This window comes from Triticum urartu, chromosome 7A (assembly GCF_056163025.1).
Source record: "Triticum urartu cultivar PI428250 chromosome 7A, HENAU_Tu73, whole genome shotgun sequence".
In the NCBI taxonomy this organism is placed as follows: Eukaryota; Viridiplantae; Streptophyta; class Magnoliopsida; order Poales; family Poaceae; genus Triticum; species Triticum urartu.
The window spans coordinates 197,756,598-197,828,686 of NC_141879.1; the positions used below are offsets into that span (position 1 = coordinate 197,756,598).

At 46.0% G+C, this 72,089-nt stretch overlaps 2 protein-coding genes across 3 annotated transcripts; one reads left to right on the forward strand and one right to left on the reverse strand.

Moving 5' to 3' along the window:
- The first annotated feature begins 17,868 nt into the window (after positions 1-17,868).
- On the forward strand, positions 17,869-24,250 carry RAD4 (DNA repair protein Rad4 family). Of its 2 annotated transcripts, none has more exons than XM_048683881.2 (13): positions 17,869-18,151; positions 18,235-18,377; positions 18,831-19,139; positions 19,485-19,577; positions 19,759-19,854; positions 19,952-20,053; positions 20,293-20,342; positions 20,808-21,539; positions 22,457-22,622; positions 22,729-22,923; positions 22,998-23,147; positions 23,230-23,439; positions 23,775-24,250. In XM_048683881.2, exons 1-13 carry the CDS (start codon positions 18,085-18,087, stop codon positions 24,156-24,158), a joined length of 2,697 nt encoding a protein of 898 aa, XP_048539838.2. In that variant the 5' UTR covers positions 17,869-18,084; the 3' UTR covers positions 24,159-24,250. The 2 variants fall into 2 exon arrangements, with proteins under 2 accessions (XP_048539838.2, XP_048539839.2); XM_048683882.2 differs by having other exon boundaries at positions 18,256-18,377.
- A 195-nt stretch (positions 24,251-24,445) lies between these two features.
- LOC125518998 (putative inactive receptor kinase At1g48480) lies at positions 24,446-27,069 on the reverse strand. Its single transcript, XM_048683883.2, has 2 exons — positions 25,286-27,069; positions 24,446-25,196 (listed from the first exon to the last, which is right to left on the reverse strand). The coding sequence occupies exons 1-2, from the start codon at positions 26,586-26,588 to the stop codon at positions 24,574-24,576; spliced, it is 1,926 nt and encodes a 641-aa protein (XP_048539840.1). The 5' UTR covers positions 26,589-27,069; the 3' UTR covers positions 24,446-24,573.
- Between the last annotated feature and the right edge of the window lie 45,020 nt (positions 27,070-72,089).

Genomic DNA, 72,089 nt, shown 5'->3' on the forward strand with positions numbered 1-72,089 from the left:
TGATATAAGCTCATTAAATGAATGGAGAACCCAAGCTTATGAAAATGCAAAGTTATTCAAAGAAAAATTTAAAAGATGGCATGACAAAAGAATCCAAAAGCGTCAGTTTAAAGTTGGAGAATATGTTCTTTTGTACAACTCTTGTTTTAGATTTTTTGCAGGGAAGCTCCTCTCGAAATGGGAAGGCCCCTATGTCATCGAGGAGGTTTACCGGTCTAGAGCCATCAAAATAAATAATTTCGAAGGCACTAACCCGAAGGTTGTCATTGGGCAATGAATAAAGCATTATATCTCTGGTACGCCTATTAATGTTGAAAGTAATATTATCCAAACTTTGACACCGGACGAACACATAAAAGAGTCCTTCCGGAACACTCCAGAATCATGAAAATAACGAGGTAACTGACTCCGAAAAATCTGCAAAAATATTTTTTATCAGTTTTGGATTATTTTAAAATTTTGGAAATAAAGAAACTCCCAGGAAGCGTACCCTGGTGGGCACAAGACACCAGGGCACGCCAGGCAAGCCTGGCGCGCCCAGGTGGGTTGTGCCCACCTAGGACACCTCCCGTACTTCGTTTTTCTACCATATACTTGTCCTGCAATAAAAAAAATATATATACTTCCCGAACCTGTTGATCACCGTATCGCGGAGAAATCCTCTATTCTCCTTTTAATTTTTATTTTCTGTCAGATTCCATCTACCATGGCTTCTTCAAGCTCCTCCAAGGACTAGATCTCTCCTTCATCACCACCATCATTTCCTTCACCACCAAAAGGAGAATTGAGTATCGGGTATGGGCACTCCCCTTGGCTTCCGCCAAGCTTGGGGGAGGTGCCCCGGTATCGTATCATCCCCACTATCCTTTTGCTTTTATTTATCTCAGTTCAATCTTTTGCTTTCAGATGAAATAAAGTTTACTTCGATCCTTTCTTCTTTTGAGAGTTTTCTTAGTGATCTATCCTTGTAATCGTGTGCAAGTTATATAATGAAGTTAGTTTTAGTTTTTGCTTTCTTTACTTTCATGTTGCAAAATGAAGAAAATAAATAAGGAAGAAAGAAAAGAGAAAGGAAATAAATGAAGAAAGGAAATAAATAATGAAAAGATTATATACTAATCCTATGGTAGGTGATGACACCACATAAGGAAAAGTATAGGTAGAAAATTTTATTAGATATTGACAAACATAGCATTAGTCAATGATGCAACTCATGAAAGAATTAATAAGGGAATAGAAGATTCACATATAGATATACTATCCTAGAAATCTTTTGCGATTGTCAGCCCTCATCAAAATATTATATGCCAAAAATTTTGACATTGGACAAGGAAGACAACTTAATGGTTTATGTTTGTTTATATTCACATAAAAGTCATATTGTCATAGATCCTTTAACATGTGATGCTTGCCCCCTATCTTTGCTAGCCAAAAAATCTACACTAAGTAGAGATACTACGTGTGCATCCAAAAACCCATAAACCCAAATCTTTTTCAAGTGTCCACCATACCTACCTATGGATTGAGCAAGATCCCTCAAGTAAGTTGTCATCGGTGCAAAAAGGCAATAAAAATTGCTTCTAAATATGTGAGATCATTTGGTGTAAGAGAAAATTGAGCGTTGTACGAACTTGGATGGCAAAGAATAAAAGCAACAGACTGCATAATAAAGGTTGTCATCGTAAGGGCAATAGAACGTGACGTTCTCTTGCTCTAAGGGATTGGGCATGCAAACAAATAAGCGCATGGCAACCTCTACTTCCCTCTGCAAAGGGCCTATCTTTTATTTTTATGTATTTACTTTTATGCAAAGAGTCAAAGTTTTCCTTCTATTCCTTTTTATTTTCTCTTTTGGCAAGCATCATGTGGTGAGGAAAGATCTAGGCACATATGTCCAGTTGAATATAGATAGCATGAGTTATTATTGTTTTTGACTATACATGAGTTATTATTGTTGACATCACCCTTGAGGTGAGTATGTTGGGAGGCGAAACTATAAGCCCCTATCTTTCTATGTGTCCGATTGAAACGTTTTGCTCATGGGTACAAGGTGAATGTTAGCAATCATAGAAGACTATATGATGGTTGAGTATGTGGACTTGCCTAAAGGCTTCGACATGTGACCCTTCCTGAAAAGATGATGAATTTTAGTTGCAAAGTTGACTGAGAACATAGTTTGTTGGTTTCTAATAGAGTTTTTGCTTTATACTTCGATTGTGTGATGAACTATTACTTATGCATGAGAAGTATATGATAAAAGTTCCATGATAAAAGTCCTGTGTTTAATTTTGTTGTTGCTATAATAATCAACATGATGCTTCTATGTCTGTATTTTGTTTTTATCGACTCCTCTCTCTCAAAGCATGTGGACATGTTTTTCGATTTTGGTTTTCGCTTGAGGACAAGCGAGGTCTAAGCTTTGGGGAGTTGATACGTCCATTTTGCATCATGTTTTCTTACTGTTATTTATAATGTTTTTATCCATAGTAATGCTTTTTGGAGTAATTATAATGCCTTTCCTCTCATAATTTGCAAGGAACACACCAAGAGGGAGAATTCCGGCAGCTGGAAATCTGGGTCTGGAAAACCTACGTCAGGCCACCTATTCTGCACAACTCCAAATGAGCTGAAACTTTAAGGAGATTTTTTATGGATTATTTAAGAAATACTAGAGCCAATAAACACCAGAGGGGGGCCACCAGGTGGGCACAACCCACCTGGGCGCGCCAGGCCCCCCTAGCGCGCCATGGTGGGTTGTGGCCTCCTCGGCCCACCTCCAATGCCCATCTTTTGGTATATAAGTGGTTTTGACCTAAAAAATTAAGGGGAGGACTTTCGGGATGAAGCGCCACTGCCTCGAGGTGGAACTTGGGCAGGAGCACTTTTGCCCTCCGGCGGAGCGATTCTGTGAGGGGAACTTCCCTCCCGGAGGGGGAAATCATCGTCATCATCATCATCACCAACAACTCTCCCATCTTGGGGAGGGCAATCTCCATAAACATCTTCACTAGCACCATCTCATCTCAAACCCTAGTCCATCTCTTTGTATGCAATCTTGTTACCAGAACTATAGATTGTTGCTAGGGGGTGACTAGTAGTGTTGATTACATCTTGTAGTTGATTACTATATGGTTTATTTGGTGGAAGATTATATGTTCAGATCCAATATGCTATTTAGTACCCCTCTGATCTTGAGCATGATTATTATTTGTGAGTAGTTACTTTTGTTCTTGAGGTCACGGGAGAAATCATGTTGCAAGTAATCATGTGAATTTGATATGTGTTAGATATTTTGATAGTATGTATGTTGTGATTCCCTTAGTGGTGTCATGTGAACGTAGACTACATGACACTTCACCATATTTGGGCCTAAGGGAATGCATTATGGAGTAGTAAATAGATGGTGGGTTGCGAGAGCGAGAGAAACTTAAACCCCGGTTTATGCACTATTCCGTAAGGGACCGATTGGATCCTAGAGTTTCATGCTATGGTTAGAATTTATTCTTAATACTTTTCTCGTAGTTGCGGATTCTTGCGGGAGGGTTAATCATAAGTAGGAGGCTTGTTCAAGTAAGAACAACACCTAAGCACCGGTCCACCCACATATCAAATTATCAAAGTAGCGAACACAAATCAAACCAACATGATGAAAGTAACTAGATGAAATTCCCGTGTACCCTCAAGAACGCTTTGCTTATTATAAGAGACTGTTTTGGCCTGTCATTTGCCTCAAAAGGATGGGGCTACCTTGCTGCATACTTGTCACTATTATCGTTACTTGCTCGTTACAAATTATCTTGCTATCAAACTACTCGTTACTTACAATTTCAGCCCTTGCAGACATTACCTTACTGAAAACTACTTGTCATTTCCTTCTGCTCCTCGTTGGGTTCGACACTCTTACTTATCGAAAAGAGCTACAATTGACCCCCTATATGTGACGCCCCCGATCTGACCGTACACTAATCATACACGCAAACGTGTACGATCAAGATCAGGGACTCACGGGAAGATATCACAACACAACTCTACAAATAAAATAAGTCATACAAGCATCATATTACAAGCCAGAGGCCTCGAGGGCTCGAATACAAGAGCTCGATCATAGACGAGTCAGCGGAAGCAACAATATATGAGTACAGACATAAGTTAAACAAGTTTGCCTTAAGAAGGCTAGCACAAACTGGGATACAGATTGAAAGAGGCGCAGGCCTCCCGCCTGGGATCCTCCTAAACTACTCCTGGTCGCCGTCAGTGGGCTGCACGTAGTAGTAGGAACCTCCCGAGTAGTAGTAGTCGTCGTCGACGGTGGCGTCTCGCTCCTGGACTCCAACGTCTGGTCACGGCAATCGGGTATAGAAAGGGGGAAAAGGGGGAGCAAAGCAAACGTAAGTACTCATCCAAAGTACTCGCAAGCAAGGAGCTATACTACATATGTATGCATTGGTATCTAATGGAATAAGGGTATCATATGTGGACTGAACTGCAGAATGCCGGAATAAGAGGGGGGTAGCTAGTCCTTTCGAAGACTACGCTTCTGGTAACCTCCATCTTGCAGCAGGAGAAGAGAGTAGATGGTAAGTTCCCCAAGTAACATCGCATAGCATATTCCTAACTGATGATCCTCCCCTCGTCGCCCTGTGAGAGAGCGACCACCAGTTGTATCGGGCACTTGGAAGGGTGTGTTTTATTAAGTATCCGGTTCTAGTTGTCATAAGGTCAAGGTACAACTCCAAGTCGTCCTGTTACCGAAGATCACGGCTATTCGAATAGATTAACTTCCCTGCAGGGGTGCACCACATAACCCAACACGTTTGATCCCATTTGGCCGGACACACTTTCCTGGGTCATGCCCGGCCTCGGAAGATCAACACGTCGCAGCCCTACCTAGGCACAACAAAGAGGTCAGCATGCCGGTCTAAATCCTATGACGCAGGGGTCTGGGCCCATCGTCCATTGCACACCTGCACGTTGTGTACGTGGCCGGTGAGCAGACCTAGCAACCTCCATTACAAAGGAAGTTGTGTTACGCGGTCCAACCCGGCGCGCGCCGCTCAGTCGCTGACGTCACGAAGGCTTCGGCTGATACCACGACGTCGAGTGCCCATAACTGTCCCGCCGTAGATGGTTAGTGCGTATAGGCCAGTAGCCAGACTCAGATCAAATACCAAGATCTCGTTAAGCGTGTTATTCTAAAATAACCACGAATGCCGACCAAGGCCAGGCCCACCTCTCTCCTAGGTGGTCTCAACATGCCCTGTGGCTCCGCCACAAAGTAACAGTCGGGGGCCTTCGGGAACTCAGGCCCACCTCTACCGGGATGGAGCCACCTGCCCCTTCAGCCCCCAACATCGGAATCACTCGCGGGTACTCCTACGAGCCGACCTGACTTTAATCACCACAAGTATCATATATCATGCATAAGTATATACCCGTGACCACCTCCCAAGTGATCACGGCCCGATAGTATAGCATGGCAGACAGACAAGAATGTAGGGCCACTAATGGTAAACTAGCATCCTATACTAAGCATTTAGGATTGCAGGTAAGGTATCAACAGCTGGAGCAACAATGACAGGCTATGCATCGGAATAGGATTAATGGAAAGCAGTAACATGCTACACTACTCTAATGCAAGCAGTAGAGAGAAGAGTAGGCGATATCTGGTGATCAAAGGGGGGGCTTGCCTGGTTGCTCTGGCAAGAGAGAGGGGTCATCAACTCCGTAGTCGTACTGGGTAGCAGCGGCGTCGGTCTCGGTGTCTAGCCAGAGAAGAGGGGGAAGAAACAACAAATATAATGCAAACAAATGCATGGCGATGCATGACATGGCAAGTAGCAGTGCTAGGGGTGCCCTAACGCGGTATGAGGTGATACCGGTGAAGGGGGGAAACATACGGGAAAATATCCCTGGTGTTTCGCGTTTTCGGAAAAAGGAGCCAGAGGGGGAAAGTTGCGTGTTCGCTATGTTAGGGATGCGTGGCGGACGAACTGGCTGCGTATCCGGATTCGTCTTGTTGTTCTGAGCAACTTTCATGTACAAAGTTTTTCCATCCGAGTTACAGATTATTTTCTATGATTTTAAAAGATTGAAATCATTTTTAGGATTTATTTAATTATTTAAATCAACATTATCCAGAATAGTAAATGATGACATCGGCATGACATCATGCTGACATCAGCAGTCAATTGTGCAGTTGACTCGGTCAACTGCGGGTGGGGGCCCACATGTCATTGGTTGTTTAATTAATGGTTAGGTTAATCTAATCAGGTTTAATTAGTTTAATTATTATTTATTTTTTTACATTCATTTTTTTCTTTCTTTTTTTAATTCGTTCTGGGGTGGGGCCCCCTGTCATAGGCCCTGGGGGCCTTACGGGCACGGGCGTCGGCCACAGGCGCTGGGCGCTAGCCCGTTTGGGCGCACGCCCAGGCTACCAGGGGGCGCCGGCCACGGCGGGGTGCCGGAGCAGCACGGCGAGAGGGCGGGCACGCGCGGCGCAAGGCGCGCGCAGCCAAGGACGCAGGCGCGAGCGGGAGGGGCCACGGTGGTGCGTGGCGCGGTGACTGGAGCAGGCGACTGAAGGCGGGCGTCGGGCAGGGGCCGGCCGGCGTGTGTGGGACAACGTCGGCGGCCTCCGGCAGCAACAGAGGCTGCAGCGGTAGTGCAGGGCGGCTGCGGGAGGTAGGGACGAGGCGGGGCGCGGGCGTCGGCGCGCGGCGCGCGCGGCCTCGAAACCAACAGGGGAGGGGCGCACGGCGAGGACGACCACGGCGAGGCGCGGGGCGAGCGCCGACGTGAGGGCACGGGAGGAGGACCGGGGTCCTCACCGGAGTTGTAGGGAAAATGGCAGCGGTTGTCGTGGCAGAGGACGGGGACGACTTCCCGGCGATGAGAGGGTTGAGGAAGCGAGGAGGCAGGCCAGCGTGGTGGCCGGCGACGGCGGCGTCGTGGTGGTGGCGACGGGCGTCGAGGTCGAGCGGTGAGCGTCGACGGGTCGCTCCCTCGATCCAGATGGGTGATGGAGGAGGCGAACGTGTCGGGGAGGAAGCGGGGCGATGGGGGGGCATGCGCCGGGGCCGATGGGCGATGGGGACGAGGCGAGGTCGCCTCAATCCCGATCCAGACGGGTGAGAGAAGGGGATCATGGGGGGAGTGGGGAGTGGGATCGGGCTAGGGTTTCGATGAGGGGGATAAGGGGAGTGGAGTGGGCCGGCGTCGGTGGGTCGGTCGACTGGGCTAAAGCCCAGTTGGATCAGGGGGCTTTTCTTTGTTTTTCTTTTGCTTTCTGTTTTTATATTTCTTTTCCTATTTTATTTCATTCTTCAATCTATTTTAGTTTTGTAAAATATTTTAGTAGTACCTAATTTAGTTTTACTAATTATACCACTAACACAAAAAGTTTAACCTCAAATAAAATGGTTTAATATTTTATAATTAATAAAAGGCATTTATCTAATTGTTTTTGCTACTGTTTTATTTAGTTTAGTTCATTTAAATTTTTATAAAGACTTGGTTTACCCACCAATAGTACTTATGAATTATTTGGCACTTCGCGAACATTTTAGTTTTAATATTTGAAAACCTTTATTGTTTGACTTGATTTTGAATTCGAATTCGAATCGGTTTCAAACCAACGTGAGTTTAGCAATAGTAATCGTGGTGACGTGGCATCATTAACAGAGGTTTACCATAGCTTGATTACCCGGGCGTCATAATTCTCCTCCACTACAAGAAATCTCGTCTCGAGATTTTAAGAGGTGGTGTAAGGGGGAAATGTGTGGTTGTGAAATTCTAACGGATCTTCTCGGTCTTGGTTGCTCTTCTCGAAGAGGTCGATCCATTACGTTGATATCTTCGTTTCTTTGCTTCAGGTCATCATGATGAAGTCGGTGTCCTTTCTACAGGACTCCGTCGTACTTACTAAAGAATAAAGGGTGGACATTCCGGGAGAACTGATCTCTACAAGGTAGACTATCTGGTCGATAACATCGAGGAAGGTGGCGGAAGTAACTCTCGAATTGAAACTTACGAAGATATCAAGAGCAAAGTAAGAAGGGATCATGAGAAGTTTTGAGCGGGTAGGCAATCATTCGGTGCCTGAAACAAAGTGTGAAAGGGATTCAGAGAAATGGGAATAAGTATTGCATCTGATACCAGAATAGATCACTAGGTAGGTGGCCCGTGAACTACATACGAAGTCAAGCTCTAGGAATAACGTTGGCAACAGGGTGTATAGGAGAGTCAGGTTTCGATCCTGTAGAACTGTGGGTTATGGGCCCACCATGTGGGTTAAAAGTAGGAAGGGCGGTGACATCTTGCCCAATCATGTAAGCAAGGCCTGTTAGAGGATAGTCTGTCGGTTATGTCGGCAACAACATCGGTACCAAGGGCGAGGGACGAAGAGAACCCTTTTCCTGCTCGTTGAACGAGGCGGGCCAATAGGCAAGGTTCTCGTCCATTGGTGGTTACCGGAATGTCAACAACAATAGTAACAGGGTCTTACTGACAGAATTGTACACCGAGGTGTTTACCTAAGTAGGAGAAAACTACTGCTTAGATCATATAGATCACAAGAAGGTTTAAACAACCCAATGGAAAGGAAAAAGTGATTATCAGGTTTAAACAAAACAATGGAAAGGAAAATGTGTTTAAACACATATTTCAAGGGCAAGGGTATATCCTTCCCAAGGACAAGCAGAGTATGATATCCATGACAGGGTATAATGTAGAAAACTCTTTAGGTAAGGGGAGAGAAATTTCATGACATTACCCATACAATGGTGTTTGGGTAATTGAGCAGGAAACATTTAGCACTGGGCTTCAAATGTTCTTGTTGAAAATCGTAGTGCCACAGACAATCTTCGAGATATCATTGACAGGATACACAAGTTTTACAAATTACTCATGGAAGAATGACTAACCTTGCTAGAAAGGAAACTATAACAATAGGCCCTCCGGGCAGGTGTGTTAGGATGAAATCACCTTATCGGGTTAAAGACCAATGTTATAACTCTTGGAAATATGTTCCAACCATCATACCTGACCGAGATTCAGATCTGATTGGTGTCAGGATACATCAGACTCAGGATGTCTGAGAAGAAAAGGTGCAACACAAATTGACGAGAAGACATCGTAAGATTCTCGGTAAATGAACAATGGAAGCGGGTTCTGAAACAAGAGTTCATCAGTAAACCAAGGAGAGGATGAGGAGGTGGCTGATAGGCTCAGCAACAAATCATCGAGATTTCCAAAGGATTGATTTCCACAATTATGTGAACAAGGAAATATCATTTGTCAGATCAAATGATATAATGATGTATGCTCGAGGGAAACATACACAACTGAACAATGATAGAAGGGTGCACCCAGGAATCTGGACTAGGTAGCACGATCAATGTTCGAATGATGATTCAATAAGCAATAGACTTAGAATGAAACTGTAGACCAATAACTTCAAAGCAATAGGGTTTCTAGAAGTTTAGAATTTGCACATCACAGACCATTTGTCGGTATTCCGGTTAGAAACAACACGGAGACCAAGAAATGAACGCAAAAGGTGAGAGATATTACTATATCAAGAATTCTCAAGAGGTGGTAAAATTACCACGACATTCTTGACATAAAATGTGGTAACATTCCAAGGTAAAGAAGAACAAATGCTGGATAGCAAGGATCTCAAGGTATAACACAAAACACGAATAAGTTTGTGTTGAACGGAAGGCAATAAAGTGGTCGGTGATAACACAAACCATTGAGGGGCGAGGATGGTATTTCTCATCAAGAATTCGATATATATCTTGGAAGAGCTCAGGATGTTGATGATGACCACGACACATTTGTCGAGAAATTTCATGAAGATGTAATCGGTTGGCGATGACATCAAGTCAAATGATGATGCAGCGAAAGTCAAATAATACTTGAAGAAGAACTCATAAGAAGTTATGCAGTTCCGTGATAATCTCGAGATACCAGAGGGGGTAATACTCAATGACAGATCAAAGTAGAGGTTGGACTGTGGTATTGCTCTACAGAAGACAAGCGCTTAAACTTGCACGTGAAATGGTATTTAAAGGAGAACATGGTCGGAACCACGATTGCAAAAGGTCAGATCCCAGATATAAGATGAACTTATACCAAATGAATAATTTAATTTAAGAGAAGCTTTAACGATAAGATCTACATTGTGTCCATGGGCATGAACACAAAGTTCAAGGTCGACTCCCACTTCTCCAATGCATAACCTTTCATTCACTTCTCACTTTCGAAGAAGTTGTAGTGTTGAAATTTCATCTGGCAAAATACCAGAAGTGTATGACTCGTGAAAACTTTCGAGTTCACACAGTTTTAGAGAAGGTTGTATAGGTTCAACCCATCGGGGTTTCTTAGAAACATATACCACAAGTTTCAAGAGTAAATATCACAAGCTCGAAAGTAGAGCATGGTTAGCAAAACAGAGGATGCAATTTACCAAAGGTATCATATACCCATGGAAAGGCTCACAAGGTTATTGAATAGGAAGGACACTGCCGGATAATAATCCAACAAGGGGTCCTATGGTCTACAATGGAGCCGATGCGAGTATTGGTACTCTATCTAAGGAAGATGGAATGAAAGGGCATCAGATTATATAAACAACTGACTATTTCAAATCTCAAATACAAAGGAATTATCATTTCCAAATCAAGGGATCAAAAGCCAACGCTCTCATTAAGAATGGATCAGTCGAATAGACTTAGGGGTACAATCAACGACAATTTGATTGGTTGATAACCAACTCATATTTAAAATGATGTGTGAGCCGGAAGGATGAACCATTAGATCTGATTGAGGATGGCGAGCATTCACAACATTTTGAATCAACGGACTCAAAATGATAATGACAAGGGATGCCAATAAAATTATAGACTTATGGGATTAACCATAATGCAAGCAAGTAAGAACTTCAAGAGTAATAGGCTACTCGGGATTTTCGGAAGTTCAAATAGTATTTTCAAGACTTTTGTGAAATACATGAACCAACTGGGGATGAGCAAATATCCGGTGAGTGCTAGAAATTACCCATAGTGGTATTCATGTGGCAAAGAAATGCAAGGCAGTAGGCACAAAGTATTCTCGGAAGAATAGAGAGAATTTTGGGGCATCTTGTAATAACAAGATCAATGAGGAATGATTATATGAATGGCACGTGTACGTGGTTATCCATAGAGGTTTATCGATAGAAGGGAATTGCAAAAGCAACATGCACAAGGTCTCGACAGAATATCGGAGAGTATCTTCGAAATCTTCTAGTGCAGCCGGCGATCATCTCGACTGAAGGGGGTTCTCCGGGAGAAAGTATTTTCGAGAACCTAAGTTAGATTTTTAGTAAATTCATTAAACCCGAATAGGAGAGAGTTCAGAGTCCCAGAGCATAGACGAGAAATAAAAGATCCTAATACCACCCAATGGCGACGTGGGCCCATAGGCCACACAGCCAAGTTAGTAAAGGTTTTGCAATGACTAGACTCAACTTTGGCCAAGGAGTTGGAAAGGGGATTCCTACAGGCAGTCGGCTCTGATACCAACTTGTGACGCCCCCGATCCGACCGTACACTAATCATACACGCAAACGTGTACGATCAAGATCAGCGACTCACGGGAAGATATCACAACACAACTCTACAAATAAAATAAGTCATACAAGCATCATATTACAAGCCAGGGGCCTCGAGGGCTCGAATACAAGAGCTCGATCATAGACGAGTCAGCGGAAGCAACAATATCTGAGTACAGACATAAGTTAAACAAGTTAGCCTTAAGAAGGCTAGCACAAACTGGGATACAGATCGAAAGAGGCGCAGGCCTCCTGCCTGGGATCCTCCTAAACTACTCCTGGTCGCCGTCAGCGGGCTGCACGTAGTAGTAGGCACCTCCCGAGTAGTAGTAGTCGTCGTCGACGGTGGCGTCTGGCTCCTGGACTCCAACGTCTGGTCGCGGCAATCGGGTATAGAAAGGGGGAAAAGGGGGAGCAAAGCAAACGTGAGTACTCATCCAAAGTACTCGTAAGCAAGGAGCTACACTACATATGTATGCATTGGTATCAAATGGAATAAGGGTATCATATGTGGACTGAACTGCAGAATGCCGGAATAAGAGGGGGGTAGCTAGTCCTTTCGAAGACTACGCTTCTGGTAACCTCCATCTTGCAGCAAGAGAAGAGAGTAGATGGTAAGTTCACCAAGTAACATCGCATAGCATAATCCTAACCGATGATCCTCCCCTCGTCGCCCTGTGAGAGAGCGACCACCGGTTGTATCTGGCACTTGGAAGGGTGTGTTTTATTAAGTATCCGGTTCTAGTTGTCATAAGGTCAAGGTACAACTCCAAGTCGTCCTATTACCGAAGATCACGGCTATTCGAATAGATTAACTTCCCTGCAGGGGTGCACCACATAACCCAACACGCTCGATACCATTTGGCGGACACACTTTCCTGGGTCATGCCCGACCTCGGAAGATCAACACGTCGCAGCCCTACCTAGGCACAACAGAGAGGTCAGCACGCCGGTCTAAATCCTATGGCGCAGGGGTCTGGGCCCATCGCCCATTGCACACCTGCATGTTGTGTACGCGGCCGGTAAGCAGACCTAGCAACCTCCATTACAAAGGAAGTTGCGTTACGTGGTCCAACCCAGCGCGCGCCGCTCAGTCGCTGACGTCACGAAGGCTTCGGCTGATACCACGACGCCGAGTGCCCATAACTGTCCCCGCGTAGATGGTTAGTGCGTATAGGCCAGTAGCCAGACTCAAATCAAATACCAAGATCTCGTTAAGCGTGTTATTCTGAAATAACCACGGACGCCGACCAGGGCCAGGCCCACCTCTCTCCTAGGTGGTCTCAACCTGCCCTGTTGCTCCGCCACAAAGTAACAGTCGGGGGCCTTCGGGAACTCAGGCCCACCTCTACCGGGATGGAGCCACCTGCCCCTTTAGCCCCCAACATCGGAATCACTCGCGGGTACTCCTACGAGCCGACCCGACTTTAATCACCACAAGTATCATATATCATGCATAAGTATATACCCGTGACCACCTCCCAAGTGATCACGGCCCGATAGTATAGCATGGCAGACAGACAAGAATGTAGGGCCACTGATGGTAAACTAGCATCCTATACTAAGCATTTAGGATTGCAGGTAAGGTATCAACAGCTGGAGCAACAATGACAGGCTATGCATCGGAATAGGATTAACGGAAAGCAGTAACATGCTACACTACTCTAATGCAAGCAGTAGAGAGAAGAGTAGGCGATATCTGGTGATCAAAGGGGGGGCTTGCCTGGTTGCTCTGGCAAGAGAGAGGGGTCGTCAACTCCGTAGTCGTACTGGGTAGCAGCGGCGTCGGTCTCGGTGTCTAGCGAGAGAAGAGGGGGAAGAAACAATAAGTATAATGCAAACAAATGCATGGCGATGCATGACATGGCAAGTAGCGGTGCTAGGGGTGCCCTAACGCGGTATGAGATGATACTGGTGAAGGGGGGAAACATACGGGAAAATATCCCCGGTGTTTCGCGTTTTCGGACAAAGGAGCTGGAGGGGGAAAGTTGCGTGTTCGCTATGTTAGGGATGCGTGGCGGATGAACGAGCTGCGTATCTGGATTCGTCTCGTCGTTCTGAGCAACTTTCATGTACAAAGTTTTTCCATCTGAGTTACAGATTATTTTCTATGATTTTAAAAGATTGAAATCGTTTTTAGGATTTATTTAATTATTTAAATCAACATTATCTAGAATAGTAAATGATGACATCAGCATGACATCATGCTAATGTCAGCAGCCAATTGTGCAGTTAACTGGGTCAACTGCGGGTGGGGGCCCACATGTCATTGGTTGTTTAATTAATGGTTAGGTTAATCTAATCAGGTTTAATTAGTTTAATTAAGTAGGATTACTTAATTTAATTAATTAATTATTATTATTTACATTCATTTTTCTTTCTTCTTCTCTTTTTAATTCGTTCTGGGGTGGGGCCTCCTGTCATAGGCCCTGGGGGCCTTACGGGCGCGGGCGTCGGCCACAGGCGCTGGGCGCTAGCCCGTTTGGGCGCACGCCCAGGCTACCAGGGGGCGCCGGCCACGGCGGGGTGCCGGAGCAGCACGGCGAGAGGGCGGGCACGCGTGGCGCAAGGCGCGCATGGCCAAGGACGCAGGCGCGAGCGGGAGGGGCCGCGGTGGTGCGTGGCGCGGTGACTGGAGCAGGCGACTGAAGACGGGCGTCGGGCAGGGGCCGGCCGGCGCGTGTGGGACAACGTCGGCGGCCTCCGGCAGCAGCAGAGGCTGCAGCGGCAGTGCAGGGCGGCTGCGGGAGGTAGGGACGAGGCGGGGCGCGGGCGTCGGCACGCGGCGCGCGGCGCACGCGGCCTCGAAACCAACAGGGGAGGGGCGCACGGTGAGGATGACCATGGCGAGGCGCGGGGCGAGCGCCGACGTGAGGGCACGGGAGGAGGACCGGGGTCCTCACCGGAGTTGTAGGGAAAATGGCAGCGGTTGTCGTGGCGGAGGACGGGGACGACTTCCCGGCGATGAGAGGGTTGAGGAAGCGAGGAGGCAGGCCAGCGTGGTGGCCGGCGACGGCGGCGTCGTGGTGGTGGCGACGGGCGTCGAGGTCGAGCGGTGGGCGTTGGCAGGTCGTTCCCTCGATCCAGATGGGTGATGGAGGAGGCGAACGTATCGGGGAGGAAGCAGGGCGACCGGGGGGGGGCATGCGCCAGGGGCGATGGGCGATGGGGACGAGGCGAGGTCGCCTCAATCCCGATCCAGACGGGTGAGAGAAGGGGATCGTGGGGGGGAAGTGGGAGTGGGATCGGGCTAGGGTTTCGGTGAGGGAGATAAGGGGAGTGGGGTGGGCCGGTGTCCGTAGGCTGGTCGACTGGGCTAAAGCCCAGTTGGACCAGGGGGCTTTTCTTTGTTTTTCTTTTGCTTTCTGTTTTTATATTTCTTTTCCTGTTTTATTTCATTCTTCAATCTATTTTAGTTTTGTAAAATATTTTAGTAGTACCTAATTTAGTTTTACTAATTATATCACTGACACAAAAAGTTTAACCTCAAATAAAATGGTTTAATATTTTATAATTAATAAAAGGCATTTATCTAATTGTTTTTGCTACTGTTTTATTTAGTTTAGTTCATTTAAATTTTTTATAAAGACTTGGTTTACCCACCAATAGTACTTATGAATTATTTGGCACTTCGCGAACATTTTAGTTTTAATATTTGAAAACCTGCATTGTTTGACTTGATTTTGAATTCGAATTCGAATCGGTTTCGAACCAACGTGAGTTTAGCAATAGTAATCGTGGTGACGTGGCATCATTAACAGAGGTTTACTATAGCTTGATTACCCGGGCGTCACACTATACTTGTGGGTCATCAGGAACCAATATGAGCATCCAGGTTCCGCTATTGGTTATTGACCGGAGATGTGTCTCGGTCATGTCTACATAGTTCTCGAATCCGTAGGGTCCGCACGCTTAATGTTCGATGACGATTTGTATTATGAGTTATGTGATTTGATGAACCAAAGTTTGTTCGGAGTCCCGGATGAGATCACGGACATGACGAGGAGTCTTGAAATGGTCGAGACATAAAGATCGATATATTGAAAGGTTATGTTTGGACACCGGAATGGTTTCGGAAAGGTTCGGGCATTTTCCGGAGTACCGGGGGTTACTGGAACCCCCCGGGGAGTTAATGGGCCTTCACGGGCCCTAGTGGAGAGAGGAGGCGGCGGCCAGGTGGTGGCGCGTGCCCCCCAAGCCCAAACCGAATTGGACTAGGGTTGGGGGGGGGGGCTGGCCCCCCTTTCCTTCTCTTTTCCTCCTCCTTCCCTCCTTCTCCTAGTGGGAATAGGAAAGGGGGGAATCCTACTTGGACCGGGAGTCCAAGTAGGACTCCCCCCTTGGCGCGCCCCCTCTAGGGCCGACCTCCTCTCCTCCCCCCTTTATATACGTGGGAGGGGGGCACCCCAAAGACACACCAAGTCTTCTCTTAGCCATGTGCGGTGCCCCCCTCCACAGTTACACACCTCGATCATATCGTTGTAGTGCTTAGGCGAAGCCCTGCACCGGTAACATCATCATCACCGTCGCCACGCCGTCGTGCTGACGAAACTCTCCCTCGGTCTCAACTGGATCAAGAGCTCGAGGGACGTCATCGAGCTAAACGTGTGCTGAACGCGGAGGTGCCGTACGTTCGGTGCTTGGATCGGTTGGATCGCGAAGACGTTCGACTACATCAACCACGTTACTAGACGATTCCGCTTTGGGTCTACGAGGGTACGTGGACACACTCTCCCCGCTCGTTGCTATGCATCTCCTACATAGATCTTGCGTGATTGTAGGTAAATTTTTTGAAATACTGTGTTCCCCAACACCATTTGGACAAAATGTTCATCTTGCGTCCGTTCGTTGTCAACTCCGACCTAGACTTGGTCCAAATACGAGTCAAAATGGGTCTCGGATGGATACAAGTAGACACTCTCCGTCGTCCGTTGGTTCCTGCTCGTGTCCACCATGGCCCATAGATCAACGACCACGCGAGTTGGGGCTCTGCCTCCATGATGGCTACGACATGTGCCCGATTCCCGCCGCCGCGCGCACCGGCGAGGCCACCGTCGTGCCTTTATCTTCCCGACGAGCCCCGCCGTTGTTGTCCTGATCTCCTCTCTCACCAACCATGGCCCTCTTCCGCCATCTCCTTCTTTGTTGTTTGCCGGAGAGAGAGATAGGTGATGCTGTCGGCCGGAGAGAGAGCTCGACGTCTTGACCAGTGATGAGCGCCCAGGTTCGACCTGGGCGGAACGGAGCAAAATCCCGCCGTGCTGGAGGATCATAGATGGCGGCCATGACGTTGGCGTTCGTCGCCAGTCTCTTTCTGCACGACGCGCACAGTCGCCTCCCGCCTGTCGTCATTGATGGTGACTAGGATGTTGAAGGCGCACTCTCGCATGCGGACAACTACACCCTCCACGATGCACGCGAGCACGGGAGTTGGCAAGGGCCTCCCGACACACCGCACGCCTATGGCGCCACCGACTACCGTGCAGAGCGGCTCCTGCGCATTCTTCACCGAGCATCGAGAGACCCACTTCCTCCTCTCCATCCATGGCTCAACCGAGCACAACCAATGTGGGGTACCACAACACGGCGCCAGGCTGCGTGCTCGTCGATGCCGCGGCTGCCTTTGTTAGGTGTTCGACGAAATGCTGAAAACAAACATCTCATCAAATGAGGCATCCCCGTTGGGTGCACTGCCCGTATTCCCCTGTCCGTTTGGAGACTCAAACGAACAAAAAAGGATCAAATTTCATGTTGGTTTGGGTCTCCCGTTTGGAGTTGGCCTAAGGCTTTTGCGAAAGCTCTTGCTTGACACTCGGTGCGTCAAATCGAGCAATCAAATGTGGACGACATCGAGTGGGCTGGCCCATTAACGCTGATTAGCAAGTGAGTGAGTGAGCGATTTGTAAGAAAACTAGCAACTGATTTCTTCCCTTGTTCTGATTTCTAGTTTTTTCTATGTTTTTAGCCGGCTTTAAAACACACAAAAAATATTTTAATAAGTGAACATTTATTGAAGCTCTAGAACATTTTTGAAAAGACACAGATGTTTTTTAAACGTTTGTGACTTTTTTGAAAAATGCGAACATTTTTTTTAAAAAGTATGGACTTTTTTATGCCATTTCCTACCATTTTTCAGATGGGAATATTTTCAATTTTGAGCATTTTTTAAAGCATAGTTTTTTTGAGGGATCACCGCCTTTTTTTTTTGAGAACAGGGATCACCGGCTTGGTGTTGCTGAAAGCCCGTGAAAAGAAAGGAGCAAACTCTGCCACGCGCCTCCATGTCGGGCCCACTCCCCCTCCCAGGATTGGTCCCACGACGCCTCGCGGCGCGCGAAACTCACTCGGCCACCATCACCTCCGGTCGCGGCCGCCGTCGTTCCGCTTCCCTAAACCTAACGGCGGCCGGGGGCCATCCCCGCTTCCACTAACCCCTCATCTCCTCCCTGCCGCCGAGAAGAAGAAGAAGAAGACTAGAGGCTCTAGCGATGCGGACCAGGGGCCAGACCCGCGGCGAGCCCAAACCCCCACCCGCTTCGTTCCCCGCCTCCTCAGGTGCTGCTTGTCTCCGTCCGGCCCTCCTTGCCGCCCTCTTATTTAATAGAGTATTTATTTACCATCGTGTGTTTTGGCTGAAGCTATTGTTCTTCCCCCTGTAGGGAGAGGTGGAGCGGAGGAGGTTGTGGCCGGCGGCGCCAATAATCGCCGGAGAGCTTCGCTCGCCGCGAAAGGGAAATCCCCCGCCACCAAGGCGAGAGCGCAAATGCCGGTTGCTGGACAGGTAGTAAAAGGCGCCAACTTGCGTGTTATGATTCCAGGGGATTAGGGGGGAGGCTGTTTGTGTTGATAATGGAGCTAGCGATGTTCTAATGTGTTTCCTTACAAGATTCTCCTTGTTTTATGTTTGTTATTATACTTATACACCTGTATTCCTTCTCCCGTATTAAGATAGTTGTGTAAGATTCTGACTAAATGAGCTGAAACTTTAGAGCAAATTAATTGAGAGGACATGATTTATCTACTGAAAGTGTTGCAGTTTTGGCATGACACATGAAATTGAGAAATTGTGGCAATTCTAAGTTTCTAGTGAAAAAAAAGGAAAACTTGGCGTTGAGTTCTGAAAATAGTTCCTATTTCTTATCGTAGGAGGGAAATAAGTCTTAGGGTCAAATTTAGTTATGGAAGGCAAACTTATGTATTCCTTGATGGGATTTGCTTACGCTGATCACTTCAGGTGGAATTGGAATCTGCATTGGGGATCAAACGCAAAAATGGTAAAGTCAATACCGAACGGAATGATGATACTGGTAAGAAAAGGTGCAGCGTGGGGAGTTCTGGAAAGAAAAAACTGGAGGAAAAAGAGCCGGAGGCAATTGGTGATAATGATGCAGCTGGCATGGAATGGGAGGATGGGCATGTCTCTCCGGTGGAACGCAAAGAGGGTTATTCCCATGATCTTGGTGAGACGGTCACTGTTGAGTTCACTGATGTACCTTCATCAACTGAAAAGAAGAGTGTTCGAAGGCATACTGCTGAAGAGAAGGTAAAACATTTCACGAGCGGAGAATTTTTTATTAATCAAGGCATCTGCCTCCACGTGCACATAAACCTTTGCATTTAGCTTCTAACCTGTTACCACTTTATCCTGTGAAATGAGTTTGTGTATGTGACTATGGCCTACAATGTGTGCTGACTGCTGAGGAGTTCCAGGTATCAGCTTGTTTGCTGAGTACTGTAATGCTCTGCAGCCTGGTCACAAGAAAACCTTGAACCACATCCTGTGAAAACTGCATTAGTTCACATTTCTTTGTATTATACTTCAAATTACTATTTTTTTCTGTTAGGATCTTTTTGTTATTGACCAATTACTACTTTTCGATTTATTTAGGAGTTGGCTGAACTCATGCACAAGGTCCATTTACTTTGCCTGCTAGCAAGGGGTAGGGTAATTGACAAGGCCTGCAATGATCCTCTTATTCAGGTGCATTATATTGGTGTCCATTTATACCATTTTAAATTGCTCATGTTTCAAAATGATGAAATATCAAGATTTTTTTACTTATTTTATGCTAATGTTGGTGACTGGAGATATCTTTCTTCCAAAGTACTGAACCGAGGCATCTTTCAAGCTAAACCATGTTTGTTCTAAATTTTCTTTTCAGGCTTCAGTTCTATCTGTTTTACCACAGCACTTACTGTGGAATGGTGTAGACACTCTGAAACTGGACGCTAATAAATTACGTAGTCTTGTGAGCTGGGTAAGCCCCTTTTGGGCCTTACATGTATTTATTACATGAAACAATAATTCCCACATGTTATTTTTTCTTTCTTAAAATACATTTATTGTGCATGCAGTTCCATCGTACTTTCAGTATAATTGCACGATCTGCTGACAAGGGGTCTTTTGAATCAAATATGGCTTTCGCTCTTCAAAGTCATGAAGGCACTGCTGAAGAGGTACCGTATCGTCTCCCTTAAGATTTTGCTTGCTGAAGAAACTAGTGTCCTGAATTCCTTATATAGGCTGACATTATGTCTCCTTGAAGTTTTTCAGATTTAAGAACCCTAGAAAAAAATGAATGATAGTAATCATGTTTTCTTGCTCCACAGTTTATTTTCTATGTTCCATTATAAATGGAATTTATCTTCTGAAGCAGCATATTGTAAAGCTGACCCACAAATGGTTTGCAATGCAGGTCTGTGCACTATCAGTGGCACTGTTTAGGGCACTCAACTTGACAGCTAGGTACGATAGCACCATGCAACTAATTGTGTGCTTGAGTTTAGGCATGTCCCCATATTTTAACATCTTGCATCAGTAATCATACATGAATAAGAGGATCATTAATAGTAAATCATTTTGCATGCTATGTATGATTTAGTTAATTCACAGTGTTGAGAACTGAATTTTATGTTCTCTATTTTGTGTGTAAGTTAAAAAAAAATCATGTTTTAAATATATTTAAGAAAAGGTGGCTCAGGAGAACGGCTGAAAGCCAGTAAGTGGCAATTAGGCATCAGTGCTCGCTTGAAGTTAGACTTGATAAAATATTTGGGTTTCAGTTCTGAAGTTAATCCTCTATCAGTGTTTTTCGTAAGTTCTCCAACCCTATCAAAGTTCCCATGAAGATTAAGCAAGAATCAGGGGTTACTACATTATACTGTGTTTCTGTTTGCCATCTTTTGAGCCATACCTAAGTACATCTTGTAGGTTTGTTACAAATATGGATGTTGTTGGACTCAAGCCTGATGCTAAAGCAGTGGGGACACCAAATCAAGATGGAACTAGGCTTTCGACAAGGGCACTACCATGTAGTTCTGTTGCTGCAGGCCATAATGAGTTTAATACTCTTTCTCCGGCTCGATTAGAAGTTAATACGGAACATAGCTTCAATAGGACCAAGCAACGAGGTGATCTTGGGAATTTGAAAAGAACATCAGCTTGCAAGAGTTTGTCTAAAAACTTGTCAAATTGCAAGGCAGATCAATATGCATCAACATCGAAAGATGAATCATCCAGCAGTTCAAATCCATTCACATCCAGTAGTGCCGAAATACCAAAAAGGAAAGGGGACGTGGAATTTGAGTTGCAACTGCAAATGGCCCTTTCAGCCACTGGAGCTGAAATTCAGGAAAAGCTAGCTGCCACATCCAGTCAGTCAATTGGCACCCTACTAGATTCTACACCATTGAAGAAATTACGTAAAAATGCAGAAGTTGCGTCCAACTCAAGCGCAGTTTGGTCGAGAAGTGGACCGCCATTATATTGGGCCGAGGTATACTGCGGTGGCCAGACATTGACTGGAAGATGGGTGCATGTTGATGTTGTAAATGATATTATTGACGGTGAAAGAAAAGTAGAAGCTGCTTCTGCTGTTTGCAGGAAGCCTTTGAGATACGTTATTGCCTTTGCTGGAGGTGGTGCTAAAGATGTGACTAGAAGGTTTGCCTCCTTTGGAATTTACAAGTTTTTCTATGTGCTGTTATAGTGATATATACTTCCTCCGTTCCTAAATATTTGTCTTTCTAGACATTTCAAACAGACTACCACATACGGATGTATGTAGACATATTTTAGAATATAGATTCATTTATTTTGCTCCGTATATAGTCACTTGTTGAAATATCTAGAAAGACAAATATTTAGGAACAGAGGGAGTACTAGTTATGCCTTCGGTTTTTACTAGACCTTCTACTTGCCAAACCAGACAATGCAACTAAAGTGAAATACTGTAGGCATTATTACTGAAATTATTCTTTGCTAATGCAACAACCTATAATGCAAATTCAGTCTGAACTGAATGACTTGGAGCGCTGTATTACTAGTAAGTCTGAAACTTGGCAAATATTAGTGATTCTACGATTTTCCAACGCAACATTCAATTTGTGCTATTAAGGTTCAGGGACAGAGCTAGAAATATATGTTTAAGGTGACCAAGGTAGTTATATTTGTGCACCTACCAAACAGGCCTTCTGTACTGTTTTCATGTACTAGCAGATATCTAGCTCTGTCACTGGCGTTCTTGACTAAGGAAATTCTTGTTATGGGGTAGGGTTTTGGAGAGAGGCTAGGGAGGGGTTGTCTCCTGTGAGGCAAGGTAGATGGATTATTCTTCTATTTACTCGCTGGATTAATTTCTCATAAAGGGTCTTCTATAGATGCCTAATAACCCAAACTAAATAACAAATCATATATCTTATGTCTAATTGACGCATGGGCTAAGGCCCAAAGCTAAAAAATATTTTCCTAATTTAAAGGATAAACAACCTAAATGAGATTTTGAGGATCCTTTCCATAACTTGGTGCTCCTTTGGGCATGTACTACATGTCTACATGTGCATAACAATCATGCTCTACAGGTATTGCTTGCAGTGGCACAGAATTGTCCAGGGAAGAGTGAATCAAGAGTGGTGGGAGAAAGTTTTGGCACCACTAGAGCAGCTCGAATTGGCAGCAACTAATGACTCTGAAGATATGGAACTTCAGACCAGGGCCCTAACAGAGCCTCTTCCTACCAATCAACAGGTACAGCCGATACAGGATTTAAGAGAGATTAATATAACTTACTTTACCCTGCTTCTTCCAAAATTAATTGTTATCTTAATTGATTATTATTTATGGAACTATTTAGGCCTACAGAGACCATCACCTATATGCCCTTGAGAAGTGGCTGCACAAGAACCAAGTTCTTCATCCCAAGGGTCCAGTGCTTGGCTTCTGTAAGGGGCATCCTGTTTATCCTAGATCTTGTGTTCAAACACTGCAATCAAGACACGGATGGTTGACGGAGGGTCTGCAAGTTAGAGAAAACGAGTCGCCTGCAAAGGTAACAGAAGCACCGGCTTATCTTGTTTCTCTTGTCTTTTCACAGGTGGAGTAATTGTTTTCTGTTGTATGTAGATTGTCATACGACCAAAGAGGATTTTCAACTCCCAGTCGCGTGAATCCAATAGCAACGAAGATGAACTTCAGGCAACCACGGAATTATATGGTAAATGGCAACTCGAACCCCTGCAACTTCCTGGTGCTGTAAATGGCATTGTGCCAAAGGTAATGAGCATCACTAGCTATTTAGTAACCATAGTATTTCTTTTTGTGCTTCCTACATACTGACTAAAAATTTTCTCCAAAGAATGAGCGTGGCCAAGTTGATGTATGGTCAGAGAAGTGCCTTCCACCCGGTACCGTACACTTGAGTAAACCAAGAATATTCCAGGTTGCAAAGAGGCTTGGAATTGACTATGCTCCTGCCATGATTGGATTTGATTACCGAAGCGGTCGGTGTGCTCCAGTTTTTGACGGAATTGTTGTATGTGCTGAATTTAAAAATGCCATTTTGGAGGTATGTCGAGGATACTGCATTTGGTTTACTTTCCATGACTAAAACCAGTTATTCTGTTAATAAGATATACATGATCGTTGATACAACCTAGTAATGTTGTTGACCTAGATTAAAGTTATTGAAGATCTATAACTCACATGTATGCCTAAAAAATACCAGCATAAATTGTGTAGCATGTTTCAGAGATGTATTGGCATACAAATGTAGCGGTATGAAGGATAGTATTTTGGTGAATTGGCAGTGCTCTTTCGTCATCGTAGTGAGAAATTTTGAGCTCAAGCTCCAGACTAAGGTGATGTGACATGTTTGTAATCTTGGTTAACACTTCCTGGTAGGCGTACAAAGAAGAAGAGGAACGGAGACAGGCTGCGGAAAGGAAGCAGGAGGAAGCTCGGGCTCTGTCTAGGTGGTATCAGCTGCTCTGTTCTATTGTAACGAGACAACGGTTGAAAGAGTCCTACAACGCGCGCTCAGCAGCGCTTGCGCCAGAGAGATCAGCTAAAGTTGATAATCCCCAGAAAAGCACCAGTGATAGCCAATGCTCCGGAGCGACCACGACCAATCATCGTCCACGCGCGGATCGGCTGCCAGATCCTCGTTTCTCTGCTCATGACCATGAGCATGAGTTTCCCGAGGAAGATCAGAGCTTCGACGAAGAGACATTTGTGCGGACAAAACGCTGCCCGTGTGGTTTTTCACTCCAAGTTGAGGAATTGTAGCAACTTGTACTGGAAATGTAGTACTAATTCGACTGCCTAGTGTAGGGAGCCTTTTCATTTGATCAAATTTCTCAGTACAAAACTTTACTGCATTTATTTCATCCACTGAGAAAGAGAGAATTTGAATGCTCAGCAAGGGGGGAATGATGCAGCAGACATGAAACATGAGTAGTTTGCAACCAGTATGAGTAGCATCAACAACAACAAATGGCAAATATAAACTTGTGATTATGGGGGTGTTTGCGGCGGCTGTGTGCATCATAGTTATGCAAACCCTTGCGATAAGCTTATGAGTCAAATGAAAGCGCCTTCATTATTGTAGAACAACAAATACAGTAACAAATATAAACCTAATCGTCTCATTACAAAAAAAAAAACTCTTATAGACCTTGAAAAAGAATATGGCCGGTGATGCTCATGCGGACACGCTCCGGCTGCCGTCGGTGCTGCTGAAGTCGGCCCTCCGGCTCGCGTCCTCGACGATGCGCTCGATCCTCGCCTCCACCTCGGCCATCGTCGGGCGCCGGTCGGGGTGCTGCTCGGTGCACTCCATCCCGAGCTGCAGCAGCCGCATCATCTCCTCCTCCACGCGCGGCTCGCTGCCGATGACGGAGTCGAACACCTCGGACGTCCACTCCTCCTGCACCACCGACCGCACCCACCGCGCGAGGTCCACGCCGCTGCCGCCGGCGCCGCCATCCGGGAGCGCGTGCGTCGGCGCGCGCCCGGTGAGCAGCTCCAGCACCACCACGCCGAAGCTGTACACGTCGGCCTTCTGCGACACGACGCGCGCGTCGGTCACCTCCGGGGCGCGGTAGCCCGTGCCCCGCTTCGGCAGCCCCGCTGTGCCGACGAGCTGCGCCAGGCCGTAGTCGGCCACGTAGGCGCTGTCGCGCTTCCCGCTGACGACGATGTTGGACGCCTTGATGCTGCCGTGCGACGCCTTGGGCCCTCCGCCGTGGATGAACGCCACGCCGCGCGCCGCCGCCAGCGCGATCCGTGCGCGCGTCGTGAAGTCGAGGCGCTCCGCTCCGCTGCCTGCGGGAGACAAGAAGGGAATCTAAACATGCCGGCCATGGACGCGGGGAAGAGTGCGAAGCTGAGGTGCGTGTGATCGAACGACGAACCGTGGAGAAGGGAGGAGAGGCTGCCGGCGCCGACGAAGTCGAAGACGAGGAGCTTCTCCTCCTTGCTGTAGAAGTAGGCGCGGAGACCCGGCAGGTTGTCGTGGCGGAGAGCGCCGAGGGCGACCACCCTGTCCCGGAACTCGCGCTCAGGGAGGTGGACATCGCGGAGGCGTTTGATGGCGAGGACGGGCTCGCCGCCGTCGAGCGTTGCACGGTACGTCGTCCCGTGGACGCCCTTGCCGAGCACCTCGGCGGACGCCCGCAGCATCGTCTCCAGGTCATAGGGCCTCTCCGGCGCGCTGCCCAGGAACACCAGCTTCTTGCCGTCGCCGATCAACGGCGAACCCGGCGGGGAGTGCGACCGCTTCACGGCGTCCCTGCCCGTCATCGCCACGGTCACCGTTATAGGCTCCGTGCCCTCGTGCACGTCGGCCGCGGCCTCGGTGGACCTTCCGGCCGCCGCCCGCCGCCGCCGGCTGAAGATGAGAACGCAGATTGAAAGGATGACGATGAGAACGACCAACGCAGCGATGATGATGCCGACGATGGCGCCAAGGGTTAGCTTGCGACTCTTGTGGGCCTCGGAGTCGGAGTTGGGGCAAGCAGCGAGAGGGCCGCCGCAAAGCGCCGTCCCGAGGAAGGCGCTCGCGGGCAGCCCGGCGAGTGACGCGGGCACGGGGCCATCGATCTGGCCGTTGTAGGACACGTTGAACTGCGTGAGCTTTGGGAGGTCAAGGCCGCTCGGGAGCGCGCCGTTAAGGTTATTGCCCTCGAGGTTCAACGTGGCGAGGTTCCCGAGCTTGTTGAACTCTGATGACACGCCGCCGGTGAGGCGATTCCCGGAGAGATCGGCCTTCTTGAGCAATGCCAGCGAGAAGAAGCTCTCCGGTATGTCGCCGTCAAATCGGTTCCCCTTGAGGTACAGCCACCGGAGCTCGGTGCAGCTGCCGATGTCCGCCGGGATGGGGCCGGAGATGGCGTTAAACCGGAGCGACAGCGTCTGTAGGGCGGTGAGGTTGCCCACCGTGCCGACCGGGATCTGCCCGCTCAGGCTCTTGGCAACTAGCCGCACCTCCACGACGCGCTGGTTGGGGCCGGGGCTGCAGCTGACGCCTTGCCACCCCTGGCACGGGGACACCGAGAGGTCCCACTTCAGATGACTTCCCACGGCGGTGCGCAGGGCGAGCAGCGCGTCGCGGTCGCCGGCCAGGTCCGGCACAACATGGCGAGGCAGCACAGCGAGCAGCGTGACCACGAGCTGCACGAGGGCGAACGCCGGCGGGAACCGCAGCCCAGGCGCCATGCTGTGACGCGGTACAGCTTATAGCTGACAGTACCAAGAAGACGGTAGGTAGAGGAAGGGACGGGATGGTTTGACAGGTATATGTACCGCGACGGCGACGGCAACGACGGCGGACGGTTCGGTGGAGGAGACGCGCACGCGCAGGGCGACCGCGGCGAGGCTAGCAAGCAATTCCTTTTGTTGGTCGATTGTTCCGGAGGGGACCTGTGATTAAATAGGGCGCGTGGCCGGAAATTACTACATTCCTTCCCATATTACTCCAGCAGCTGTGCGTAGCGTGGTAATGGACAGCAAATAAATTGGCGTTAGCAGCATTGGGATCGACGTCGGTCGGCAAGGGAGAGGAGGAAGGTGAGGTGAGGTGAAAGAACTGAAGCGGGAGGTTTGGACCGCAGCTATAGCTCCAAGGCGTTGGTAACTACTGCATCTATCTTGTTCGGGAGCACCTGTGCGTCAGGCACGTGAAATTTTGTGTTGCTTCAGTCACTTCGATTCTAAGGCATCAGATGAACACCCAAGGGACAGGAAAGAACAGAAGAGGAAAGGTGGAAAAAAAGTGACTGAAACTTGTTTTAGTTTCAGTCAATTTGTGGAGGGTCAGTCGATTTTTTTTCCAGGGATGGTTGTTGAGCGATGGAAAAAGTCGCAAGGAAAATAGCACTTGATTTTAGTACAAAATTCAGGGTAACACATCTACTCCCTTCGTTTCTAAATATTTGTCTTTTAGAAGATTTCCAATGAACTACATATGAATGTATATAGACATATTTTAGAGTGTAGATTTACTCATTTTGTTCTGTATGTAGTCATTTATTGAAATTTTTTAAAAGACACATATTTAGGAATGGAGGGAGTATTTCTTAGGAAGAATGGCTTGTGGGAGTGGTATTATTGTCAAACTCTTTTCTATTATGTGGCAATTAGAATATAACGATAAATTGAACACAAGTTGCACTCTTCCATACTTTGCATAAACAAGCGTCAAAATAGTGCAGCTTTAATACTCCGTCCGATCCATATTAAATGATACTAAATCGACGACAGTTAATATGGATAGGAGGGAGTACTAATTATGATTTAAGTGGATTAATTAAAAATAAAATTTCTCCATAATTTATTTAAAATGAATAGTGAAAGTGGTGTCACTTGAACATCTCTATTCCTAATGAGGAAGTTTGGTAGCTTCTCCTCATCGGTTTAGTCTTATTTTTTTCCGCCTCACCTCCCACCACACCTCCTAGTGATTTATTTTCTTCATCCCATTAAAAAGCTAAATTACATTAAAGCGGAAGATCTCGTTTTGTGCTTGATTTGGCAGGTAATCATTACGTAAATAATAGTTAATTAAGAATTCAGAAATCGCAACATATATATATGAGATTACCTTCCTAAAAGACAAACATAAGATTTTTTTCGATTACCTTCCAAAACAAAATAAGATATTTCTCAATATGCTACAATTCATTTTTATCATTATCTCCACTATTAAACTACAATCACAACTTTCCTAATACAACAAAAATAACATATCTTTTTTCGTATTTACGAAATCTATACTTCTAAATGGGGAGTTGGTAGCTTCTCCTCACCGGTTTATTTTTGTCTATTCATTTCGCCTCACCTCCCACCACCCCTCCTACTGGTTTATTTTCTCCATCCCATTAAAAAACTAAATCCCATTAAAGCGGGAGATCTTGTTTCGTGCTTGATTTGGCAGGTAATCATTGCATAAATAATAGTTAATTAAGAATTCGGAAATCGCAACATATATGTGAGATCACCTTCCTAAAAGCGAGACATAAGTTTTTTCTCGATAACCTTCCAAAACAAAATAAGATATTCCTTAATATGCTACAGTGTTGATACATCCATTTTGCATCATGTTTTCCTACTGTTATTTACTGTATTTTGGATTGTTATTTCACTTTATGATGCAATTCTTATCCCTTTTCTCTCTTCTTTTGCAACTTTCACATGAAAGAGGGAGATTGCTGGCAGCTGGAATTCTGGACCGGAAAGGGCTATAGCAAAGATAGCTATTCTGCATAACTCCAAATGACATGAAAATTTACGGAGAATTGTTTTGGAATATATAAAAAATATTGGTGAAAAAACACTAGGAGGGGACTGTCGGTGTCAAAACCGGTGGATCTCGGGTAGGGGGTCCCAAACTGTGCATCTAAGGTCGATGGTAACAGGAGACAGGGGACACGATGTTTACCCAGGTTTGGGCCCTCTCTATGGAGGTAATACCCTACTTCCTGCTTGATTGATCTTGATGAATATGAGTATTACAAGAGTTGATCTACCATGAGATCGAGATGGCTAAACCCTAAAAGCCTAGCCTGTATGACTATGGTAATGATTGTCCCCCCTCCGGACTAAGTCCTCCGGTTTATATAGACACTGGAAGGATCTAGGGTTACACAAGGTCGGTTACAAAGAAAGGAATCGACTTATTCGATCGCCAAGCTTGCCTTCCACACCAAGGAGAGTCCCATCCGGACACGGGTGCAGTCTTGGGTCTTCGTATCTTCACAGCCCATCAGTCCGGCCCATGGCTAACAGGCCAGACGCCTGAGGACCCCTTAGTCCAGGACTCCCTTAGTAGCCCCCGAACCAGTCTTCAATGACGAGGTGTTCGGTGCAGAGATTGTCTTCAACATTGCAATGCGGGTTCCTCCACCAATGACTTCCAAGTAGTGTGTTCGGCCTGCCATTTAATGTTGTACCCCTCGGCTTCTGTACATCAACAACTTCAGTTTCCACGTGTCGAGCGAATGCGAGAGGTCAGGGTATTTTTGCACTTAACACCCCAGCCACGCGAGGGACAATGTCTATTTAACGAGATTGGATCCCAGATCCATTCAACATCTCGCGGAGAAAATCCTCAAAGGTTGCTAGGAAAGGACACTCCAACATGTCTAGCGTCCCCAGCCCCTCCTCCCGTCCGTGCGGCCCAGAAAGAGGCGGATGGGAGAAGTGCTCCGTATCCCACCATGAGCTGGTGGGGCTGCAAACGCAGGGGTTTCTCCCCCCTACGGATCTAGTCCCTGTTCAAGCAGGGTTGGCCTCCTTCAACGGCAAAACCCAGGCGGAGGATTTCCCCAATCCATCCGTGGGGGAACGAGTGTGTTTCATCCTGATGTCTACTACACAACCTTCTTCTTGTAGACGTTGTTGGGCCTCCAAGTGCAGAGGTTTGTAGGACAGTAGCAAATTTCCCTCAAGTGGTCGACCTAAGGTTTATCAATCCGTGGGAGGCGTAGGATGAAGATGGTCTCTCTCAAACAACCCTGCAACCAAATAACAAAGAGTCTCTTGTGTCCCCAACACACCCAATACAATGGTAAATTGTATAGGTGCACTAGTTCGGCGAAGAGATGGTGATACAAGGGCAATATGGATAGTAGATAATGGTTTTTGTAATCTGAAAGTATAAAAACAACAAGGTAACTAATGATAAAAGTGAACACAAACGGTATTGCAATGCGTTGAAACAAGGCCTAGGGTTCATACTTTCACTAGTGCAAGTTCTCTCAACAATAATAACATAATTGGGTCATATAACTATCCCTCAACATGCAACAAAGAGTCACTCCAAATTCACTAATAGCGGAGAACAAACGAAGAGATTATGGTAGGGTACGAAACCACCTCAAAGTTATCCTTTCTGATCGATTTATTCAAGAGTCCGTAGTAAAATAACACGAAGCTATTCTTTCCGTTCAATCTATCATGGAGTTCGTACTAGAATAACACCTTAAGACACAAATCAACCAAAACCCTAATGTCACCTAGATACTCCAATGTCACCTCAAGTATCCGTGGGTATGATTATACGATATGCATCACACAATCTCAGATTCATCTATTCAACCAACACAAAGAACTTCAAAGAGTGCCCCAAAGTCTCTTCCGGAGAGTCAAGACGAAAACGTGTGCCAACCCCTATGCATAAGTTCACGAGGTCACGGAACTCGCAAGTTGATCACCAAAACATACATCAAGTGGATCACATGATATCCCATTGTCACCACAGATAAGCACGTGCAAGACATACATCAAGTGTTCTCAAATCCTTAAAGACTCAATCCGACAAGATAACTTCAAAGGGAAAACTCAATCCATCACAAGAGAGTAGAGGGGGAGAAACATCATAAGATCCAACTATAATAGCAAAGCTCGCGATACATCAAGATCGTACCACCTCAAGAACACGAGAGAGAGAGATCAAACACATAGCTATTGGTACATACCCTCAGCCCTGAGGGTGAACTACTCCCTCCTCGTCATGGAGAGCGCTGGGATGATGAAGATGGCCACCGGAGAGGGATTCCCCCCTCTGGCAGGGTGCCATAACGGGTCTAGATTGGTTTCCAGTGGCTACGGAGGCTTCTGGCGGCGAAACTCCCGATCTATTCTGCTGTCCGATGTGTTCTAGGGTATGTTGATATATATAGCCGAAAGAAGTCGGCCAGGGGGGCCACGAGGCAGGGGGCGCGCCCAGGGGGGTAGGGCGCGCCCCCACCCTCGTGGTGGCCTTGGGACTCTTCTGGCCCACCTCCGGTACTCCATGGGCTTCTTCTGGTCCAAAAATGATCTCCGTGAAGTTTCAGGTCATTTGGACTCCGTTTGATTTTCCTTTTTCGCGATACTTAAAAACAAGGAAAAAACAGAAAACTGGCACTGGGCTCTAGGTTAATAGGTTAGTCCCAAAAATCATATAAAATAGTATATTAATGCGTATAAAACATCCAAGGTTGATAATATAATAGCATGGAACAATCAAAAATTATAGATACATTGGAGACGTATCAAGCATCCCCAAGCTTAATTCCTGCTCGTCCTTGAGTAGGTAAATGATAAAAACAGAATTTTTGATGTGGAATGTTACCTAACATATTTCTCTAAGTAATTCTCTTTATTGTGGCATGAATGTTTAGATCCATAATATTCAAGACAAAAGTTTAATATTGACATAAAAATAATAATACTTCAAGCATACTAACAAAGTAATCATGCCTTCTCAAAATAACATGGCCAAAGCAAGCTATCCCTACAAAATCATATAGTCTGGCTATGCTCCATCTTCACCACACAAAGTATTTAAATCATGCGCAACCCTGATGACAAGCCAAGCAATTGTTTCATACTTTTGGTGTTCTCAAACTTTTTCAATCTTCACGCAATATATGAGCGTGAGCCATGGATATAGCACTATGGTGGAATAGAATGGTGGTTGTGGACAAGACAAAAAGGGAGAAGATAGTCTCACATCAACTAGGCGTATCAACGGGCTATGGAGATGCCCATCAATAGATATCAACGTGAGTGAGTAGGGATTGCCATGCAACGGATGCACTAGAGCTATAAGTGTACGAAAAGCTCAACAAAAGAAACTAGTGGGTGTGCATCCAACTCGCTTGATCACGAAGAACTAGGGCATTTTGAGGAAGCCCATCATTGGAATATACAAGCCAAGTTCTATAATGAAAGATCCCCACTAGTATATGAAAGTGACAACATAGGAGACTCTCTATCATGAAGATCATGGTGCTAATTTGAAGCACAAGTGTGGTAAAAGGATAGTAGCATTGCCCATTCTCTCTTTTTCTCTCATTTTTTGTTTTTTTATTTGGGCCTTTTTTATGGCCTCTTTTTTTTGTCCGGAGTGTCATCCCGACTTGTGGGGGAATCATAGTCTCCATCATCCTTTCCTCACATGGGAAAATGCTCTAATAATGATGACCATCACACTTTTATTTACTTACAACTCAAGAATTACAACTCGATACTTAGAACAAAATATGACTCTATATGAATGCCTCCGGTGGTGTACCGAGATGTGCAATGACTCATGAGTGACATGTATGAAAGAATTATGAACGGTGGCTTTGCCACAAATACGATGTCAACTACATGATCATGCAAAGCAATATGACAATGATGGGGCGTGTCATAATAAACGGAATGGTGGAAAGTTGCATGGCAATATATATCGGAATGGCTATGGAAAGTTGCATGGCAATATATCTCGGAATGGCTATGGAAAGTGAGGTATGGTGGTTGTTTTGAGGAAGGTAAATGGTGGGTTTATAGTACCGGCGTAGGTTGCGCGGTACTAGAGAGGCTATCAATGGTTGAAGGGTGAGAGTGCGTATAATCCTTGGACTCAACATTAAAGAACTAACATACTTATTGCAAAAATCTATTAGTTATCGAAACAAAGTACTATGTGCATGTTCCTAGGGCGATAGATTGGTAGGAAAAGACCATCGCTCGTCCCCGACCGCCACTCATAAGGAAGGCAATCAATAAATAAATCATGCTCCGACTTCATCACATAACGGTTCACCATACGTGCATGCTATGGGAATCACAAACTTTAACACAAGTATCTCTCAAATTCACAACTGCTCAACTAGCATGGCTCTAATATCACCATCTTCATATCTCAAAATAATCATCAAGTATCAAACTTCTCATAGTATTCAATGCACTCTATATGAAAGTTTTTATTATGTCCATCTTGGATGCCCATCATATTAGGACTAGATTCATAACCAAAGCAAACTACCATGCTGTTTAGAGACTCTCAAAATGATAAAAGTGAAGCACGAGAGTTCATCTATTTCTTCAAAATAAAACCACTGCCGTGCTCTAAAAGGATATAAGTGAAGCACTAGAGCAAAAGACAAACTACTCCGAAAGATATAAGTGAAGATCAATGAGTAGTCGAATAATTATGCAACTATGTGAAGACTCTCTAACATTTAAGAATGTCAGATCTTGGTATTTTATTCAAACAGCAAGCAAAACAAAATAAAATAAAATGACGCTCCAAGCAAAACACATATCATGTGGTGAATAAAAATATAGCTCCAAGTAAAGTTACCGATGAACGAAGACGAAAGAGGGGATGCCTTCCGGGGCATCCCCAAGCTTAGGCTCTTGGTTGTCCTTGAATATTACCTTGGGGTGCCTTGGTAATCCCCAAGATTAGGCTCTTTCCACTCCTTATTCCATAGTCCATGGAATCTTTACCCAAAACTTGAAAACTTCACAACACAAAACTTAACAGAAAACTCGTAAGCTCCGTTAGCGAAAGAAAACAAAACACCACTTCAAGGTACTGTAATGAACTCATTTTTATTTATATTGGTGTTAAACCTACTGTATTCCAACTTATCTATGGTTTATAAACTCTTTTACTAGCCATAGATTCATCAAAATAAGCAAAAAACACATGAAAAACAGAATCTATCAAAAACAGAACAGTCTGAAGTAATCTGTAACTAACGCAAACTTATCGAACCCCAAAAATCCTGAGATATTAGGAAGTCCTAGGAAATTTTTTTATTAATTTACCGCAAGTGGAATTGGTATTTTATCGCTCTCTGGTAAAAATGAAAATTATTCTCGTGAACACATACTTTCTGTTTTTTACAGCAAGATCAAATAACAATCACCCAAGAAGGTCCTAAAGGTTTTACTTGGCACAACCACTAATTAAAACATAAAACCACATCTAAACATAGGCTAGATAAATTATTTATTAGTAAACAGGAACAAAAAGCAAGGAACTAAAATAAAATTGGGTTGCCTCCCAACTAGGGATGGCAATGGGGCCCCATACCCGCCAAACCCATGGGGATTTCATCTATTAGGGGGTGGGGATGGGCGAAAAACATCCCCATGGGGATATTTACAAAACTAATTTATTCCCCATAGGGTACAATGGGGATGGGGACGATATCCTATTCCCCAGACCCAATACCCATCGGGGACCCGGTTAGTAACTGTGACACAGCGGTCAACCTTAAAATATTCACACAAAAAACTTGCAAAAACAAAAAAAGCTCTGAAAAAACCTTAAACCTATCTCACATCCTCACCTCAGCTGCCACCATGACCAAGAAGTAAGTACAACCTAGATAGGCATTAGCAGGACAAGGACAACACCATTTATGTATGTTGATTATAGGGTGTCATATTATGTATATGAGTATTTGTTTATGGGGATGGGGACCCTAATGGGGCCCCGTTCCCCAGTGGGGCATGGGTATGGGGAAATTTCAACCCCAGACATGTAAACGGGGATGGGGATGGGATGATAGGGAATAGATGGGGATGGGGATGTTGTAGGTATCCCCATAGGGGATTGTCCCCATTGCCATCCCTACTCCCAACAAGCGCTATCGTTTAACGCCCCTAGCTAGGCATGATGATTTCAATGATGCTCACATAATAGATAAGAATTGTAACATAAAGAGGGCATCATGAAGAATATGACTAGCACATTTAAGTCTAACCCACTTCCTATGCATAGGGATTTTGTGAGCAAACAACTTATGGTAACAATAATCAACTAGCATAGGAAGGCAAAAAGTGCATAACTACAAAACTTTAAGCACATAGAGAGGAAACTTGATATTATTGCAATTCCTACAAGCATATATTCCTCCCTCATAATAATTTTTAGTAGCATCATGAACGAATTCAACAATATAACCAGCACCTAAAGCATTCTTTTCATGATCTACAAGCATAGAAAATTTACTACTCTCTACATAAGCAAAATTCTTCTCTATCGGAATAGTGGGAGTATCATAAGAGACTCGAATACTATAAATCGTTTCCACATTAAAAGAGTAATGTTCAGAAAAAGGGTAATCATAATCATGGCAAGTTTTATAAATATAATCATCACTACTTTTTATAGCATATGTATCATCACAATAATTATCATAAGTAGCAACTTTGTTCTCATCATAATCAATTGAAACCTCTTCCAAGATAGTGGAATCATTACTAAATAAAGTCATGACCTCTCCAAATCCACTTTAATAATTATCACAATAAGATTCAACATCCTCCAAAATAGTGGGATCATTACTTCCTAAAGTTGACACTCTTCCAAACCCGCTTTCATCAATATAATCATCATAAGTAGGAGGCATGCTATGATCATTATAAATTTGCATATCAAAACTTGGGAGACTAAAAATATCATCCTCATTAAATGTAGCATCCCCAAGCTTGGGAAAAACATTAATTGCAGCAAATATATCCTCAAAAACATCATCTTCATCAAACATAGCATCCCCAAGCTTGGGCCTTTTCATATCATAAGCATAATCACTCTCATCATTAATAGTATGAATAGCACCAATAGTATAACAATTATCATCATCACAATGAGTAATAGGAGCAACATTATTTGGGAGGGATACATTTTTACCTTTGCTTCTATGTCTTTTCTTTTTCTTCTTCACATCATGTGTGGGTTTTATCCTCTTTTAGGAGCTCCTTATTAATGAGATTGGTTGAATAGAAGGCTCCTCCTCGTTACCCGATTCATCATAAGAAATAATAGGAGAATATTGGGAAGTCTCTTCCCTTTCATTAGTATTCTCTTCATCTTCTATTTGTTTTCTTTTCTTTATGTAATTGCCAATATAAGGATTTTCAATGCAATTCACCGCACAATACATATAAATTTCTTCTAGATCAATATCGAGGAATTTCTTGAGGTTATATTCTTGAATAAGCTTAGTTTGACATTTCATTTCTTCATAAACCAAAAGCAAACTAAGTTCATTATGATGTGCAAGGGAAATCATGTCATCACAATTTTTGGACACGATTCGATCATGAAACAATTTGCATTTGATATTTAAATGACCATGTTCATTGCAAAGTTCACAAGTATGGCTATGATATTTTAAATTTTTAGCACTAACATCTAGCCTTTCTTGTAACCATTTAGTTTCCAAATACTTATGCCTCTTGCAAAATCTATTTTTCCTAATTGGTGTGTACTTGCAAGCTCTATGCACTCCACAAAAGTTGACATGCTTATAAGAGACATTTTCATCATGACTAGTGCAATCATCATTAGTACTATGGATATTCAAGGAGTGCATACTAAAAACATTGTAATCATGCTCATCATTCAAAGATTTAGTGCCAAACATTTTATAGACTTCTTCTTCTAGCATTTGAGCACAATTTTCCTTTCCATCATTCTCACGAAAGATATTAAAATGATGAAGAGTATGAGGCAAAATCAATTCCATTTTTTTGTAGTTTTCTTTTGTAAACTAAATTAGTGCTAAAACAAGAAACAAAAAGATTCGATTGCAAGATCTAAAGATATACCTTCAAGCGCTAACCTCCCCGGCAATGGCGCCAGAAAAGAGCTTGATGTCTACTACACAACCTTCTTCTTGTAGACGTTGTTGGGCCTCCAAGTACAGAGGTTTGTAGGATAGTAGCAAATTTCCCTCAAGTGGACGACCTAAGGTTTATCAATCCGTGGGAGGCGTAGGATAAAGATGGTCTCTCTCAAACAACCCTGCAACCAAATAACAAAGAGTCACACGATATCCCATTGTCACCACAGATAAGCACGTGCAAGACATACATCAAGTGTTCTCAAATCCTTAAAGACTCAATCCGACAAGATAACTTCAAAGGGAAAACTCAATCAATCACAAGAGAGTAGAGGGGGAGAAACACCATAAGATCCAACTATAATAGCAAAGCTCGCGATACATCAAGATCGTACCACCTCAAGAACACGAGAGAGAGATCAAACACATAGCTACTGGTACATACCCTCAGCCCCGAGGGTGAACTACTCCCTCCTCGTCATGGAGAGCGCCAGGATGATGAAGATGGCCACCGGAGAGGGATTCCCCCCTCCCGCAGGCTGCCGGAACGGGTCTAGATTGATTTTCGGTGGCTACAGAGGCTTCTGGCGGCGGAACTCCCAATCTATTCTGCTGTCTGATGTTTCTAGGGTATGTTGATATATATAGGCGAAAGAAGTCAGTCAGGGGGGCCACGAGGCGGCCACGAGGCAGGGGCGTGCCCAGGGGGGTAGGGCGCGCCCCCACCCTCGTGGTGGCCTCGGGACTCTTCTGGCCCACCCCCGGTACTCCGTGGGCTTGTTCTGGTCCAAAAATGATCTCCGTGAAGTTTCAGGTCATTTGAACTCCGTTTGATTTTCCTTTTCTATGACACATAAAAACAAGGAAAAACAGAAAACTGGCACTGGGCTCTAGGTTAATAGGTTAGTCCCGAAAATCATCTAAAATAGCTTATTAATGCATATAAAACATCCAAGGTTGATAATATAATAGCATGGAACAATAAAAAATTATAGATACGTTGGAGACGTATCACGTCCCCTATCTGCTAAGGGGCGTGGGATTTCCAATTCATCCATTCCTCCGAGGGCTTCTAGAATATTATGGCATCTAGCTACACAACTTTACTCCGCCTCCATCCTGCACATTGCGGGTTACGTCGCTTTATGCGAACTATTCCTGGGTTGTGAGGCCCATTTTGAACTATGGAGAAGGTTATTCTGCCTTGTCCCACGTAACCACGAGGGATCAATATTTGAAGTGGCCGGAGCCGAAATATGGCGCATTGCCGAGACCAGATACCTATCCGGCACACCGAAGAAGGCTTCTGGAGAGTGTACTTCTGAGTGGTTCTACATCAAGGACGTCACACTTCCAGACCCAGTCCGAGGGGTCTTCCTGAGTTCACAAGTGCTCCTTTAAAGAAACGCCACAGCTGGCGCCCTTGGAGCCTCGAGGAAGAAGATAGTGCGGAGGTTCGCCAACTCCTGAGCAAGATAAGGACGCTCGCCCAGTCCGGATACACGATAGTCGAAGTAATGGCGACCTCCATAGTGCGGGGGGGGGGGGGGGGGGGGGTCCAGCCACTCAAATACAGAGGACTTCCCATGTGGCACTATAATGGGGAAGATGACACCTCCCGATGCGGCAGGAAAGGTCCAGACACCCCTGCCGCCCTGGCCAAAATATTGGCCGAACTGTTCAAAGGGGAGGAAGAGGAGTTCTTACGCATCAAGCACATGGAAGGATACTCGATGTATAGTCCTCCAAGCTGGGTAAGCCCCCAACTCCTCTGCTCTACTCATTCTACTCCCTGAGCTATGTTCAGCGAACACTAACCCATCCATTTATAACAGCACTGGAAAAAGACTTCTGAGGGGCTCTACAGCCCCGCCCCGCAGCCCGAGGGCCACAATCGGGACCTTGACCCCAGATCCGAAGAGGATCCGGATATATTCGTGGTGCTCGAGAATGGGGCGTTTTACCAAACGAGCTATGACGGCACAGAAGTGGCCATCATCGCTGATTATCCCGGTCTTCTCCCCGCTTCACACGTAAGTAATCTGGAGATATTTCATTCGAAAGAGTTTTCTCATACTGCCTCACCCACCGCACTGTCCTGTGCTCAAAAGGGGAGGCGTTCGGCGCGCCATGCTGCCCCAGGGGTATCTCCGAAGAGAGTGGCCCCCACGCTGGGCAAGCCTTCGAAGAGGAAGGCAAACAAAGATATGACCGAGCCTTCATCAAAGAGGTATGGATTTGCAAATGTGCACCTTGGCAGTCACATCCAACTGTGACCTTTCTGTTGATCCTGTATCAGGAAAAAGGTGTGCCAGACTATATCTGGGGGTCCGGCCGGACATACTTCCCACAGCCAGGATCCAGATCCTGCCGTAAAGACGGGGGCTAATGCGGGGGTAACGCCGGGCTGTCCTCCAGCCGAGGATTCAGATGATGTATCCGTCACTAACTCGGAAGTGGAGAGCACCATGAATCATTGGCGTCGCAGGGCCGTTTTACAAGACCCTGACTTTTCAGAAGAGGCATTTAACGCCTTCAGCTCGGCTGATGCATACATTCGAGCTGCTTGAGATGGGCTTAATAGAGCCACAAAGCAGCATTTAAAAGATGTGCAGGTAAGTTTACTTTATCCGAATATGATAACCATATGCCAGTAGCCCCTGAGACTTGAAGTGGTTGGTAAAACTGATTTAAGTATCGTTGTATAACCAGGTTCTTACGGAGAAGAACGACCTACTAGCCCAAGAGCTAGAAAAGTGTCAGACGCAGCTAACTGCTGCCCGTGCCGAACTGGAGAAATCCAATAAGGCGTCTCCTGGTAATGTTCCCCTCCGCCGAGGAAACATAATGGTATACCAATAATGCTAACACGGTTGCTCACCTCTTATTAGGATCACTAGATCAACTACAAGAACAACTGAAAGCTGCCCAAGGTGGAGAACGAGAAGCCAAGAAACTGCTAGCCATGAGCGAGCGTGTGCTCACAAAAGTCGTGATGGAGAAAAACAAGCTCCAGGATTCGAATACCCGATTGGGTGAGGAACTGAAGGATGTACGGGCCCAGCTAGCTGACTCCATGAAGGAGAACAAAAGGCTGCGAGGCGGCATATTCGGTATGTGGTTGAACTTACCTTCGAATAACTCGAAGGTGGAGGAGACTGACAGAGTTATGTCTGCAGGTATGCTGACCGGTTGTCCCGAAGAGGAGATGTCCGAATTCTCGGGCGATCTGCTACAAGAGCTGTTGCTAGTGCATGAGCAGGCTCGGTAGGTGATGCGAAGTGTTGCCAAGGCCTTATGGCCATCCGCCTCCCCTCCAGGAAAGATGGAGGAGCTTATACAGCTTTTCAAGGGAGCGCGTCGGCACTTTCGATTGTGGAAGATATTGGCTTGCCGGGAAGGTGCACGAGAAGCCTGGGCCATGGTGAAAACACGGTATACCAAGCTTAATCCAAATCATATGGCTCGGGTCAGACCTCTAGGGTCAGATGGAAAAGAAGTTCCAGCTAATTTGGTATATGACCAAGTAGAAATAGCCGCCAAGTATTCCCAGCAGGATTGTAAGCTAGACAGCCTGCTGGACGGTATAGAGGAGGAAATTTTTGAGTCGAAATGACTATGTACCTATCTTGACGTATGTAACTCTAGCTGAACTATAAAACGATTGTCATGGCAGACCTTTTCACTTCGACCTCTGGACCCGAAGGTGCAGAGTGTTTCCGAATACCTGAGCGGTAAAATAGACCGGGGTATGAGTGGAGACCAGGCGTAGGGGTCATAATTGCTTGAACAGACAAGTTGTATCCGGCTAGTTATGCTATATTACATTATGTAAGAAACATCTTCCAGAGAGAATAGTTCCATTAAGGGTTCCTTTCCCTGGGTGTGCATGCGTTTATGTGCATGTCCGAACTGTGATTGAAAAAATCGCAGTATAAGTAACTTCCGGGGGTTCATGATGGAGTGAATGTGGAAAATCATTAATTCACTGACCGAATATTCCCTTAAGAACGCTAGCTTTCGGCTTCACCCAGTCTGAGGTACACATCCGGATGACCCGACAGTAACAATCGCAGAGGTGCTCCCTTTATGCCCTAGCCGAATTAACGGGAACGTAGGGCACAAGCACAGGAGCTAGGCAACCTAGCTTGGCCAAAACTTAAGTCAAGGTACATACGGGAAAGGACGCATATGTGATGAGCTTAATGCTCGGAAAATAATAATAGCAAGCTTCTGTCCAAGAAGCCCCCAGGTGTAATGGACATACATATTTGAAGATGTGTGCGTCAGGGGTGTACGGTCTAGCCGCACGAAAGCTTTAAAGCTAAAGAGAAAAAATGAAAAGAGAGAAAAAAATAATGGAAACAACAGGAAGAAGGAGACAAACACAGGGTTCGGCGCTAGGCACAGAATCGTCGGAGTCTGGCCGCGTTCCAGGGGTTCGGCTCTAAGCGATTGTGTGACGCATCACGCAAGTGCTATGCTCCTCCGGTGGGAACTTCGTCAATGATGAAGGGACCCTCCCACTTGGGCTTGAGCTTGTCCTTTTTCTTCTCCGGCAGGCATAGAACGAGTTCGCCAACATTATAAGTCTTGGCCCTCACTTCTCTGCTTTGATACCTGTGAGCCTGCTGTTGATAAAATGCAGAACATGCTTTTGCGACGTCGCGCTCCTCCTCCAGGGCATCTAAGCTGTCCTGTCGACCAAGCTCGGCCTCTCTCTCTTCGTACATGCACACTGGAGGCGAGTCATGAATAATGTCGCAGGGTAACACTGCCTCTGCGCCGTACACCATGAAGAAAGGTGTATATCCGGTAGTACGATTGGGCGTGGTCCGCAACCCCCAGAGTACGGAGTCGAGCTCCTCAACCCAGTGCTTGTCTGATTCTTTCAAAGACCGCACTAGTCTAGGCTTGATGCCGCTCATAATAAGACCATTGGCTCGTTTGACTTGATCGTTTGTTTGTGGATGATAGACAGAGGCGTAATCGAGTTTGATGCCCAGATTAGCGCACCAGGTTTTCACCTCATCGGCTGTGAAATTGGAGCCGTTATCGGTGATGATGCTGTGTGGAACGCCATAACGATGTACAACACCGGATATGAATTCTATTACCGGCCCGGACTCAGCCGTTTTAACTGGTTTGGCCTCTATCCACTTAGTGAATTTATCCACCATAACCAGCAGATATTTTTTCTTATGACTTACTCCTTTAAGGGGTCCAACCATATCTAGTTCCCAGACCGCGAAAGGCCAAGTGATGGGGATTGCTTGTAGGGCGGTGGGGGGCATATGGCTTTGGTTGGCAAAGAGTTGGCATCCGACGCAACGTTGGCCAAGGTCCTGTGCATCTGCTCGGGCCGTCGACCAATAAAACCCTGTACGGAAGGCCTTGCTAACAAGGGCCTAAGCTGCGGCGTGGTGCCCGCCGAGACCGGCGTGGATCTCAGCCAGGAGCTGCCGCCCCTCCTCCTCGGAGATACATCTTTGAAGGACTCTAGTAGCGCTTTTCTTATAGAGCTCTCCGTCGTGAACCTTGTAGGCCTTAGAACGTCTGACAATGCGGCAGGCCTCATTCTGATCCTCAGGAAGTTCCTTCCTATTAAGGTAGGCCAAGAAGGGTTCGGTCCATGGGGCAATGACTGCCATAATGAGATGGGCCGACGGTGTTATTTCAGTGGCTGAGCCTCCGATGATATCAGTGGGTTTGGAATCTAGGGTTGTGTTCGGATCCGGACTAGTGTTGCCGCTCTCCCCCTGCCACACCACAGATGGCTTAAAAAGCCTTTCCAGAAAGATATTGGGTGGGACGCGGTCGCGCTTGGCGCCGATACGAGCAAGAACATCCGCCGCTTGATTACTTTCTCGGGCCACGTGATGGAACTTGAGCCCCTCGAATCGAGCCAATATTTTTAGGACGTCATTATGATAAGCTACCATCTTCAGATCTTTGGCATCGAAGTCTCCATTTATTTGAGATATTGCAAGGTTTGAGTCCCCGCACACTTCCAAGCGCTGTATGCCCATGGAGACAGCCATCCGGAGACCATGCAATAAGGCCTCGTATTCGGCTGTGTTGTTGGAGTCTGTGTATAGTATTTGGAGTACGTAATGAACGACGACTCCAGTGGGGGACGTCAAAACGATGCCCGCTCCTAGCCCTGCCAACATTTTGGAGCCATCGAAATACATAACCCAATTGGAATATGTGCCGTACTCTTTAGGGAGTTTGGCCTCTGTCCATTCAGCGACGAAGTCGGCCAGTACTTGGGATTTAATAGCTCGACGTGGTTTGTATGTAATATCAAATGGAAGGAGCTCAATGGCCCATTTGGCAATCCGGCCCATGGCATCGCAGTTGTTTATTATGTTGTTGAGTGGTACTTCGGAAGCCACCGTGATCAAACACTCCTGGAAGTAGTGTCGTAGCTTTTGGGATGCCATGAAGACCGTGTATGCTATCTTTTGATAATAGGGGTACTGGGATTTGCATGATGTAAGGATAGTGGATACATAGTATACTGGCTTCTAAAGAGGGAATTTGTGTCCGTCCTGTTCTCGTTCAACGACGAGCATGACGCTCACCACTTGATGTGTTGCTGATATGTATAGCAACATGGGTTTGCCGACGTTTGGCACGGTCAGGATTGGGTTGCTCGCTAGAAGGGTTTTTATTTCTTCCAGTCCGGCTGTTGCCGCATCTGTCCACTCGAAGTGATCAGTTCACCATAGAAGGCGATAGAGTGGCAGTGCCTTTTCTCTCAATCTGGAGATAAAGCGGCTTAGAGCTGCCATGCAACCCGTGAGTTTTTGGACTTGTTTAAGGTCTGTTGGCGTAGCCAATTGTGATGGAGCTCATATTTTGGCTGGATTTGGTTCAATTCCTCTATTGGAAACGATGAAGCCCAGCAGCTTTCCTGCGGGAACGCCAAAAACACACTTTTCCGGATTGAGCTTAATGTCATATGCGCGGAGGTTGTCGAATGTGAGACGTAGGTCATCTATGAGTGTTTCGACGTGCCTTGTCTTGATTACGACATCATCCACATAGGCTTCAACTGTCTTTCCGATTTGTTTCTCCAGGCATGTTTGTATCATGCGTTGGTAGGTGGCGCCGGCGTTCTTGAGCCCGAAGGGCATGGTGTTGAAGCAGAATGGCCCATATGGGGTGATGAATGCTGTTGCAGCTTGGTCAGACTCCTTCATTTTGATTTGATGGTATCCGGAATATGCGTTGAGGAAACATAGTGAGTCGTGTCCTGCGGTAGCATCAATGATTTGATCAATGCGGGGGAGGGGGAAGGGATCCTTAGGGCAAGCCTTATTGAGGTCTTTAAAATCGACGCACAAGCGCCAGGATTTATCCTTCTTTGGTACCATCACCAGGTTTGCCAGCCAGTCCGGATGTTTTATTTCTCTAATGAATCCAGCCTCGATTATCTTGGCTAGCTCCTCTCCCATGGCTTGACATTTGGGTTCGGAAAAGCGCCGCAGTGTTTGTTTGACCGGTTTGTATCCCTTTAGTATGTTGAGGCTGTGTTCGGCCAGCTTGCGTGGGATTGCTAGCATGTCAGAAGTATGCCAGGCGAATATATCCCAATTTTCGCGAAGAAAATCCCGTAGCGCGGCATCGACCGTTGGGTCTAGCTGTGCCCCAATAGATGTTGTCTTCTTGGGGTCCGTTGGATGGACCTGGAATTTGACTATTTCTTCCGCTGGCTTGAAGGAGGTGGATTTGGGGCGTTTGTCTAAGATCACATCGTCCCTGTCCACCGTGGAGCACAGTGCGGTTAATTCTTCGGCTGTGAGGGATTCAGATAATGCCTCAAGGGCCAGGGATGCAGTTTTATTTTCGGCGCGGAGTGCTATGTCCGGATCACTGGAGAGAGTGATTATGCCATTGGGCCCGGGCATCTTAAGCTTCATGTACCTGTAATGAGGTACATCTTGGAAGCGTGTAAATGCCTCTCGCCCCAAGAGGGCGTGATACCCGCTGTTGAAAGGGGCCATTTGGATCCGGATTCTGAAGGACTTTCGAACTTAACAGATCGGGCTCAGGGATATCCACTGATTTCTTAGGCCCGTTGTCCGATTCTATGTTCGGAGGGCAGGATGCATCTCCTCGCAGGTGGGTGTCCGGCTCTTCGAAGCCGGAGATCCGGACATAGTCCGTACTTAGTATGGAGGAAGAGTTGTCGTCTCACTCCTCGACTACTGCTATCTGGTGGGTGATCAATGGAGATTTGATTTCTCTCTGATCGGGTTTAAGCCCAATTCGATCGTAGCCTGTAGCAACCCTCAGGGCAGCGATGCGATCTAGGAGCTCGTTTAAAGACGAAAGCTCCGCTGGATCCATCTGCTTGGAGTGTTCGGAGTCGATACAAAGGGGATTTTTGATGACCCGAGAGGTCATCGTCGGCTTGACGACCGAACGGGCAGTCATGGTAAAGCCGCCCAACCGGAGGGTTTGGCCTGGGGTCAGTGCTCCTTCGGCGGTGATATTGTCCTTGAGAACAAGGCGAGCCATCGGTCCTGTCATCGGCGTCACAGTGGAACTCTCAATGAAAGCACCAATGTCGGTGTCAAAACCGGCGGATCTCGGGTAGGGGGTCCCAAACTGTGCGTCTAAGGTCGATGGTAACAGGAGACAGGGGACACGATGTTTACCCAGGTTCGGGCCCTCTCTATGGAGGCAATACCCTACTTCCTGCTTGATTGATATTGATGAATATGAGTATTACAAGAGTTGATCTACCATGAGATCGAGATGGCAAATCCCTAAAAGCCTAGCCTGTATGACTATGGTAATGATTGTTCCCCTCCGGACTAAGTCCTCTGGTTTATATAGCCACCGGGAGGATCTAGGGTTACACAAGGTCGGTTACAAAGAAAGGAATCTACTTATTCGATCGCCAAGCTTGCCATCCACGCCAAGGAGAGTCCCATCCAGACACGGGTGCAGTCTTCGGTCTTCGTATCTTCACAACCCATCAGTCCGGCTGTCGCTGTCAAAACCGACGGATCTCGGGTAGGGGGTCCCGAACTGTGCGTCTAAGGTTGATGGTAACTGGAGACAGGGGACACGATGTTTTACCCAGGTTCAGGCCCTCTTGATGGAGGTAATACCCTACGTCCTGCTTGATTGATATTGATGAATATGAGTATTACAAGAGTTGATCTACCATGAGATCGTAATGGCTAAACCCTAGAAGTCTAGCCTGTATGACTAAGGTATTGAGTATTCCCCCTCCGGACTAAGTCCTCCGGTTTATATAGACACCAGGGGGATCTAGGGTTACATAGAGTCTGTTACATAATATGGAATCTTCATAGTTGTTCGCCAAGCTTGCCTTCCATGCCAAGGAGAGTCCCATCCGGACACGGGTACAGTCTTCGGTCTTCATATCTTCACAACCCATCAGTCCGGCCCATAGATAACAGGCCGGACGCCCGAGGACCCCTTAGTCCAGGACTCCCTCAGTAGCCCCTGAACCTAGCTTCAATGACAAGGTATCCGGCGCATAGTGGTGACTTCGGCATTGCAAGGCAGGTTTCTCCTTCCGAACTCCCGAATAGTCTTCAGACAAATTGATTGTGTCCAGACCTGTAACACACACCGCACACAACTGTAGAGACAATATAATAACACACGAGTCCCATCCGCTGACAACTTTAGTAATGTGACATCACGCCTGTCCGGTTATAATTTCAAACCGTTTCACCCCACATTTCGAGACGCGGTTGTCATTGGCATGTCTTGTCAAAGAAGAGATCGTGTCCCCTTATCATGGGATTCTCATCAATACGGGTGTGGGTAACCCAACCGTGTAGTTTACACAGTCTTGGGAGCAGGCGAATTTTAAGGCGAATGGGGGGCGTTCGATATTCACCGCCCTTATAAGGAGATAAGATTCCCCTTTCTCCCCCACGCTTTCCTCCTGCCTCTCCGTCCTCGAGCTCCAACACCCAAGTCCTCATTCAAACCAGCACCCAATCATGTCCGGATCCGGAGCCGGCGGCAAGTGGATGACCTCCTCCGTTAAGAGGGAAAATATAGAGGAGCTCCGAGAGGCCGGATACCTGTCCAAGGAGATCGTTCACCGACTCCTGGCTGAGGGACAGATTGTCCCCACCCCCGAGCCTCATGAGAGAGTGGTGTTCCTCACGCATTTTATCCGCGGGCTGGGATTCCCTCTCCACCCATTTGTCCACAGATTGATGTTTTATTATGGGCTAGACTTCCATGATCTAGCCCCTAACTTCATCCTCAACATCTCGGCATTTATAGTCGTGTGCGAGGCCTTTCTCCGCATTCCACCTCACTTTGGCCTATGGCTGAAGACCTTTAATGTGAAGCCAAAGGTGGTGAGAGGCCAACAGGCAGAGTGCGGAGGAGCTATGTTGGGTAAGATGCCCAGCATCACCTGGCTCGAAGGTTCTTTTGTGGAGATGGTGAAGGGGTGGCAATCAGGGTGGTTCTACATCACCGAGCTGCACGACACTAACTGGACGGCGGCCCCCCAATTCTGATCCGGAGTTCCGATGCGGCTCACCTCCTGGAAAGAGAAGGGCCTAACCTGGGGTGCTCTGGGCGATCTGACAAGGATCTAGACGTGCGTCCAGAACATGATATCTAGAAAGATTAAGCTTGTCAATGTGATCCAGGTTATGCTCATCCGCCGGATCCTCCCGTGCCAATGCCGAACTTGTTATTTATGGGAATTCGATCCGGCCAAGCACCAGACGCTGCTAGAGCTCTTCGGCACAATGCACGAGGATATCTGGAAAGTGCTCTTCAAGGCCGGCGAGATTCCACCGCCTACAACCGTGGATCATGGGCTTAGCTCAAAGCACTAAGCTAATTCGGTAAGTTTTTTCACGCTCTCAAGGCATAACCTTTACTAGCGTATTGTGAGAAAGAAGTCTAAGCTCTCCAATCAATTTTTTCCTTAGGCCTGGGTCGACATAGCGAGGCGGGTTAACTATCCAGCCCCGCTACCCGAAGACGAAGAGACCCCACTCCTGACGAAGATGTTGTTCCTGGCGCCTTATGACGTGCCAGAGAAGAAGACCAAAAAGGAATCCAAGGGGACCAGGAGTGGGCTTCGTCAAAAGGATTCTTTGGAACTATCGTCCGAAGACGAGACTAACCCTTTGATCGCCGAAGACAGCAATGAGGAGGAGGAGGAAGATAACCCCCCTAGAGGGGGGAAGGAAGAAAAGGGTGGCCTCCACAAACCTAAAGGCGAAGGCACCCAAGAGGGGGAAGGCCTCCCTTGTGGATAACTCCGCGTGGGATGTCGATAGCAGTCCGGAACGAATGCCCCGGACCAAACCTCGGGCCGCTTCGTAAGTACCCAATACCTTATGCTCGTCCAAATGTTCGGCCCTTCCCCTTTGTAATATGTTTAATTTATGCTATTGTAGTCCGGCTCGCGATGGTTCTCCGCAGTCCTCGATAGAGGGCTCGCTAGACTCAAAAGAGATGGCTAGCATGTCGCCGCCACCTGCTCACTCTGCCTCGCCCAAGGGTGATGATGATGTGGTGTCCCAAAGGGCCTTCCCCAACAAAGGGGAGGCTCCGGAGATCGTCAGGGCGGTGTCCAAGGGTGACTCCGCGGCCGCCGGACACATGGGGGAAGAAACCCCCATGGAGACTGATGGTGGGGGACGAGTTCCATTCGGCCCTTAGCCGAATACCATTGCTACCTCTTGAGCTTGCGTTGGATTTCCCCGAAGAGGAAGGGATGATGCGGCAGAGTAGCGTAAGTATTTCCCTCAGTTTTTGAGAACCAAGGTATCAATCTAGTAGGAGGCCACGCTCAAGTCCCTCGTACCTGCACGAAACGATAGCTACTCGCAACCAACGCGATTAGGGGTTGTCAATCCCTTCACGGTCACTTACGAGAGTGAGATCTGATAGATATAATATTTTTGGTATAAAGATGCAAAGTGAAAAGTAAAAGGCAAAGTAATAAGCAAAGCAAGATTAAAGTGATGGAGATTAATATGATGAGAATAGACCCGGGGGCCATAGGTTTCACTAGTGGCTTCTCTCAAGAGCATAAGTATTCTACGGTGGGTGAACAAATTACTGTTGAGCAACTGACAGAATTGAGCATAGTTATGAGAATATCTAGGCATGATCATGTATATAGGAATGACGTCCGTGACAAGTAGACCGAAATGATTCTGCATCTACTACTATTACTCCACTCATCGACCGCTATCCAGCATGCATCTAGAGTATTAAGTTAAAAATAGAGTAACGCTTTAAGCAAGATGACATGATGTAGAGAGATAAATTCATGCAATATGAAATAAAACCCATCTTGTTATCCTCGATGGCAACGATGCAATACGTGCCTTGCTGCCCCTTCTGTCACTGGCAAAGGACACCGCAAGATCGAACCCAAGGCTAAGCACTTCTCCCATGGCAAGAACTACCAATCTAGTTAGCCAAACAAAACGGATAATTCGAAGAGACTTGCAAAGATAACCAATCATACATAAAAGAATTCAGAGAAGATTCAAATATTATTCATAGATAGACTTGATGATAAACCCACAATTCATCGGTCTCAACAAACACACCGCAAAAATAAGATTACATCGAATAGATCTCCACGAGAGAGGGGGAGAACTTTGTATTGAGATCCAAAAAGAGAGAAGAAGCCATCTAGCTACTAACTATGGACCCGAAGGTCTGAGGTAAACTACTCACACTTCATCAGAGAGGCTATGATGATGTAGAAGCCCTCCGTGACGACGGCCTTCTCCGGCGGAGCTTCGGAACAGGCCCCAAGATGGGATCTCGTGGATACAGAAAGTTGCGGCGGTGGAATTAGTTTTTTTGCTCCTGTTCTGATCGTTTGGGGGTACGTAGGTATATATAGGAGGAAGAAGTACATCGGTGGAGCTCTGAGGGGCCCACGAGGTAGGGGGCGCGCCCTGGGGGGGCGCCCCCACCCTCGTGACCGCCTCTCTGATGCCTTGGCATAGGGTCCAAGTCTCCTGGATCACGTTCGGTGAGAAAATCACGTTCCCGAAGGTTTCATTCCGTTTGGACTCCGTTTGATATTCCGTTTCTTCGAAACACTAAAATAGGGAGAAAACAGCAATTCTGGGCTGGGCCTCCGGTTAATAGGTTAGTCCCAAAAATAATATAAAAGTGGAAAATAAAGCCCAATATAGTCCAAAACAGTAGATAATATAGCATGGAGCAATAAAAAATTATAGATACGTTGGAGACGTATTAGACATCCCCAAGCTTAATTCCTGCTCGTCCTCGAGTAGGTAAATGATAAAAAGAGAATTTTTGGTGCGGAGTGCTTCAATGCAAATCTTCTTAATTGTGATATGAATATTCAGATTAGAAAGATTGAAGACAAAAGTTTATATTGACATAAAAATAATAATACTTCAAGCATACTAACAAAGCAATTATGTCTTCTCAAAATAACATGGCTAAAGAAAGTTATCCCTACAAAATCATATAGTCTGGCTATGCTCTATCTTCACCACACAAAATATTTAAATCATGCACAACCCTGATGACAAGCCAAGCAATTGTTTCATACTTTTGACATTCTCAAAATTTTTCAATCTTCACGCAATACATGAGCGTGAGCCATGGATATAGCACTATAGGTGGAATAGAATGGTGGTTGTGGAGAAGACAAAAAGAGGGGAAGATAGTCTCACATCAACTAGGCGTATCAACGGGCTATGGAGATGCCCATCAATAGATATCAATGTGAGTGAGTAGGGATTGCCATGCAATGGATGCACTAGAGCTATAAGTATATGAAAGCTCAAAAACAAACTAAGTGGGTGTGCATCCAACTTGCTTGCTCATGAAGACCTAGGGCAATTTGAGGAAGCCCATCATTGGAATATACAAGCCAAGTTCTATAATGAAAGATTCCCACTAGTATATGAAAGTGATAACATGAGAGACTCTCTACTATGAAGATCATGGTGCTACTTTGAAGCACAAGTGTGGTAAAAGGATAGTAACATTGTCCCTTCTCTCTTTTTCTCTCATTTTTATTTTTTTTATTTGGGCCTTTTCTCTTTTTTATGGCCTCTTTTCTTTCTCCTTTTTTGGGGCTTCTTTGGCCTCTTTTATTTATTTTTCGTCCGGAGTCTCATCCCGACTTGTGGGGGAATCATAGTCTCCATCATTCTTTCCTCACTGGGACAATGCTCTAATAATGATGATCATCACACATTTATTTTTCTTACAACTCAACAATTACAACTCGATACTTAGAACGAAATATGACTCTATATGAATGCCTCTGGCGGTGTACCGGGATATGCAATGAATCAAGAGTGATATGTATGAAAGAATTATGAACGGTGGCATTGCCACAAATACGATGTCAACTACATGATCATGCTAGCAATATGACAATGATGGAGTTTGGCATAATAAACAGAACGGTGGAAAGTTGCATGGCAATATATCTCGGAATGGCTATGGAAATGCCATAATAGGTAGGTATGGTGGCTGTTTTGAGGAAGGTATATGGTGGATGTATGATACCGGCGAAAGGTGCACGGTATTAGAGATGCTAGCAAAGGTGGAAGGGTGAGAGTGCGTATAATCCATGGACTCAACATTAGTCATAAAGAACTCATATACTTATTGCAAAAATCTGCAAGTTATCAAAGCAAAGTATTACGCACATGCTCCTAGGGGGATAGATTGGTAGGAAAAGACCATCGCTCGTCCCCGACTGCCACTCATAAGGAAGACAATCAATAAATAAATCATGCTCCGACTTCATCACATAACGGTTCACCATACGTGCATGCTACGGGAATCACAAGCTTCAACACAAGTATTCTTCAAATTCACAACTACTCAAGTAGCATGACTTTAATATTATTACCTCCATATCTCAAAACAATTATCATGCTTCAATCTTTTCTTAGTATTCAACGCACTCAAAAGAAAGTTTCACAAATCTTGAGTACCAAGCATATTATTATTAAGCAAATTACCATGCTATTAAGAGACTCTCAAAATAATTTAAGTGAAGCATGAGAGATCAATAGTTTATTTAAAAGAAATCCACCACCGTGCTCTAAAAGATCTAAGTGAAGCACATGGAGCAAAATTATAACGCTCAAAAGATTTAAGTGAAGCACATTGAGAAAAACTACTTAGCTCAAAAGATATAAGTGAAGCACATAGAGCAAAATTATAACGCTCAAAAGATATAAGTGAAGCACATAGAGCAAAACTACTTAGCTCAAAAGATATAAGTGAAGCACATAGAGCAAAACTACTTAGCTCAAAAGATATAAGTGAAGCACATAGAGTATTCTATAAATTCTAATTCATGTATGGCTCTCTCAAAAGGTGTGTACAGCAAGGATGATTGTGGCACACTAACAAACAAAGACACAAATAATACAAGACGCTCCAAGTAAAACACATATCATGTTGGTGAATAAAAATATAGCTCCAAGTAAAGTTACCGATAGAAGTAGACGAAAGAGGGGATGCCTTCCGGGGCATCCCCAAGCTTTGGCTTTTAGGTGTCCTTAGATTATATTGGGGGTTCCATGGGCATCCCCAAGCTTAGGCTCTTTCCACTCCTTGTTCCATAATCCATCAAATCCTTACCCAAAACTTGAAAACTTCACAACACAAAACTTAAGGTAGAAAACTCGTGAGCTCCGTTAGCGAAAGAAAACAAAATACCACTTCAAGGTACTGTAATGAACTCATTATTTATTTATATTTATGTTAAACCTACTGTATTCCAACTTCTCTATGGATTATAAACTATTTTATAGACATAGATTCATCAAAATAAGCAAACAACACACGAAAAACAGAATCTGTCAAAAACAGATTAGTCTGTAGTAATCTGTAGCTAGCGCAAGATCTGTAACCCCAAAAATTCTAAAATAAATTGCTGGACGTGAGGAATTTATCTATTAATCATATGCAAAAAGAATTAACTAAATATCACTCTCCAAATAAAAATGACAGCAGTTCTCGTGAGCGCTAAAGTTTCTGTCTTTTACAGCAAGTTCAACAAGACTTTCCCCAAGTCTTCCCAACGGTTCTACTTGGCACAAACACTAATTAAACACAAAAAACACAACCAAAACAGAGGCTAAATAGTTTATTTATTACTAAACAGGAGCAAAAGGTAAGGAATAAAAATAAAATTGGGTTGCCTCCCAACAAGCGCTATCGTTTAACGCCCCTAGCTAGGCATAACAAGCGAGGATAGATCTAGGTATTGCCATCTTTGGTATTAGGAAAGAAAAGAGAAAACTTGCTATCTATAGAATTAATCCTTCTATTTTGATAAAGCACATGGCTATTAATGGTGGAAGAAAGATTAAGTATGGTACGGAAGTTTGTATCTAGGCTAGCCTTTATCTCTCCCTAATAATAAAGCATGGATTGAGTCTCCGGGTTCACCGTCGCGCCCTTTTTTAAAATAGTCCCTGTTGTTTTAGGTATTCAACCCGTACTCACGTCCCTAAGTGAAATAATGATTCGCGATAGAAAAAAAGAAGTCCCAAACAGGTGTTGCATCGCCCCCACCGCTTCGCGATAGAAAAAAAGAAGTCCCAAACGGGTGTTGCATCGCCCCCACCGCTTCGCCTCGATTGGCACTGGCGCAGGACACCCTACCGCTCATCCTCGCCTCACACCGGAGGTGACCACCACCATCCTCCCCACTCCCTCCCCTTCCCCAACCCGATATAGATGCCTAACCCGTGGTAACGGGCAGGAGGCCGGCGGGTGACGCGAGGCGCGGTGGCGGCGCGAGGAAGACGGGCAAATACGGGCGTGACGTCGACTGATGGCTGGTGCGGCAGCTTGTTCCGGTGCCAGCAGCATCCTGCTCATCCAGAGAAGGAGAGATAAGGGCCTTAGGGAGAGAGGAAACAGAGGAAGAAAGGAGAAGGAGAAGGGGCGCAAGGTGAGGGAGGGATCTGGCGGGTGGTGCGAGGGCTTGCTCCGGTGGCGGCGGCGGCCTTCTCATACAAAGAAAGAGATGGGCAGGGCGTGGGGGGAGAGAGGAAGCAAGGAGAAGGAGAAGGGGCGCATGGTGAGGAAGACGGTCGCCGGCTGTGGTGCCTCCGGTGACCGACCGGCGGCACAATGGCGAGTTCCTGTTGAGGCCACACAGAACTAGCACCGTCAGCACCACAAGACCACACCAGGAGGGTGTCTGGTCATCGGCGTGGTCTCCCTCCAGCCGGCGCGTCTGACCACAGCCAATGGTGTTTGGAGTTCTGGACACCTGCTCGAGCTACCCTGCTGCTACTACTTCTGTCCTCACGCCTCTGCTGCTGCTCCTTCTACTTCTCAGATGCCCCTGCTTGCTCTGAACTCTCCCACTCTCTGCTGTTGCATCTGAGTGTGGCCACAGTGCTGGTCTAAGCAGCAACCGAGTGGTGTTCGAGGCGATGGGTGCCTGGAGAGGGCATGCTGGGCGATGCTGCTGTAGAGTATGAGAGACAGCAGAGAGCAGAGAGATGAGAGGTAGAGAGAGCAGAGAGAGGCATTGATTGCTGCACATACTGATCTGGTCCTGTGGAGAAAAAAGAGATAGGTGATGAAGAGAGAGAGAGAGAGAGAGAGCAGAGAGATAGAGACAACAGTGAGAGATGCGCACATCACTGAACCCTTTCGATTCTGTTGCAATGTCAAATACAGTAGTTTTTTGTGTTCTAACTCTCTTGGAGAATCTGCAGTTATTTGGCTCATCGTCGTGCCTCAAGTTTATGACAGTGACATGGTTGTACACCGTCGACTTTGCCGGAAATCCGTCTGCACATACTCCACTGTCCGTCAAAACTTGGTCTGACCTAAGGTACATACACTACAGTGTTATCGATTTGCATCTGTCATCATCTATTTACTTCTTAAGTCTGTATGTCATCAACTATACTACTTATTAAAAGGGAGAAGGAGAGGATATGTTAGAGCTAGATGAAATAATAGCCCTGTGAAAGAGAGGATTCTGCTTTCTAAGTGAGTATCTTGGTGCATGCTTGTTTCTGAATAAAATGCAGAGGTCATGAATGAATTAAACCAAGCTACTATGAAATCAGAGAGCAGGCAACGATAGGTGTATTTTCAGTTAAAGCACTATCAGTTGTATATACCCCATTTGAGAAAAAATATGTTTATGCTCCTTGTAAACTACTAGGTATTATTTAAACGTTTTTACATAAGACTGTCCGCCCAGATATGGTAACTAATTAGTATATTATAGTTAAGTTACCGTATTAATTAATTAGTATATTAGTATATCGCCAGGCTGCAGCAAAAAAATTGGTCGGTCCCAGCAAAAAAATAGTTCCAGCTAAAAAAGATCGCTGTCGCGGTCACAGGTACTATATGGTTCTACTGTATGTTTCTGTAGTTATTTGGTTGAGTCCTCATGGAAATTTGCTAGAGTTGCAATAGCCTTGATCAAATATTCAGGTACATGCGTCCAATATCCTGTGCGTGCGTGACTTGGATTGATCTTTGTTGGACAGAAGTGTATAATAATTTGGTAAATGTTTGACTGAATTTGATAATTTCTGGGTGCAGAATGTGAGTTACGGTGTTAGAGGCCCTGAACGCATTTAGCACGTGAAAATATGTGTTAAGTCCTGTTCCAAGTTGTTACCTTTCGGAAAGAGAACACAACAGATATAGATTTCTATTCGAAGCACAAGTTAACCACAAAGAATCTCCATGCTTTTGCACCGAATGTGAAATCAACTTTCAAAGATTGACATGGCCATTGTTTCTCGCTTTCCCCCTGAAGACAAAAAAGGGATTGTTCAGGCTGATTTGTGTTTGTGCAAGAAAAACCCAAGGAAACTCTGCCGAAGATTTACGAGGTGAAGGACCCGTGTGTTGCAACGGGAGATCCAATTTCATGGATGACACTTATTCTCCCGTTGCAACGCACAGGCCCTTTTGCTAGTCTCTTTAATAGATTCATTTTGGTAAGAGAGCAAAAGAGATGTAGATTCAACTTTCTCATTCATGGGGTGCCCAAATATAGTTTTCATTTTTTCATAAGTGTCTACGACATCCCCTTCAAGGAAACCTTCTTCAAATATAGAATCTAAGACATGCTTAAAAGAAGAAGGAAGGGCAATATAAAAGCTTTTTAAGTAAACTTCAATTTGATATTGAGGAACATAGCTAGCCCTGATCCTTAATAGTCTATACCAAGCATCTTTCAAAGATTCATCAAGTAAATAACGAAAAATTCTAGAATCATCTTCATCAAAATTATTAAGACTCTCATTGATAATTCCGTTAGGTTTTTCCATAGTATCCTTGTTTATAAGTTTAGCGAGGATAGAAGGGTTGTCCAAAGTACTAAAACTCTGGAGAGAACCCCCAACCCTTTTTGATTCAGACCTAGTGGAAAAAGGCAAGCGGAAAGAGAAGGTGAATAAAGCGGCAAGGGTGAAGTGGGGGAGAGGAAAACGAGAGGCAAATGGCAAATAATGTAATGCGAGATATAGGGATTGTGATGGGTACTTGGTATGTTGACTTTTTGCGTAGACTCCCCGGCAACGGCGCCAGAAATCCTTCTTGCTACCTCTTGAGCTTGCGTTGGATTTCCCCGAAGAGAAAGGGATGATGCAGCAGAGTAGCGTAAGTATTTCCCTCAGTTTTTGAGAACCAAGGTATCAATCCAGTAGGAGGCCACACTCAAGTCCCTCGTACCTGCACAAAACGATAGCTACTCACAACCAACGCAATTAGGGGTTGTCAATCCCTTCACGGTCACTTACGAGAGTGAGATCTGATAGATATAATATTTTTGGTATTTTTGGTATAAAGATGCAAAGTGAAAAGTAAAAGGCAAAGTAATAAGCAAAGCAAGATTAAAGTGATGGAGATTAATATGATGAGAATAGACCCGGGGGCCATAGGTTTCACTAGTGGCTTCTCTCAAGAGCATAAGTATTCTACGGTGGGTGAACAAATTACTGTTGAGCAATTGGCAGAATTGAGCATAGTTATGAGAATATCTAGGCATGATCATGTATATAGGCATCACGTCCGTGACAAGTAGACCGAAACGATTCTGCATCTACTACTATTACTCCACTCATCGACCGCTATCCAGCATGCATCTAGAGTATTAAGTTAAAAACAGAGTAACACTTTAAGCAAGATGACATGATGTAGAGAGATAAATTCATGCAATATGAAATAAACCCCATCTTGTTATCCTCGATGGCAACGATGCAATACGTGCCTTGCTGCCCCTTCTGTCACTGGGAAAGGACATTGCAAGATCGAACCCAAAGCTAAGCACTTCTCCCATGGAAAGAACTACCAATCTAGTTAGCCAAACCAAACAGATAATTCGAAGAGACTTGCAAAGATAACCAATCATACATAAAAGAATTCAGAGAAGATTCAAATATTATTCATAGATAGACTTGATCATAAACCCACAATTCATCGGTCTCAACAAACACACCGCAAAAAGAAGATTACATCGAATAGATCTCCACGGGAGAGGGGGAAAACTTTGTATTAAGATCCAAAAAGAGAGAAGAAGCCATCTAGCTACTAACTATGGACCCGAAGGTCTGAGGTAAACTAGTCACACTTCATCGGAGAGGCTATGATGATGTAGAAGCCCTCCGTGATGACGGCCTTCTCTGGCGGAGCTCCGGAACAGGCCCCAAGATGGGATCTCGTGGATACAGAAAGTTGCAGCAGTGGAATTAGGTTTTTGGCTCCTATTCTGATCATTGGGGGTACGTAGGTATATATAGGAGGAAGAAGTACGTCGGTGGAGCTCCGAGGGGCCCACGAGGCAGGGGGCGTGCCCTAGGGGGGCGCCCCCCACCCTCGTGACCGCCTCTCTGATGCCTTGGCATAGGGTCCAAGTCTCCTGGATCACGTTCAGTGAGAAAATCACGTTCCCGAAGGTTTCATTCCGTTTGGACTCCGTTTGATATTCCGTTTCTTCGAAACACTGAAATAGGCAAAAAACAACAATTCTGGGCTGGGCCTCCGGTTAATAGGTTAGTCCCAAAAATAATATAAAAGTGGAAAATAAAGCCCAATATAGTCCAAAACAATAGATAATATAACATGGAGCAATCAAAAATTATAGATACGTTGGAGACGTATCCATCATTCCGGAGACCTGTACGGCTCCGGAGTCTAGTGAACGGCCTTCCCCGAAAGGAGGGGGTGTGCCTGTTACACTAGGGACCTCTGTCCGACCAAAGGCACCGGATGATCTACTGGAAGCGCTGCGAGACGTTTCCATTGTAGATGAGCATCGTGCCGTCATGGGTACGGTGATAAAAAAAGGTTCAGTCTGCCAAAAGTGGACTGACCGAAGCCTGCACTGGCCTTTTAACAGGCTTTGAGGTAATAATAATTGTAGAAAGAATATCACAACATAGACCATAGCCCCTGATGCTCTGTCCGGTGTTCGGAAAGAAAAGCCGAACAAAGGATCAAAACAAGTTTCGTAGGAGTCTAACATATGATGTCTATATGAATAAGCCGGCATTGCTACTGGCTGTTGCCGCTCATACTGCGGAGGTCTCCAAACTGAAGAGGAGCCTGGAGCGGGCTGAGGAATTGCTCAGTCTTGTGAAGACGTAGCTGGAGGACAACAAAGGTATGCAGTAACCTGTGCGTGTATGTTAGGAAGGATGAATACTTCTTGCTGACTAAAGTGTCATGGACTATGCTAGGGGCCACGACCGAGGTGGCGGCCCTCAAGAAGGCATTAGCCGAGGCTGAGGACAAAGCGGCCAAGGAACGCGCTGCATGCGAAAAGCATGAGGCCCGGGTCAGCGAAAAGCATGCCGTTAAGAAGTACGAGTCCCTGGAGCGTGATTCTAAGACGCAGGCGTCTGAACTTGCCAAGGCTCGCCAGAGCTCACAATAGGCTTGAGCCAAAGCCCAGAGCGCTCTTCAAGAACTCTAGGCGGCTAAGAAGATTGCGGCAGGTAAATTTTTCATTATGCAAAGCAAGTTCATGAAGGGAACACTCCTGTTGCTTACCCGAATTTGGTGCTCCATAGGGGCGTTTACGAATTTGCCGCATAGCATATCCGATGCTGCTAAATTCTATCGAGCCGAGGAAGGGAGTTCAACGGAGAAGTTGTTCTGGTCTCAATATCTTGGACCAGAACATCCGGTATCCTTCAGCGACCAGCTGAAACAGTTGGTCGAGCTGCACAAGGTAGCCGAGCTGGCCACGAGGGACCTGATAGTCCGGCTATGGCCTGCCGCGCCAGTACCCAGCAGCTACTTTGGGCTTGTGAAGCGGCTTGTTAGTGCCTGCCCGCGACTTGAGGTCGTAAAGCAGTCACTCTGTATTGAAGGTGCCCGGATGGCCTTTGCTCGTTGCAAGGTGTGGTGGGCAAAAATGGATGCCATCGAGCTGACCAAGGGGCCGCCGAAGGGCAAGGAGCACCGTACACTCGAGCGCTATTTTGCGGATGTCCTCGAGGGGTCTTGTATTGTAGCCATGCAGTGCGGGAAGGACGTTATTTTCGAGTGAATATAGTCGTATTTTGTCTTGTATGATGACAACAAATCCGCTTTGTAATATATAATTTTTATTATGTTTTGATTGTTTCCTCCTGTGCGGCCGTGTTGTATGAAATCTGAGGGTTAACCAGTCATCAGCTTCAGCCCTCGCGTAGGTAGTACGGAGGTGTTCGGGATGGAATCTAAACAATCTTGATCCGATCATATGGTCCTTGAAGGAGTTGTTTAGTGCAACGAACCAGGCAACCAGACTATACGGCTTGAACGCTATCACTTAGCCATATGAGTTTTATAATAAAACATAGACACAACCCCTGGTATACGAACCAGAGTGCTGCCAGTGTCTGATCAAGAAGTACCGATCCTTCATGAAATGCACAAAAATCTCCAACGATTTGAGACCTCCGAACAGCTGACTAGCTCTCGCCGCATCATGACAGTCAGTTTTCGGCTTTCTCTACTGAGGTGCTCATCTAGTTTAGACCAGGACACAATCGCAGTAGTTCTCCCTTTACTACCCTAGCCGATGTAGTGGAACGTAGGGTAGCAAGCACAGGAGCCGGGCAACCCAACTGTTGACCAAAGACATGATTCGGAGCCAATGCATATAATGCTAAATTCGGGGTGCCGAACTATACTTATAGAAAGTGTTCGGACTTTTGTTGCCGTAGTGTAAGGTGCTATATATAAAGCCCCTGGCAAACATCAAACGTATCAAAGTGTACGGGTGCTACCTGATGGGGTTATCCACAGGGAATCTGAAAAAGAAAAGAGAGAAAGAAAACAGAAAAGACTTAAAGGTAAAAAGATGGGGTCCTAAAGCTCCAGCTACACACTGTTTTCATTGTAATGTAATTAGTACGTCAAGGCGCATTGATACAAATAGTGCAAGAAGCAATAGGCTATTTAACATGCCGAAACCAGGGGAGAGCTGCATATGGGTCCTGGAAAACAGGTAGAGTTATCGTTAACGGAATCACCTAAAAAGTTCCCCATATGTCCGCACTTCTCGCCGTCTTGGTGTATTTATCCTACAAGAGAACCGATGACCAAACCCCCCGATGGGGCCTGTGGGATTGAGACCTGAAAGTAAAACAAGTAAAAGTGAAATTATGTGTGTATCCGATGTCGGTTGAGCCGTGCCATGGATCACAAGTTGTCTGTGCCTCCGTCAATGCCCATGGAATTTTAAGTGCGTAGTTATGTACGCGCGGCATGAATGCCACCACTTGATCGGGACTGAGACAGAGGTCGGATTGCTAGTCGAGCTCCTGATGAGCCGAGCTCTGCTACTGCAGAGTAGTTCGGACCCTCTTAAGGGTGTCCGCGGGCTCGGCAGCCGAATGAAGGTTCTGCTTGAGAAGGCCGCTTTGTATTTCTGCTGCTAGGGCAACTGTGTGCTCTTCTGTACGGAGAGAGCATTCCATATTGCCATTGACTATTATGACACCACGTGGACCGGGCATCTTGAGCTTGAGATAAGCATAATGTGGCACTGCGTTGAATCGAGCAAACGCAGTTCGTTCGAACAGTGCATGATAGCCGCTTCAGAATGGGACGATATCGAAGATTAACTCCTCTCTTCGGAAGTTGTCCGGAGATCCGAAGACAACCTCTAATGTGATTGAGCCCCTACAGCGGGCCTCTACACTTGGCATGACTCCTTTAAAGGTAGTCCTTGTAGGCTTTATCCTTGATGGGTTAATGCCCATTTTCCGCGCTGTATCCTGATAGAGCAGATTGAGGCTGCTACCACCGTCCATAAGGACGCGAGTCAGGTGAAACCCATCAATTATTGGGTCTAAGACTAGTACGGCTGAGCCCCCGTGATGGATACTGGTCGGGTGGTCCCGGTGATTGAAAGTGATCGGGCATGATGACCATGGATTGAATTTTGGGGCGACTGGCTCTATCACGTAGACGTCCCTAAGCGCACGCTTGTGCTCCCTCTTGGGGATGTGGGTGGCATATATCATCTTCACCATTTTGACCTGAGGGGGAAACTTCTTCTGTCCCCCTATGTTCGGCTGCTGTGGCTCTTCGTCATCGTCCTCGCTTTGCGATCCTTTTTCCCTGTTCTCGGTGTTTAATTTGCCGGCCTGTTTGAAAACCCAGCACTCTCTATTTGTATGATTAGGAGGCTTGTCGGGGGTGCCGTGAATCTGGCATGGATGATCAAGTATGCGGTCTAGGCTGGATGGGCCCGAATTGTTCTTTTGGAACGGCTTCTTCCGCTGGCCGAACTTAGAGCCACTGAATCCGGCGTTGACCGCCATATCCTCGGTGTTGTCAGCGCTGTTTCGGCGCTTGTATCTATTGTGTAGAGACTTGTATTTGTTACTTTTAACTTCATGGGTGCCGGCGTCACTTGCATTGTTTTTGCTACGAGCCAACCAACTGTCCTCGCCCACACAAAAGCGGGTCATTAGTGCCGTGAGGGCCGCCATGGATTTTGGCTTTTCTTGGCCAAGGTGGCGAGCGAGCCATTCGTCGCGGATGCTATGTTTGAAAGCCGCTAGAGCTTCAGCGTCCGGACAGTCAACAATTTGGTTCTTTTTAGTTAGGAACCTTGTCCAGAATTTCCTGGCGGACTCTTCGGGCTGCTGGACTATATGGCTTAAGTCATCAGCGTCCGGAGGTCGAACTTATGTACCTTGTAAGTTATCGAGGAAAGCCTCTTCCAAGTCCTCCCAACTGCCGATGGAATTTTTAGGCAGACTGTCTAGCCAATGCCGAGCTAGCCCCTTGAGTTTTAGAGGGAGGTATTTGATGGCGTGAAGGTCATCTCCGCGTGCCATATGTATGTGGAGAATGAAGTCTTTGATCCACACCACGGGGTTCATGGTCCCATCGTATGATTCTATGTTCACGGGCTTGAATCCTTCGGGGAATTCGTGGTCCAGGACCTCATCAGTGAAGCAATGAGGGTGTGCGGGGCCTCTGTATCGGACCGTATCGTGACACAACTCTGATGGAGTCCGTCTGCGGTGTTCGGCCTGCGCATGACTGGGTTTGTCACGTCTGAATAGGTGGCCGTTGTCACGTGTCGAGGTGCGTCCTCGCGATCCATAGATTGATCTGGTAGGTCCTGCTTTATTGTTCAGGTTCTGCCGGAGGTCATATGTATGGCTGTGGGCGAATTTACCTTTGCCTGAGTGACGAGGCGGGGCGGGCTGGTGTTCAGCATGAGCTACCGTTTTGTCCCGACCACGGAGTGGTCGGTCAGCCGCATTATATGATGGTGGTATATATTCCGGCGCCTCCTCGTCGAACTGAGGTAGCAATTTACGCTTTGGGTAGCTTTTGGTTGGGCGCTTGAGGCCGTATTCTTCGGCTGCTAGGACATCAGTCCATTTATCGTTGAGCAGATCCTGGTCAGCTTGAAGCTGCTGCTTCTTCTTCAGGCTCCTTGCAGTGGCTATTAGCTGGCGCTTGAAGCGCTCCTGCTCAAGAGGTTCCTCAGGCACAATGAAATCCTCGGTGCCGAGGCTCACCTCATCCTCGGAGAGCGGAAGGTAACTATCATCCTCCGAATCTTTGTGCGTGGCCTATTTAACAGGGCTAACCTATGCATCTTCCCGTTCATCTTGTTCGTTTGTTGTGTCGACGGGGTCTTCATTGTCTTCGGCACCTTCCGGAGTGTCATCTTCTCCTATGCCGGTGTTGCTATCTTTACTACGGCGTGACTTAGAGTGGTGCCGCTGACGCTGACGTTTGGACTGTATTTTGGAAGGTTTATCCTCAACTGGGTCTTCCTTGTCGTCGCCGCTGTTTTCCTTTGGTGCATCCACCATGTATACGTCATACGAGGAAGTGGCCATCCAGCGTCTGGTGAACGGTGGGTTCTGGTCTTCTTCTTTTCCGGCATCGTCGTCCGTACCGTCGATGTCCTCGGAGTCTTAATCAAGTTTGTCGGTCAAATCCTCAACCATGGCTACAAAGTGGGTGGCGGGTGGGAAGCGAAATTCTCCATCATCAGCCCCTAGTTCGAGCCGGATATAGTTCGGCCGAGAGTCCTCCGCTAAGGATAGACTTTTTAATGATTTTAGCACATCGCCCAGAGGCGAGTGCTGGAAGATGTCTGCGGTGCTGAATTCGAAGATCGATAAACGATCAAGCTCGGCGTCCGCTGGCTCGCGTGGTCTAGAACCTACAGCCGGAGACAAGTCCGGTGTTCCGGTAGCATAGGCATCGAGTGAGACCAGGTCCATGTGCAGCTCCAATGCCGTGGAATCTGCGGCCTCCGTGATGGGGTTAATCCTCCCATCTTTGGATGGCGCGGCCTGCTCCCGCTCTAGGGCCAGAGCGGTTACATGAGCGATCTCCTAGATGCTCCCCGATGACAGATTTAAGTCATGATCATTGGGGTGATCGGGAGCGGCTACCACGATATCGAATCCGGCGAAGATCAAGTCTCCACGGATGTCCGCGACGTAGTTCAAGCTCCCGAATCTGACCTGATGGCCAGGGGCGTAGCTTTCGATCTGCTCCAGATGGCCAAACGAGTTGGCCCGCAGTGCGAAGCCGCCAAACACAAAGATCTGTCTGGGGAGGAAAGTTTCTCCACAGACAGCACCATTATTAATGATTGAAGGGGCCATCAAACCTTTCAGCGACAGCACAGAGGAACTCTCAATGAAAGCACCAATGTCGGTGTCAAAATCGACGGATCTCGGGCAGGGGGTCCCGAACTGTGCGTCTAAGGTTGATGGTAACAGGAGACAGGGGACACGATGTTTTACCCTGGTTCGAGCCCTCTTGATGGAGGTAATACCCTACGTCCTGCTTGATTGATATTGATGAATATGAGTATTACAAGAGTTGATCTACCATGAGATCGTAATGGCTAAACCCTAGAAGTCTAGCATGTATGACTAAGGTATTGTGTATTCCCCCTCCGGACTAAGTCCTTCGGTTTATATAGACACCGGGGGATCTAGGGTTACATAGAGTTGGTTACATAATATGTAATCTTCATAGTTGTTCGCCAAGCTTGCCTTCCACGCCAAGGAGAGTCCCATCCAGACACGGGTACAGTCTTCGGTCTTCATATCTTCACAACCCATCAGTCCGTCCCATAGATAACATGCCGGACGCCCGAGGACCCCTTAGTCTAGGACTCCCTCACCGCCCCATGGCTAACAGGCTGGACACCTGAGGACCCCTTAGTCCAGGATTCCCTTAGGGACCCACCAAGAAGCCACAAGCCCGGGAGGCGCGCCCTAACCCGTGGGCGTGCCCCCCAAGCTTGTGGCCCCCTGGCAGGCCTCCATTGCCCATCTTCTGCTATATGAAGCCATTTTCCCTAGAAAAATAAATAAGAAGAGGACTTTCGGGATGAAGCGCCGCCGTCTCGATGCGGAACCTGGGTAGGAGCACTTTTGCTCTGAGGCGGAGTTATTCCATCGGGAACCCCCCCCCCCCAAGGGGGAAATCGAAGCCATCACATCACCAACGATCCTCTCATTGTGGGAGGACCAATCTTCATCAACATTTTCACTAGCACCATCTCATCTCAAACCCTAGTTCATCTCTTGTATTCAATCTTTGTTCCAAAACCTCAGGTTGGTACATGTGGGTTGCTAGTAGTGTTGATTACATCTTGTAGTTGATGCTAGTTGGTTTATTTGGTGGAAGATTATATGTTCAGATCCTTAATGATATTCAATACCCCTCTGATCTTGAATATTAATATGATTTGTGAGTAGTTACTTTTGTTCTTGAGGACATGCAAGAAGTCTTATTATAGGTAATCATGTGAAGTTTGTATTCGTTCGATATTTTGATGATATGTATGTTGTTGCTTCCTTTAGTGGTGTCATGTGAACGTCGACTACATGATACTTCACCAGACTTGGGCCTAAGGGAAGACATTGTGGAGTAATAAGTGGATGATGGGTTGCTAGACTGACAGAAGCTTAAACCCTAGTTTATGTGTTATTCCATAAGGGGTTGATATTGGATCCATTTGTACCATGCTATGGTTAGGTTTATCTTAATTATTTTTGTAGTTGCGGATGCTTTTAAGAGGGGGTAATCATAAGTGGGTTGCTTGTTCAAGTAAGAACATCACCCAAGCACCGGTCCACCCACATATCAAATTATAAAATTAGCGAACGTGAATCAACTAAACATGATGAACGTGACTAGATGACAATTCCCATGTGTCCTCGAGAGCACTTTGCTTTATATAAGAGAACTTTCCAGCTTGTCCTTTGCTATAAAAAGGATTAGGCCACTTTGCTGCACCTTTTCTACTATTTTTACTTCTTACCCATTACGAATTATCTTACAACAAAACTATCTATCGCTGTTACTTACAACACTTGCAGAGAATACCTTACTGAAAACCGCTTGTCACTTTCTTCTGCTCCTCGGTGGGTTCAACACTCTTACTTATCGAAAGGACTATGATTGTTCCCCTGTACTTGTGGGTCATCAAGACTCTTTTCTGGCGCCGTTGCCGGGGAGTGAAGCTCCTTTGGTAAGTGAAATTTGGTAAGGAAACATTTATATTACGTCCTGAAATTTTCTGTCACTTGTCACTATGGAAAATAATTCTTTGAGGGGTTTGTTCGGGGTATCTTCACCTTGACCGGAAGCAACAAGAGTTGCTCCTCAACCTACTGAACCTACTGAAAATATTTAATATGAGATTCCTTCGGGTATGTTAGAGAAACTGCTAGCTCATCCTTATGTAGGAGATGGAACAATACATCCTGATATGCACTTAATGTACGTGGAAGAAATTTGTGGATTGTTTAAGATTGCATGATTATTCGAGGATGGGGTTAAGAAGAAGGTATTCCCTTTATATTTGGAGGGAAAGGCATTGCCATGGTACATGCTATTGGATGATACTGGAACATGGGATTGGAACCGATTGAAATTGGAATTTCACCAGAAAGTTCTATTCTATGCATTAGGTTCATCATGATCGGAATAATATATATAATTTTTAGCCTCGTGAAGGATAAAGTATCTCTCAAGCTTGGGGGGAGGCTTAAGTCCATGATGCACACATGACCCAATCATGAGCTCTCAAGATAAATTATTATACAATTTTTTTATGCTCAGCTTTCTCGTAATGATCAATCCATGCTCGATTCTTCTTATACTAGTTTCTTTATGAATAAAACTATTGAATTAAAATGGGGTCTTCTGGAAAGAATTACATGCAACTCTAAAGATTGGGAACTCGACAAAGGTAACGAGTCAGGTATAAAACTTGAGTTTGATTGTGTTAAATCTTTTATGGAAACATATGCTTTTAATAAGTTTAGTACTAAATATGGACTTGACTCTGAGATAGTAGCTTCCTTTTGTGAATAATTTGCTACTCATGTTGATTTCCCTAAGGAGAAGTGGGTTTAAATATCATCCACCTATTGAATAATTGTTAGAGGAACCTTTTGTAGTTAAAGAAGAATCAATAATTTGTAATGTTGATCAAGTTGTGCCTACTGCTTATATTGAGAAACCTCCTTTCCCCGTTAGGATTAAGGAACATGCTAAATCCATAACTGGGGTTAATAAAAGTAATACTAGAACATCTAAACTAAAAGGATCGAGAAGAGGGGTCTAGGGGGGGGGGTGATTAGACCCTGAACATGTAAAAGTGGCAGTTTTTAGTTTCTTCAAGTTAAAGTTGAGTTTAGCACATGTTAATGAGCACACAATAAATTTTACACACGCATAGCAAGAGTATGAGCAATGGAAAGAGTTAAGCATGCAAGTGCAAGAATGTAAAGGGATGGGATTGGAGTGTGCAAACGCAATGGAGACGCAGAGAATTTTTGGCGTGGTTCCGATAGGTGGTGCTATCGTACATCCACGTTGATGGAGACTTGAACCCACGAAGGGTAATGGTTGTGCGAGTCCATGGAGGGCTCTGTTACGTCTCCAACGTATCTATAGTTTTTGATTGTTCCATGCTGTTATATTATCATTCTTGGATGTTTTATAATCATTTTATAGTTATTTTATATCATTTTTTGGTACTAACCTATTGACATAGTGCCAAGTGCCAATTGCTATTTTTTGCATGTTTTTTACATCGCAGGTAATCAATGCCAAAAAGAGTCCAAACACAGCAAAACTTTTTGTGGATTTTTTTGGACTAGAAGATATCCAATGGGCCAGAGAAGCGCCTAGGGGGGGGGGGGGTGTGCTCCGAGGGGAGCACAACCCACTAGGGCGCGCCTGGCCTCCTGGACCGCCTCTTTGCTCTATAAATACCCCAAATATTCCAGAAACCCTAGGGGAGTCGATGAAAATCAATTCCAGTTGTCGTAGAGTCCACAACCACCAGATCCAATCTAGACACCATCATGAAGGGGTTCACCACTTCCATTGGTGCCTCTCCGATGATGCGTGAGTAGTTCTTTGTAGACCTTCGGGTCCGTAGTTAGTAGCTAGATGGCTTCCTCTCTCTCGTTTGATTCTGAATACAATGGTCTCTTGGAGATCCATATGATGTAATTCTTTTGCGGTGTGTTTGTTGGGATCCAATGAACTTTGAGTTTATGACCAGATCTATCTCTTTTTATCCATGAAAGTTATTTGAGTTCTTTGATCTCTTATATGCATGATTTCTTATAGCCTCGTATTTCTTCTCCGATATTTGGGTTTTGTTTGGCCAACTTGATCTATTTATCTTGCAATGGGAAGAGGTGCTTTATAGTGGGTTTGATCTTACGGTGCTTGATCCCAGTGATAGAAGGGGAACCAACACGTATATATCGTTACTACTAAGCATAAAATGATGGGGTCTATTTCTGGATAAATAGATCTTGCCTACATCATGTCATCATTCTTATTGCATTACTCTGTTTCTCCATGAACTTAATACACTAGATGCATGCTGGATAGCGGTCGATGTGCAGAGTAATAGTAGTAGATGCAGGCAGGAGTCGATCTACTAATCTTGGACGTGATGCCTATATAATGATCATTACCTGGATATCGTCATGATTATTTGAAGTTCTATCAATTGCCCAACAGTAATTTGTTTACCCACCGTTTGCTATTTTTCTCGAGAGAAGCCACTAGTGAAACCTACGGCCCCTGGGTCTCTTTCTCATATTATTTACCTGTGCGATCTATTTTATTTGCCTTTTATTTTTAGATCTATTAAACCAAAAATAGAAAAATACCTTGCTGTTATTTATTTTCTTTGGCATTCGATCTATCAATATTTACAACTCTCTCACGTCTGTTTGCCAATTTCTGGCGCCGTTACTCGAAAGGGATTGACAACCCCTTTAATACGTCGGGTTGTGAGTATTTGTTATTTGTGTGCAGGTGCTGTTTACGTAGTGTTGCTTGGTTCTCCTACTGGTTTGATAACCTTGGTCTCATCACTGAGGGAAATATCTACCGTCGCTGTGCTGCATCATCCCTTCCTCTTTGGGGAAATACCGACATAGTTCTAGCAGACATCAGGCTCCACTCATGAAGGGTCCATGAAGAAGCAACCTTGTCTATCCCACCATGGCCATCGCCCACGAAGGACTTGCCTCACCCAGGTAGATCTTCACGAAGTAGGCGATCTCCTTGTCCTTACAAACTTTCTGGTTCAACTCCACATCATGTCAGAGGATTCCAAGCAACACCTAACCAATCTAGGAGACACCACTCTCAAAAAGGTAATAGACGGTGTGTTGATGATGAACTCCTTGCTCTTGTGATTCAAATGATAGTCTCCCCAACACTCAACTCTCTCAAACAAATTTGGCAATGGTGGAAGAAGGATTTGAGTGGAAAGCAACTTGGTGAAGGCTAGAAATCAAGGTTCAAATGGTAGAATTGGAATATCTTGATCTCAACACATGAGTAGATGGTTCTCTCTTAGAAAATGAATGGTGGAAGTGTAGGCACGTTATGATGGCTCTCCTCAGTGAGGAATAAGGGGTGTATGGGTATATATAGCCTCCACACAAAATCCAACCATTACACACTTTTGACCCATCTCGGTGGCACCTATTAGAAAACTTAGTGGCATCGATCTGTGTAAAAATATGAACATTAGGAATCTTGGTGGGACTGATGGGAACAAATCGGAGGGACCGATGTGCAAGGGCTTAGGGAAAACCTCGTCTCGGTGGCACCGATTGCATCATCTCGGTGGGACCGAAGTGAAGCAATAAGGCAACAAAGAGTTGGTCAAGCCATATGTCGGGTGTCAAAGCCGGCAGATCTCAGGTAGGAGGTCCCGAACTGTGCATCTAGGATCGATGGTAACAGGAGACGGGGGACACAATGTTTTACCCAGGTCCGGGCCCTCTCTATGGAGGTAATACCCTACATCCTGCTTGATTGATCTTGATGAATATGAGTATTACAAGAGTTGATCTACCATGGGATCATAATGAATAAACCCTAAAAGTCTAGTCTGGCTATGATTATGAGGATTCAGGCTATCTATGGACCTAGCCCTCCGGTTTATATAGACACGAGAGGGAAGTAGGGTTACACAAGGTCGGTTATAGAGAAAGGAATCTTCATAGTTGGTCGCCAAGCTTGCCTTCCACGCCAAGGAGAGTTCTATCCGGACACGGGTAGAGTCTTCGGTCTTTGTATCCTTACGACCCATCAGTCCGGCCCATGGCTAACAGGCCGGACGCCCGAGGACCCCTTAGTCCAGGACTCCCTCAGTAGCCCCTGAACCAGACTTGAATGACAATGTGTCTGGCGCGCAGATTGTCTTCGGCATTGCAAGGTAGGTTCTACTTTCTGAATACTCCAGGATAGTCTTCGGATGAAACGAAGGTGTCCAGATCTGCAACACAAGTACCACACACAACCGCAAGGAATATAGTATTTCACGAGTCCCATCTGCTGACAACTTTTTGCAAGATGACATCACATCTGTTTGGTCACTATATCGAACCATTTTTGTCCGCCGTTCCGCGCTTCGATATGCGGTTTCCATTGGCACGTCTTGTCAAAACAGATATCGTATCCCCTTATTATGGGATTTTCATCAATGTGGGCATGGGTAACCCAACCGTGCCGTTTACACAGCCCTTGGGAATAGGCGAGTTTTAGGGCGAGTGGGGAGGCATTCGATATTCACTGCCTTTATAAGGGGATAATGATTTCTCCTTCTTCTCCCACGCCTTCTCTCTTCATCTGCCCTTCCACTCTTGAGCTCTAGCGCCTAAGTTCTCATCTTCTTCCCACTCAAGCTAGCACTCAACCATGTCTGGATCCGGAGGTCAAGGCAAGTGGATGGTCTCCTCCGTCAAGGAGAAGGACATTACTGAGCTTCGGGCGGCCGGGTACCTGGCGAAGGAAATCGCCCACCGTCTTCCAGCCCAAGGGCAAGTCGTCCCCACACTGAAGCTCAATGAGAGGGTGGTGTTCATCCTTCATTTCCTTCGCGGGCTAGGGTTTCCACTTCACCCTTTCGTCCACGGGCTGATGTACTATTATGGGATAGACTTTCATGATCTATCCCCAAACTCTTTCCTCAACATCTCAACGTTCATGGTCATGTGTGAGGCCTTCCTCTGCATTCAACCCCACTTCGGGCTATGGTTCAAAGTCTTCAACGTAAAGCCGAAGGTGGTGGATGGCCAGCACGCGGAATGCGGAGGCGCCATGGTGAGTAAGCTGACCAACGTCTCCTGGCCAAAGGGCACTTTTATAGAGACGTTCAAAGCATGGCAGAAACTGTGGTTCTACATCACAGAACCCCGCGAGGCCACATGGGCCGCGGCTGCCGAATTCAACCCCGGTGCTCCGATGCGACTCACCTCCTGGGTTGAGAAGAGCCCGAATTGGGCTTCATCAGACGAACTGATAGCACTACAGACGCGCATTCAAAGTATGGTGGATAAAGACGTTAGGCTCGTCGACGTAATCCAAGTGATGCTGGTTCACCGGATCCTTCCTGGCCAAAGCCGAAAACCCCCCTTTGGGAGTTTAATCCGAAGAGGCGCCAGACCCTGGAGAGGCTCTTTGAAACAACTCACGAAGATGCCTGGAAGTTGCTCTTCAAGGGCAACGAGATACCGCCAGCCACAGATTCGGACCACGGGCACGACATTAACCACCCCGCCAGCGAGGTAAGTTTTCAACGCATCCTCTACTTGTTTGTTTCAAGGAGGATATCTGAACTTTTATTGTCATTGCTTCTTCAGGAATGGATGGAGAGGGCGAAGTGGATTCAGTGTCCGGCTCCGCTACCTGAGGAACCAGTCATCCCGCGTCTAGCGAAGATGCTGGTACCGGCGCCTTATGAGGCGCCGGAGAAGAAGGCCAAGGCCAAGGGGGTCTGGAGCGGCCCCCGCCGCAAGGTCACTTCGGATGTGATGTCCGAAGACAAGACCCGTTCCTCCGACGCTGAAGATGACAAGGAGGAGGAGAGTGACTCTCCCTCTGATGGGGGGGGGAGGAAGAAGAGGGCGGCCTCCACAAATCTGGAGGCGGAGGCGCCCAAGAGGGGGAAAGGCCCCCTTGTGGATAACTCCGCATGGGACGTCGACAGTAGCCCGGAGCGAAACCCCCGGACTAAGCCCCTGGCAGCATCGTGAGTACTAAGAACCCACACTTGTTTATTTATCCGACCTCTTCATTCCATGGCATTAATATGGTTAATCGTGTTATTGCAGTCCGACCCATGACAGCCCCCAGCGATCCTCATCAAGAGGCTCGTTGGATTTGAAGGCAATGGCCAGCGAGACACTGCTGGCCGCTCACTCTCCCAAGGCCACGGGAGACGATGAGGTACTGTCCCAAAGGACCTTCCAAGGTCAGGGAGAGGTTCATGAGGTCGTCG

Excerpts from the sequence above, each read along its gene's own strand:
- RAD4 (XM_048683881.2), top strand. The coding sequence starts at position 18,085 with ATGCGGACCAGGGGCCAGACCCGCGGCGAGCCCAAACCCCCACCCGCT. Across the intron at positions 18,152-18,234 it reads TTCGTTCCCCGCCTCCTCAG|CTATTGTTCTTCCCCCTGTA; the intron begins GTGCTGCTTGTC and ends TTTTGGCTGAAG. Across the intron at positions 20,054-20,292 it reads ATGAAGGCACTGCTGAAGAG|GTCTGTGCACTATCAGTGGC; the intron begins GTACCGTATCGT and ends TTTGCAATGCAG.
- LOC125518998 (XM_048683883.2), bottom strand. The coding sequence starts at position 26,588 with ATGGCGCCTGGGCTGCGGTTCCCGCCGGCGTTCGCCCTCGTGCAGCTC. Across the intron at positions 25,197-25,285 it reads CCTCTCCTCCCTTCTCCACG|GCAGCGGAGCGGAGCGCCTC; the intron begins GTTCGTCGTTCG and ends TGTCTCCCGCAG.